Source organism: Crotalus tigris, unplaced genomic scaffold (assembly GCF_016545835.1).
Source record: "Crotalus tigris isolate CLP2741 ecotype Arizona unplaced genomic scaffold, ASM1654583v1 scf7180000024347.1601321, whole genome shotgun sequence".
In the NCBI taxonomy this organism is placed as follows: domain Eukaryota; kingdom Metazoa; phylum Chordata; class Lepidosauria; order Squamata; family Viperidae; genus Crotalus; species Crotalus tigris.
Genome location: NW_024100516.1, coordinates 849,473 through 911,887, shown reverse-complemented (window position 1 = coordinate 911,887; position 62,415 = coordinate 849,473). Strand labels below are relative to the sequence as shown.

The window sequence follows — 62,415 nt, the reverse complement described above, 5'->3', positions numbered from 1 at the left end:
TGAGTAAATCAAACCATACATTTATCTTTCCAGCACTTGCCCATAACAAACCATAGGTTTGCTTAACAATCATGGCCGCCCCTTAACCATCGCTGCAAAGCAAGGTTGTAAAACTTTACTACCATCACGACTTACGACAAATCAATCAATCAAAGTCATGTTTAATTTGTCGGGAGTTGTCTTTTTTTATAATGTTTTCATTTTTTTTAAAGATGAAAGATTAAAAAAAAAAAAAACAGAAATTACCGTGCAGTTCAACCACGTCGGCAGGCCCTGGAAATCTTCCGGGCATGGCATATTTGGAAATTCCCCCCTAGAAGCCTTTCAAACTCCTTCACCTTTGCAAGGGCTGTGCACTCTGGACTCCAAACCATCTTGCAAAGCCAGAAGAACGATCATTCTCCTTTGTTTGTGCTGCGGTCAATCCTGCGCTGAACAGGGGGTTGGACTAGATGACCTCCGGGGGAGTATTCCTTCAAATTCTGTGGAATAGATGAATGAATGAAAGAAACAGCGTTCAAAGCAATGTCTGTGCCAGGGAAGGGATGAAAAATCCACCACGGCCGTGTGGCTCAAAGATCTGAAGCCACGAAGGATTTGAAAGAGAAAATAATAAGAAAGATATTATTTAATCTTCATTTTTTTTTGCCCCAGCCAGAACTGTGGTCAGGCAATTAACAAGTTGTCCTTGACTTATAACCGCAACAGAACTCAAAATTTCTGTTGCTAAGCGACACATTTATTAAATGAGTTTTGCCCCCATTTTACGACCCCGGGACAGCGCAACCGCCAGGAGTACAAGTCAGTTGCCAAACGTCTGAATTTTGATCGCGTGACTAGGCGGAATGCTGCAACGGTTGTGTGAAAAACGGTCAGAGGACCCTTTTCTCAGCGCCGTTGTGACCTCGAATCGTCGCTAAACGAAACTCTCGTAAGTCGAGGGCAACTAATAGCGAAAGGGAAGAGAGGGGGTTGAGTGGAGAGCCTGGAAAATGTGTGTCGAGTCTGAACAGGCTTTCCCCGTCCTTTGCTTCAGAGTCTCTTGCGAAATCCCTGTATTTGCTATTGTGTAATATTTAATTTAAAAAAAAAAAAAGGGCCGATCAGCATTTTTATGTCAAAGATTAAACAAGGGCTGCGAGGAAGGAAAAGTCAAGAGAGAAAAGGGGGCAGGCTGGCTCCTAATTTAAGGGGAGGGGGGGAAATGAACGAGGAAAACCCAGAGAATGATGTTGTTTTTTCCGGTGATGAGAAAAATAATAATAATAATGTCTTTTTCAATTTTCTTGGAAAGGAATTCCCGGTTTGCTGGATGATTGCTCTGTTTGTTCGCTCTTCTCTTCCCCTCCCCTCCCTCCCTCCCTCCCTCGCTCCGGGATCAGACTTTTCTTCTAATATTAAGCACAGGAAAATGTTTGTACAACGTTGAAGTCCCAAAAATAAAACTGTTGTAAAAACTCAGAGGAAGCTTGGAAGTGAGGGGAAGCCCGGTGGTCTCAGAAATGCCCCCTAAGTCTCTCTCTCTCTCTCTCTCTCTCTCTCCTTCTCTCTCTCTCTCTCCCTCTCCCTCTCTCTCTCTCTCTCCCTCTCTCCCTCTCCCTCTCCTTCTCTCTCTCCTCCCTCTCTCCCTCTCTCTCTCCCTCTCCTTCTCTCTCTCCTCCCTCTCCCTCTCTCTCTCCCTCCCTCTCTCCCTCTCCCTCTCCCTCTCCCTCTCTCCTCTCTCTCCTCCCTCTCTCCCTCTCTCTCCCTCTCCCTCTCTCCCTCTCCTTCTCTCTCTCCTCCCTCTCCCTCTCTCTCCCTCCCTCTCCCTCTCCCTCTCTCCTTCTCTCTCTCCCTCTCCCTCTCTCTCTCTCCCTCTCCCTCTCTCTCCCTCCCTCTCTCTCTCCCTCTCTCTTTCTCTCTCCTCCCTCTCTCTCCTCTCTCTCTCTCTCTCCTTCTCTTCTCTCTCCCCTCTCTCTCCTCTCACCTCTCCTCTCCCTCTCCCTCTCCGCTCTCTCTCTCCTCTCCTCTCTCCTCTCTCTCCCTCCTCTCTCTCCTCTCTCTCTCCCTCTCTCCCTCTCCCCTCTCTCTCTCTCTCTCCTCTCTCTCCTCCTCTCTCCCTCTCTCTCTCTCCCTCTCTCCTCTCCTCTCTCTCGCCTCCTCTCTCTCTCTCCTCCTCTCTCCTCTCTCTCCCTCTCCCTCTCCCTCTCTCTCTCTCCCTCTCTCCTTCTCTCTCTCTCCCCCTCTCTCCCTCTCCCTCTCTCTCCCTCTCTCTCCTTCTCTCTCTCTCTCTCCCTCTCTCTGTGTATGTGTGTGTGTCCCTCCCTCCCCGCCCTCTCTCTCTCTCTCTCTCCCTTTGTCTGCATGGGATGAACACCTGCAAAAACCAGGTGAAGCCCTGCCCTGGCATCTGGTTTTAAAAGCCTCCCCCCCCCAAAAAAAACCACCAGGATTTCCATTCCAACAGACACCATTGTTCACCATCATTTCTGCCTTTGCCATAACAGACAGTTTGCTATAGTGGTTAAGATGCTGGCCTAGAAACCAGGTAACAGTGAGTTCTAGTCCTGCCTTAGGCCCTGAAAGCCGGCTGGATGACTTTGGGCCAATCACCGGGAGATGGTGAGTTCTAGTCCTGCCTTAGGTATGAAAACCAGCTGGGTAACTTTGGGCCAATCACTGGGAGATGGTGAGTTCTAGTCCTGTCTTAGGTATGAAAGTGGCTGGGTGACTTTGGGCCAATCACCGGGAGATGGTGAGTTCTAGTCCTGCCTTAGGTATGAAAAACAGCTGGGTAACTTTGGGCCAATCACTGGGAGATGGTGAGTTCTAGTCCTGCCTTAGGTATGAAAGTGTCTGGGTGACTTTGGGCCAATCACCGGGAGATGGTGAGTTCTAGTCCTGCCTTAGGTATGAAAACCAGCTGGGTAACTTTGGGCCAATCACTGGGAGATGGTGAGTTCTAGTCCTGCCTTAGGTATGAAAACCAGCTGGGTACTTTGGGCCGGGAGATGGTGAATCATGAAAACCAGCTAATAACTTTGGGTCAATCACCAGGCCAATGCCACCAGGGTTTGGGCCAATCACTGGGAGATGGTGAGTTCTAGTCCTGCCTTAGGTATGAAAGTGGCTGGGTGACTTTGGGCCAATCACCGGGAGATGGTGAGTTCTAGTCCTGCCTTAGGTATGAAAAACAGCTGGGTAACTTTGGGCCAATCACTGGGAGATGGTGAGTTCTAGTCCTGCCTTAGGTATGAAAGTGGCTGGGTGACTTTGGGCCAATCACCGGGAGATGGTGAGTTCTAGTCCTGCCTTAGGTATGAAAACCAGCTGGGTAACTTTGGGCCAATCACTGGGAGATGGTGAGTTCTAGTCCTGCCTTAGGTATGAAAACCAGCTGGGTTACTTTGGGCCAATCACCGGGAGATGGTGAGTTCTAGTCCTGCCTTAGGTATGAAAACCAGCTGGGTAACTTTGGGTCAATCACCGGGAGATGGTGAGTTCTAGTCCTGCCTTAGGTATGAAAGTGTCTGGGTGACTTTGGGCCAATCACCGGGAGATGGTGAGTTCTAGTCCTGCCTTAGGTATGAAAGTGTCTGGGTGACTTTGGGCCAATCACCGGGAGATGGTGAGTTCTAGTCCTGCCTTAGGTATGAAAGTGTCTGGGTGACTTTGGGCCAATCACCGGGAGATGGTGAGTTCTAGTCCTGTCTTAGGCATGAAATTGGCTGGGTGACTTTGGGCCAATCACCGGGAGATGGTGAGTTCTAGTCCTGCCTTAGGTATGAAAACCAGCTGGGTGACTTTGGGCCAATCACCGGGAGATGGTGAGTTCTAGTCCTGCCTTAGGTATGAAAGTGGCTGGGTGACTTTGGGCCAATCATCGGGAGATGGTGAGTTCTAGTCCTGCCTTAGGCATGAAATTGGCTGGGTGACTTTGGGCCAATCACCGGGAGATGGTGAGTTCTAGTCCTGCCTTAGGTATGAAAACCAGCTGGGTGACTTTGGGTCAATCACCGGGAGATGGTGAGTTCTAGTCCTGCCTTAGGTATGAAAGTGGCTGGGTGACTTTGGGCCAATCACCGGGAGATGGTGAGTTCTAGTCCTGTCTTAGGCATGAAAGCTGGCTGGGTGACTTTGGACCAACCTCCACTGTAAGTTTTGGCCAGTCCCTCTCTCTGAACCATTTACCTCTCAAAGTTGTTGTTAGCAAAATAGGAGGAGGAAGGATTGTTAGACATGTTAGTTACTTACAAAGAAATAAAGGCAGGGTAAAAAATCTAATAAAATAAATGAATAAATAAATAACGTGGAGAACAACCTGATACAGGTACCTAGAAAAAAGAAACAAGACAGAAATTTAATTAATCTGAGATGACAGCCCTGTTTGGTTTTATTCATTTATTTAGACTTCAGGAAAAAAACAAAATCTAGACAAAAGCCCCAAAGCCTCCCCCCAAAATAACAAAGCAATTTGTAAACGTGAGAAACAGATAGAAAAAGAAAATAATAAATCTATATTAAGCTTGTAATAGTCCCTGGTTTACTAATAAATACCCATGGCTGGCTCAGGAATTCTGGGAGTTGAAGTCCACAGGTCGTAAAGTTGCTATAATTTCCCAACCCTGCTCTGGCCTTTAGTCTCCAACCTTCCAGATGTGTATTGTACTACAATTCCCAGAATCCCTCACTAATGGCAAGGCCTGTTGGGGTGTGCCACAACATCGAAAGCAAATGATTTCTGCAGGTTGCAAGAAGGCAGCGTTGTCCAACAGTCTGGATGACGAGTCTCCATAAATTATAGCCACCAATGATAAGATAATATTCACGACAATAAATAGCAAAGAATATTTTGACTAAAATTAAACACGAGTGTAATTTAACGACGGGGGGGGGGAATATAGCAATCCGAGAACTTGCTTTGTAAAGGAAGCTGTTTTGAGATGCAAAGAGCAACACGTGGCACTGACATTTTAACAGGAAGTGTGGGCAGCTTTAAATTTAATAAATCATCTTTTTTTTTGTTTTGTTTTGCCGGAATTTGTTAAGTAGGAAGCCAGTAAAAGCGAAAAAGATTGAACTACTAGCGCCTAGAGACCTTAGGAAAGCTTGCAAAGACATCCATTACTCTCCCCTTAGCTGAGTAAAATACGTCAGAAATGGACATTAGATTTCCTGTAACCCCAAACTGCAAAGGTAGGTCAGTCCTTGCTTAGCAACCAAATGCATAATGACAGTTCACAGTTACGACAGGCTCAAAATAAAGGAAGTTACAAAGCACAAGTTTTCCTCGGTTTACGTTCACGAGTGAGCCCGAAGTTTCTGTTGTTAAGTGAGTTTTTTTGTCCCATTTTACAACCCTTCTTGCCCAAGATATTAAGCGAAACACGGTAGTTGTTAGTAATCTGGTTGTTAAGTGAATCTGGTTTCCCTCATTGACTTTCCTTGTCAGAAGATCGCCAAAAGGGATCATGTGACTCTGGCGGGGGACGCTGCAACCGTCATAAATAGGAGTCGGTTGCCGAGCGTCTGAATTTTGATCATGTGACCATGGAGGAGCTTGCAACGGTCGTAAGGGTGAAAGACAATCCCAAATCATTTTTTTTCCAGGGGCGCGGTAAGGACGGTCACTAAATGAACTGTTCAAAGTTACAACAAAGCAACAAAGATGATTAGAGGTCTGGAGGCTAAAACATACAAGGAACAGTGGCTGGAATTGGGTATGTCTAGTTTAATGAAGAGAAGGATGAGGGGGGACATGATAGCAGTCTTCCAATATCTCAGGGGCTACCCCAAAGAAGAGGGAGTCAAGCTATTCTCCAAACTAAAGCACCTGAAGGCAGGACAAGAAGCAACAGATGGAAACTAATCAAGGAGAGAAGCAACCTAGAACTAAGGAGAAACTTCCTGACAGTTAAAACAAGTAACCTGTGGAACAACCTACCTCCAGAAGAGGTGAATGCTCCAACACTGGAAGTTTTTAAGAAGAGACTGGGCAGCCATTTGTCTGAAATGGTATAGGGTTTCCTGCCAGAGCAGGGGGTTGGACTAGATGACCTCCAAGGTCCCTTCCAACATCATCATCATCATCATTATTATTATTATTATTATTATTATTATTATTATTATTAATCATCGCACAATCAGCCATGCTCAGACTGGATTTGGCATTTTTGTCTACCTATCCAGTCCTTACCCAGGACCTGGGATAGGCAGATGTGGATGTTTGATGGTATTACAGATATCGTTGCAGGATGGAAGCAGTTCCCAGTAAGGCTGCCTTATGCAATTGACTAATGGCGAATTTGTCAATGCCACGGGTGTCCAAGTGGTGCTCTAGTTGTTTTGGGGCTGCACCCAAGGCGCCTATGACTATTGGTACCACCCTTGCTTTCTTTGCCACAATCTTTCTATTTCTATTTGTAGGTCTTTGTATTTTGTTGTTATTATTATTATTGTTGTTGTTGTTGTTGCTAACTTGAGGACTTCGCCTAACGGCCATAATTTACAACCAGAATTTCTGTTATTAAGCAGAGCTGTTGGTAAATAAGTCCCATCTGATTTTCCTTGCCATGGCTGTTCAGAAAATCACTGCAGTTCTTAAGTGAATCACGTGGTTGTTAAATGAGTCCAGCTTCCCCCCCCCAATTCACTTTGCTTGTCAGAAGATAGCTGGGAAAATCAGAAATGGCGACCAGGGGACCCTGTAAATACACGCCAAGTTGCTAAGTGCTTGAATTTTGATCACATGACCACAGGGATGGTTCAAAGTTACAACAGCACTAAAAAAAAAGTGACCGTTTTTCCCACTTACGACCCTTACAGCATCTCCTTGGTCACGTGATCAAAATTCAGACGCTTGGCAACTGACTCGTATTTATGACGGTCGTAGTGTCCCGGGGTCCTGTGATCCCCTTTTGCGACCTTCTGACAAGCAAAGTCAGTGGGGGAAGCCCAATCTGCTTAACGACCGTGTTTACTGACTGCACAACTGCAGCGACGGACTTAATAACCGTAGCAGGTAAGGTTGTAAAACGCGGCAAAACTCACTTCACCAACATCTCACTTAGCGAGGGAAATCTGGGGCTGAATTGTAATCGTAAGGCGAGGACTCCCTGCATGCGGCCCATCTTGGAGGGAACCAAGCGAAGGAAACTACTGGTGTACATGAGTTCCGCAAGTTGCCTCCTAACAACCTCAGCTGAGCCGGAAAAGAGAAGCCGGGTCAGACTTAGCAAGTGGATTGGAGGCCACCAGGAAACCCAGGGTTGAAAATTGCTTTTGGGCCAAAATGGAAGAGCAAGGAAATTCCCACAGAGGAAGAGTTAATACATAAAATATTAGCATGTGTGGAAATGGACAGGCCCACAATGATATTAAAAGACAAATGTGGATCAGTTTATTATGAAACCTGGGATAAATTTTACTGCTGGAGGAATTTGAAGAGGACGGTCGGGCTTAAAGATGAATGTTAAGATAGAAATACATGTTATTTTAGAACAAATATCGTATATAAAACTTAGATGTATATGTAGAGATGAAGAATTGATTGTAAAAAGTGGAATAATCTGGAATGTCATGTTAAATTCAATGTTTGTTTGTTTTTAACTGTATTATAAATAAAATTTGTATTTTTTTTTAAAAAAAGAAAATAGCCTGGGAAGTAAAAAAAAAAAAGGGGGGGGAGGAGAAATTAGGAACAAAGACAGTGATGACCCCTTCCATATTGTTGCTAAGGGAACTTAAGGGGTATGTGCACCATGGGTAGGGAGTGGTCTCTGACTTCTGGCAAAACAACTTACAACCATTCATTCGAAGTTACAAGGGGGCTGAAAAACTGACTTAACAATGGGTTTTCACACTTAACGACCGTTGCAGCATCCCCAGGGTCACGTGATCAATAATTCAGAGGCTGGGCAACCGTCCTGTATTTATGACGGCTGCTTGCAGCGTCCCCGGGGTCAGGCGGTTCCTGTTGGCGACAAGCCAAGTCAAGGGAGAAGCCGGACTCCCTTAACGGCCCCACGCTTCATTTTACAGCGGCAGCGATTCGCTTAACAACGGTGGCAAAAAGTGTCGTAAGACGAGGCAGAGCTCAGTAACTGCTTCACTCAACCATGGAAATTTGGGTTGAGGACGGCTGTAATAGCCAAGGAACTGGGGCAGTGCAGAGGAATGATAATGAGTTGCTTAAACAAGGGGGGGGGAGTTGGCGCTCGCCATTGCAAAGGGACGAGTCCACCATACTTAGATAACGATTTTTAATTATTAATCCAATTCGCCGGTGGAGGAACAGCGGCGTGCGGCTCTCGCCGAGGTTGTTCTGACATTGGAAAAAAGAGACAACGAACCAGCCGACTCTTTGTTTCTTCCCTTCCCCAATTAGTGCCCCTTCCCCAATTTTGATAAGCCTCCCACCCCTTTTCAGAGCACAAAAGCAAGACAGGCCCCACTTTGGCTTACAGGAGGTCCTGGACGTACGACTGCCATTGAGCCCAAGAGTTCTGTGGCTAAGCGAGACGTTGGTTAAGGGAGTTTCCCCCTCCCCATTTTATTGACCTTTCTTGCCACAGTTGTTAGGCCAGGGCTAGGCCACCTTGGCTCTTTTATGACTCGTGAACTTCAACTCCCAGAATTCCTGAGCCACCATAAAGAACTATGGCCCCCTCATGACTCGTGGACTTCAACTCCCAGAATTCCTGAGTCAGCATAGAGAACTATGGCCCCCTCATGATTCGTGGACTTCAACTCCCAGAATTCCTGAGCCAGCATAGAGAACTATGGCCCCCTCATGACTCGTGGACTTCAACTCCCAGAATTCCTGAGCCACCATAAAGAACTATGCCCCCCTCATGACTCGTGAACTTTAACTCCCAGAATTCCTGAGCCAGCATAGAGAACTATGGCCCCCTCATGACTCGTGGACTTCAACTCCCAGAATTCCTGAGCCAGCATGGGGAACTATGGCCCCCTCATGACTGGTGAACTTCAACTCCCAGAATTCCTGAGCCAGCATAGAGAACCATGGCCCCCTCATGACTCATGGACTTCAACTCCCAGAATTCCTGAGACAGGATAGAGAACTATGGCCCCCTCATGACTCGTGAACTTCAACTCCCAGAATTCCTGAGCCAGCATGGCTCAGCTTGGAAACCTCTCCCTTTTCCCTCAGCGTGGCTGGCTCAGGAATTCTGGGAGTTGAAGTCCACAAGTCATAAAAGAGCTAAGGTTGCCTACCCCTGCACTAGGTAGTATAGGGCTCTTCAAACTTGACCCTTTTATGACTCGTGGACTTCAACTCCCAGAATTCCTGAACCAGCATGGGGGAACTATGGCCCCCTCATGACTTGTGGACTTCAACTCCCAGAATTCCTGAGCCGGCATGGCTCAGCTTGGAAACCTCTCTCTTTCCCCTCAGCATGGGCACGCAGAACCCTCTCTGTGGGCACTCGTGCCGTTCACCCCAGTCCTAGGCCTTCATCTGGTTTTATAAAACCTTTTCGCTTTAGGCCTCTGCTGGCATGTGCAAAAAAAAAAAAAAAAAAGTTCAGTCAATTTCAAATTCTCGCGGGGGGGGGGGAAATCTCACAAAGTTGGAATTGATTGAACTTTTTAGTCCCACCCAGTCTGCCGTGACCACGCCCACCTGGATGGCCACACCCACCGAATGGGCCACATCCACTGGGCACCCAATGATACATAAGTGGGTTTTGGGTTGAAGTTTGGGCACTCGGTCTCTAAAAAGTTCACCATCACTGGCATAGGGTCTCCTGCTTGAGCTGGGGGTGGACTAGATGACCTCAAAGGTCCCTTCCAATTCTGTTATTCTGTTACCGCCAAGAAGGTATCTACTACCTTAATCTCAGTCCTGTTGGGGTCGTGGTAGCCGTGGTTCTACTCAAGAGAGACAATCTCCACGTCCACCGATGAGAAAAATATCCATCCAGTCATGTCCAACTCTTGGCGATTTTACGGGCCAGGTCTCTCCATCTTCCGATTTTGCACTACAGATAGCCCTTGACTTATAATTCATTTAGTGACCATTCAAAGTGACAACGGCACGGAAAAAAGCGATTTGTGACCATTTTTCAGTTACAACCTTTGCAGGATCCCCACGAGGTCATGTGATCAAAATTCAGATGTTTGGCCACAGGTTCATATTTATGACGGTTGCAGCATCCCGGTGTGTGTGTGTGTGTGTCACGTCATCCCCTTTTGCGACCTTCTGACAAACAAAAGTCAACGCGAGAACCAATTTCACTTAACAATTCGGTTACTAACTGCGGCAATGATTCGCTTAATAACTAAGGCAAGAAAGGTCGTAAAGTGAGGCAAAACTCACTTAACAACAGATATTTTGGGCTCAGTTGTCGTCGGTCAAGGACTACCTGTACTTCTTTTGAGTTGCTTTATGCTCCACCTCTTGTCTCCTTAATGGTGTCCAGCCGCCACGTTCTTTGACAACCTGGCTTCTTTTAAACCAGTGGTTCTCAACCTGTGGGTCAGGACCCCATTTGGGGTCGAACGACCATTTCACGGGGGTCGCCAAACAACGCAGTCCGCCATTTTTTTCCCTTTTCCTTAGCTGTGCTACTCCCTTTTATTCTATTGGCTTTTGAAAGCCAATAGAATAGACTCTCTTGAATAGAGTCTAATTCTATTGGCTTTCAAAAGCCAATAGGAATTGTCCAGGCTGTCTCTGCCCTGCTGAGCCCGCCAAAAGTCCCATTCTGCAAACGATGCTGCACCAGTTGAGTAATCCTCGACTTACGACCGGTTGAGTAGTCCTCGACTTATGACCGGTTGGGGGTCGCGGCATTAAAAAGGTTGAGAACCACTGCTTTAACCGCTAATTCTTCCCAACATAATTGCTTTCTCCAGTGAATTCCCGCACACGATCTGGCCAAAATAAATGAGATGCAGGTTTGTGATTTTAGCCTTCCAAAAACCTGTCTAGTGTTTTGCGCTCCAGCACTTGCTTGTCGGTCCCCTTTGCTGTCTTAAGGAAAACACAGGAGCCTTCTCCAGCCGAGAAGCAACCTAGAACTAAGGAGAAACTTCCTGACAGTTAGAACAATTAATCAGTGGAACAACCTGCCTCCAGAAGCTGTGAATGCTCCAACACTGGAAGTTTTTAAGAAGAGACTGGACAGCCATTTGTCCGAAATGGTATAGGGCTGGGGTAGGCAACCTTGGCTCTTTTATGACTCGTGGACTTCAACTCCCAGAATTCCTGAGCCAGCCATGCTGAGGGAAAAGGGAGAGGTTTCCAAGCTATGCTGGCTCAGGAATTCTGGGAGTTGAAGTTCACAAGTCATAAAAGAGCCAAGGTTGCCTACCCCTAGGGCAGTGATGGCGAACCTTTTAGCGACCGACTGCCTAAACTATAACCCAAAACCCACTTATACATCGTCGAGTGCTGGGTGGGTGTGGCCAATTGGGTGGGTGTAGCCCATTGGGTGGGCGTGGCTGCAGTGGTAACAGCAGACTGTGTGGGACTAAAAAGTTCAATCAATTTCAACTTTGCAAGATTTTTTTTTTCTCTGCGAGTTGAAATTGGCTGATTGAATCTTTTTTTTTGCATACGGCGGCAGAGGCCTAAAGCGAAAAGGTTCTATTAAACCCAGCTGAAGGCCCAGGACTGGGGCGATGGCGCACGTGCCCACAGAGAGGACTGTGAGTGCCACCTCTGGCACCCGTGCCATAGGTTCGCCACCACAGGTATAGGGTTTCCTGCCTGAGCAGGGGGTTGGACTAGATGACCTCCAAGGTCCCTTCCAACATCATCATTGTTATTATATCATCACAGCTCAAACGAGTCAATTTTGTTCCCATCTTGGGTTTTTAAGATCCTACTTTTACAACCAGAGATAGCTACAGGGAACGCAGTAGAGTGGACTAACTTATATTTGACTGCCAGGCTGATGTCCTTGCGTGATAAAACTATAGAAGGCTTTAGAGCAGGCATGTCAAACTTGCAACATCACGTGATGTCGCACAACAGATTGCTTTTTCCCCATTGCCGGCAATGGAGTGGGCACGGTTTCAGCATGACGCATCCAGCCTCGCAGGCCAGCAGTTTGACATGCCTGCTTTTATAGGGAAATATCCCTGCCAGTGCAGATGGCAAGTCCTCAACTTACGAATGCTAACTGGGAGAACGCTCCTTTGCACAAACTTGAAAAATACAGAAGCAGCTCAACCATCTTCACAGAGCAGAGAGTTCTGGGAGTTGAAGTCCACCCAACTTCGGGTTGTCAAGCTTGAGAAACACAAATCAAAAGAGAAAACCTTCAACTGAAGTTGCCAGGACAATGGAGTCTTATTTTTAACAGCTTCACCCCGCAGTTATCGACTTCTTCACACTTTTTAAAAAGCGTGGGAGAACCAAGGTTCTCCTTAGGAAACACGACCAGGGTGGGGACTTTCCCAGGCCCTGCACGTAGAAAGGGAAGTCATGAGGCCTAGCCTGATGAACTTGGTTTCTACATGCAGGGCCTGGAAAAAAAATATAATTTAAACTCGGAAGGACGCAGGTCAGATTTATTTGCGGTCGTCTGCAAGGGGCGCCTGAAAAATGGGCATTAATTTTTTTTCTCCCAAATTCGCACTGGAATCCCCGGCGTGGGGCCTTCCAGCACCCCTCCCCCCCAGCGCATTTGGGGTTCCTTCCAACAAGCAGCCCCGCCTTCCGAGTCTTCAGCGCGCTTGGAATCCTGCCTCGCCTCCCCCGTGGTTTGCAGCCTCCGCCCGGCGGCCGCCCCACCGACATGGCCGCTGGAGGCAGAGGCGCACAGACCGGGCGGGGAAGGCCGAGACCAGCCTTCCTCTCCGGCTTCACCAGCAAAGCCGAGCCGGAGCGGGACGGCGACCCGCTTTTAAGCGCGCAGACCGGCAAGGCAAACAGACGAGCGCAGCGGCGGCGGCGGCGGCAGCAACTGGAAGAGAACGCGGCGACTAGTCTTCTTCGCCTCCTTCTCTTCCCTCGCTTGCAATTGGCAACGTCGCCTGGCCAATGGGCGCGCGAGCCGGCTCCGGGCAACGTTCCATTTTGGAATGTTGACACAGCGCGCCAGCCAATGGCGTGCGGCGAAGGAGGAGCGGGGAGGTGTTTTTTTTTTTTCTTCACCCTTCTTTTTTCTTTTTTTTGGAGCAACCCGACAGCCGCCGCCGCCGCCGCTCGCTCCAGCGCCGAGGGGGCGGGGCAGGCGAGGGGGCGTGGCTCGGCGGGGGTGCGCCGCTGGCTGGAGGGAAACTCACGGCGGCGGCGGCGGCGTGCGGGGCTTTACCCTGCACGGATCTGCCCCCTTCTCCGGGCCAGGGGGCTCGGCGCCCCGCCGCTCAGGCAGGCAGGCAGCCGGCCGGCCGGCCCCGCAGCATGGAGCCCAAGCCGCGGCTTTTCAAACGCGCCGCCTCCCCGGGCGGCCGGATTTGCTCCCCGCCGCCGGGCTTGACGTCAGCGGCCCCCTGCTGCCCTGACAGCAGCCCCCCGACCGCCGCCGCTGCTGCCGCCGCCGGCTTGTGCTGCGGGGTGGCCGCCTCCGCCTGCAAGCCGCTCGCCTCCGCCTCGCCCGCCCCGCCGCCGCCGCCGCCCGGCAACGCCGTTTACACGGTGCTGGTGGAAGATCCGGCGTCGCTCCGGAGGAGAGCCCGACGCAGGAGCAGCGAGGACGGCGCCGGCCGGAGACCCGCCGCGCTTGGCGGAGGCGGAGGCAGCGGCGGCTGCGCCCGAAGCAAAGTCCAGCTTTTGCAAAAGGTAGAGAGCGCGCGGCGCGGGGCGCACAACTCCCGCCCCGCCTTGGCTGTCGGGGTCCCGGAGGGAGAAGCAGCGGGTGGGTGTGTCCCGTCCAGGCCTACGACGCTGACAGGCGGCGGCCTCGCCGAGTTGCGACCTGCCGGCTCCCCGCTTTTTTTTTCCCCCGAGGGGGCGGGCGAAGGGAGAAGCGGGCACGTGGGAGGGGGCGGTGGGCCGGGAAGCGACTGAGCGACGGGGGGGGGGCAGCAAGGGGGTCTCCACTCCCGCTTTGCGGGAACATTGCGGGGGCGGCAAGAGGGGAGGCGGAGTGGCTGCCCGTCGTGCATATTGCAGGGGGTTTCCCCCCCTTCCCGCAGCCCCTTATGCAAAGTGGGGGGGTGGGAGAAACGGGGGCTGCACCCCGGCCCTCTTGCACGCAGCATCGACAGGCTGCAGCGGCGCGGCCGGGGACGGCATCTTGGCCCCTGGGGGGGGGATGGATTCCCTGGCGCTGCCCCGGGAATGCGTCCGTCGGCTCCAGTCCAGGAGCCGGAGCGAGCCCCAGGGCCCCTGCTGGACGTTCCCATCGGGACGGCTCGGGGATCCCCGCCTGGCGCGGCTTGCGCCCGCGGGCCACTCGCTTGGCGCCCGGGGCCGCTCCCCCGGGACCCCGGCCGGCTTTTTGCGCCTCGGCGGGGCGGGCGCCGACCGGCCCCTGGGCGAAAAGATGGCGCCCTCCCGGCTGCAGCTACGACGACGGCGGCGGCGGCGGCGGCTGCGAGGAAAAGTTTGACCGAAGGGAGGGGACTGCGAAGGGGCCGGGACTTGGCCAGCCGCCGCGGGGCCGCCTCTCGCTCCGCCCGGCGCCGCCCGGCTTTGGCTGGGCGCGGGCTGCGCTGCTCGGCCGGAGGGCCATCAATCACTCGCCGCGGGCGCCGCGCCGCCAGGAAGCCGGGCCGGCCAGTCCGCGGCCCGGCCGGCCCCGAAGGTGGGTCCCGGCTGTGGAAGGCGCTGCCCGCCTCGCCCTCGCAGCTCGGGCGGGCTCGGCCGTTCTCACGTGCTCCGGGCGGGGCGTCGGGGACGCGGGGCCGGGCGCGGAAGGAGGCGACCCTGCTGCCCGCCCGGGGGAAGAGACCCGCCCGACGCGATCTCGGGACGGTGGGTGGGGAGTCGGGAGGACCCGTGTCTGCTCCATTCTCACGACCGGGTGTCATCCAAGCGCGCGGGGGGGGGTTGCTGAGGGTGGACGCCCCAAAGGAGCACCTCACCCTGCTGTGCAAAGGGGGGAGCAATCGCTCCGAGCGCGCTTCCAAGCGAGTGTCCGGAAAGTTTTTGCCCCACCTGGCTCGGGGAGGGGGGGCTGCCCCTCTTCCTGCAAGTTGGTGCCCCCAGCAATGGGGGAGGGGGCTGGCCAATGGCTTCTCTGTCTTACCCGCCCGGGGAAAATCCTGATTTGCTGCATAGAGCGAGGGTCACGAGGACTAGAAACTTGCTTCCGCGGCCGCCTTTCATAGTTCGCAAGCGCAGCTGGTGCGGAGGCCGGCAAGTTCTCCGTGGAGTGATGGGCGGCCTGTAAAAGCAATAAACAAATACATTTGGGGCTGTTTCGAGGCAAATTGGAGGAAGGCAATTTTTTAGACTTGTCCTTTTGATTTTTTTCTAAAAAAAATTCCCGGTAAAATCAAAAAAGGCTCCAATTGAGAATCAAAAAATTCAGGTTTGATTGACAGTTTTGGATATCCACTGCAAAAGTGACCGGAAGGACAGCAATTGAAAGTGTGTGTGTGTGGGGGGGGGGAAACCTGCCTGGTTTTCTCACCAAAGAGTTCAGAATGATGGTTTTGCAAAGAGGGGAAGGTAGTTAGTTGCAGGTGCCAGTTGTGGCTACAGTAGCTGCAAAAGAGGAAGCTACACCTGTGGGATTTCTGCTGATCTGAAGGCAGAGGCTACACCTGTTGGATTTCTGCCATCCAGAAATGGTGACCGTTGTTGTCCCAGAGTTCAGAAGTGGATGGCGGAAAGAGTCGTGACTTGAATCCAAGACAGATAGGTTTGTTTGGGTAGAGAGCAGGTGAGCTACACCCCATGCAGGTGACCGCAGACAAGGTCCAACTTACCTTGGGCTGTTTCTTTCTTTTTTTCTGCAAAGGGTCAACTCGGGCTGACTTTGCAGAACAAGTTTAACTTAATTCCTGAATTAATTAATTCCTTTTCCTTTGTACAATACCTTCCCTCCAAAGAAAACATGGCAAACATCCAACACACCTTTCTCTTCCTAGTATCTTCACAACAACCCTGAGAAGTGGGCTGGGCGGAGAGGGAGGAAGTGGCCCAGAATCACCTGGTTTGCCTAAGGCGGGACTAGAACTCACGGTCTCCTGGTGATTGGCCGAGTCACCCAGCTGGCTGTCATGCCTAAAGTGGGACTAGAATTCACCGTCTCCTGGTGATTGATGCAAAATCACCCAATTGGCTTTCGTGCCTAAGGCAGGACTAGAACTCACCATCTCCTGGTGATTGGCCCAAAGTCATCCAGCCGGCTTTTGAGTCTAAGGCAGGACTGGAACTCGCTGTTTTCCTGTTTCTAGCCTGGTGCCTTAACCACTACGCCAAACTGGCTCAACATGAAGTGAATTGGATTAAAAAGAAAGCCCTTTTATACTGGATTATCCCCCTAGGTCAGGGGTAGGCAACCTCGGCTTTTTTAAGACTCGTGGACTTCAACTCCCAGAATTCCTGAATTCTGGGAATTGAAGTCCAGAATTCCTGAATTCTGGGAATTGAAGTCCACGAGTCATAAAAGAGCCGAGGTTGCCTACCCCTGACCTAGGTGGATTATGCCCTTTGTGTGAATGTTGATGTTGCATTCTGTTATTTGCCTCATTTATTCAAAGATTAACTTGATTAATTCCTGTGCTTTTTAATAGCATTCAGAATCCAGAGTTAAAATAGACACGAAATGATATCCTACATTGTGCTTGTCTCTTTTTCCCTCGTTCCTCCTTTTTTTCTCCAACTTGGCATGAGTTCATTTCTTTGTAATTATGTATTAAATTTATATGCTGCCCATGTAAGTTTGAATCAACTCCGGGCGATTGATATTTGTAGCTATATTAGCTGCGAAGTGGCAAAGTCTATTCCAGGGTTGCAGGGCCCCCTCCTGACCACGAGGCTGTCCCCCAGGGATCCTCCAAAATCAACCCTAAAAACTGCAACTGAAAGACAATAAAACAATTTAATCAGTGGGTGCTAATTACATTAGCTCTGCTAGGTGGCAGCACGTGGTCAGTCTTGGGAAGCTAAGCAGGGCCAGACCTGGTTAGTAATTGGGGGAGAGACCTAGAGGGAATATCAGGAGTACAGAATCTTTGAAAAGTCAAATAATAACTATTGGAGGAAGACCTTCGCAAAGCCTCCCCTATTATGGCCAAAGCAAGCTCCATGTTGGTGTTGTTTATTTTATTATTTTCATTTATTATATTTTTAATCACACCTTTATCACTTTATAAGTAACTCAAGGTGGCAAATATGCACAGTACTCCTTCCTGCTTCTCTTTTTCCCCACGACAACCCTGTGAGAAGGGTTCGGCTGAGAGAGATTGATTCAGCCAAAATCACCCAGCTGGCTTTCATGCCTAAGGCGGGAGTAGAACTCACTGTCCCCTGGTGATTGGCCCAAAGTCACCCAATCTAAAGCAGGACTAGTATTCTCAGTCTCCTGGTGATTGGCCCAAAGTCACCCAGCTGGCTTTCATGCCTAAGGCAGGACTAGAACTCACCGTCGCCTGCTGATTGACCCAAAGTCATCCAGCTGGTTTTCATGCCTAAGGCAGGACTACAACTCACGGTCTCCTGGTGATTGGCCCAAAGTCACCCAGCCAGCTTTTATGCCTAAGGCAGAACTAGAACTCACTGTCTCCTGGTGATTGGCTCAAAGTCACCCAGCCAGCTTTTATGCCTAAGGCAGAACTAGAACTCACTGTCTCCTGGTAATTGGCCCAAAGTTACCCAGCCAATTTCATGCCTAAGGCAGAATTAGAACTCACTGTATCCTGGTGATTGGCCCAAAGTCACCCAGCTGGCTTTCATGCCTAAGGCGGGACTAGAACTCACTGTCTCCTGATGATTGGCCCAAAGTCACCCAGCCGGTTTTCATGCCTAAGGCAGGACTAGAACTCACTGTTTCCTGGTGATTGGCCCAAAGTCACCTAGCTGGCTTTCATACCTAAGGTGGGACTAGAACTCACAGTCTCCTGGTGTTTGGCCCAAAGTTACCCAACCAGCTTTCATGCCTAAAGCATGAAAGGCTAGGCTAGCATTTTCACCTTTCCACCAAACTGGGAGTTTACACTTATTCCTGTGAGTGACCCTGAGCCTGTTTTAGAAAGCCTAACCATGTTTATACTTAGTTAGTCTTTGATTAAGAGTCCAATGGGAGATTTCAAAGTGAGAAGTCATAATCCGTCATTGCCAAGAAAAGGAGCTCAACTCCAGAGCGAGCTTTATATATTTGTAAATTAGATTAGTGTTCACTGATGCATCTGAATTTCAGTTAAGCTTCGGTGTCAACGGGATTTAATTTTTGTCCTGGCCTGGCTTATTCAGGGCCTTGCAAACCCTTGGCAGTCTTTCCTGTACGGTTGTAAGGGAGACCAGGAAAAAGCGACAACGCCAGCTTTTTTGCACGGCGGCGTGCCCGGACAGGCCGTGCAAAAGATCTCAAAGATTCCTGCACTCTGCAGCCATCTGCAGTGGGAGTTTGTCCAGCCCTACCTTGTTGCAGGCTGCATGTTGTTTCGCAGCCTGCTGGGGGGGAGCAGGTTCCCGCGCCGGAGTTCAGGAATTATGCTCCGTGTTCCAACACGCTTATCGCTAGCCTTCTGGAGTCTGAATTTCAGTTGGTGTGGTGGCGAGCTTGCGTACTAGTTCAGTCTACCCCTGCTGTGTTTATCTAAGACAGGAGTAGGCAACCTTGGCTCTTTTACGACTCCTGGACTTCAACTCCCAGAATTCCTGAGCCAGCCTGGCTCAGCTTGGAAACCTCTCCCTTTCCCCTCAGCATGGCTGGCTCAGGAATTCTGGGAGTTGAAGTCCACGAGTCATAAAAGAGCCAAGGTTGCCTTCCCCTGCACTAGATAGTATAGGGCTCTTCAAACTTGGCCCTTTTATGACTCGTGGACTTCAACTCCCAGAATTCCTGAGCCAGCATGAGGGAACTATGGCCCCCTCATGACTTGTGGACTTCAATTCCTAGAATTCCTGAGCCAGCATGAGGGAACTATGGCCCCCTCATGACTCGTGGACTGCAACTCCCAGAATTCCTGAGCCAGCATGAGGGAACTATGGCCCCCTCATGACTGGTGGACTGCAACTCCCAGAATTCCTGAGCCAGCATGGCTCAGCTTGGAAACCTCTCCCTTTTCCCTCAGTGTGGCTGGCTCAGGAATTCTGGGAGTTGAAGTCCACCAGTCATAAAAGAGCCAAGGCAGCCTACCCCTGCCCAAATGCCTGAATTTTGATCATGTGACCGTGAGGGAAAAATATTTAAATATTTAAACCAGGGGCCTTCAACCTTGGCCTTTTTATGACTGGTGGACTTCAACTCCCAGAATTCCTGAGCCAGCATGGGGGAACTATGGCCCCCTCATGACTCGTGGACTTCAACTCCCAGAATTCCTCAGCCAGCATGAGGGAACTATGGCCCCCTCATGACTCGTGGACTTCAACTCCCAGAATTCCTGAGCCAGCATGGCTCAGCTTGGAAATCTCTCCCTTTCCCCTCAGCGTGGCTGGCTCAGGAATTCTGGGAGTTGAAGTCCACCAGTCATAAAAGAGCCAAGGTTACCTAGCCCTGCCCAAATGCCTGAATTTTGATCACGTGACCATGAGGAAAAAATATTTAAACCAGGGTCTTCAAACTTGGCCCTTTTATGACTTATGGACTTCAACTCCCAGAATTCCTGAGCCAGCATGGCTCAGCTTGGAAACGTCTCCCTTTCCCCTCAGCGTGGCTGGCTCAGGAATTCTGGGAGTTGAAGTCCACGAGTCGTAAAAGAGCCAAGGTTGCCTACCCCTGATCTAAGATAAAGGCAGGGACTCTGCAGCCTTTTGGAAGAGGTTCAGGGCTGGCTAGATTTTTCAGGACTACAAGCCCCATAAATTCTCCCAGTGGGAGGGTGAATGGAAATAAGGGAGCTTAGGAAACAAAGTAGTCTATCGGATTAGGGGGCGAAGAGGGTTCTTCCCTCTCCTACTCGTATGTCAGCATTGCGGAATTCCCATGATTTTCACGGCTAAAGTTTGGGGTAACTGTTAGGGCTCCCTTAAGGAGGTCCAAAAAGAAGAGGCTTCTCTGTGGTGGCTCCATCCCTGTGGAACATCATCCTTGCAGAAATAAGAGAATAGAATAAGAGAATAATAGAGTTGGAAGGGACCTTGGAGATCATCTAGTCCAACCCCCTGCTCAGGCAGGAAACCCTATACCATTTCGGTCAAATGGCCGTCCAGTCTCTTCTTAAAAACTTCCAGCATTCACCGCTTCTGGAGGCAGGTTGTTCCACTGGTTAATTGTTCTAACTGTCAGGAAGTTTCTCCTTAGTTCTAGATTGCTTCTCTCCTCAATTAGTTTCCGTCCGTTGCTTCTTGTCCTGCCTTCAGGCGCTTTGGACCTTGACTCCCTCTTCTTTGTGGCAGCCCCTGAGATATTGGAACCCTGCTATCATGTCCCCCCTCGTCCTTCTCTTCATTAAACTAGACATACCCAATTCCAGCAACTGTTCCTTGTATGTTTTAGCCTCCAGTCCCCTAATCATCTTTGTTGCTCTTCTCTGTACTCTTTCTAGAGCAGTGGTTCTCAATCTTTCTAATGCCGCGACCCCATAATACAGTTCCCCATGTTGTGGTGACCCCCAACCACTTATACATCACCGGGTGCCAGGGGCGTGGCCAAAGAAAGGGGGAAAAAAATGGCAGACAGCCTTGTTTGGCGACCCCCGTGAAATGGTCATTCGACCCCAAATGGGGTCCCGACCCACAGGTTGAGAAACACTGTTCTAGAGTCTCAATGTCTTTTTTACATCGTGGTGACCAAAACTGGATGCAGTATTCCACGTGTGGCCTTACCAAGGCCTTGTAAAGTGGTATTAACACTTCATGTGATCTTGATTCTATCCCTCTGTTGATGCAGCCCAGCACTGTGTTGGCCTTTTTGGCAGCTGCAGCACACGGCTGGCTCCTGTTTCAGGGATCGTCCACTAGTACTATAATAAGACTGGCATTCACTTTGGCATCCTTTCAAAAGAGCTTGAAGACTTTGGCTAGCCCGCCTATCAAGGGTGGTTTGTTGTTACCAGGGGTTGGTGGGTGGGTGTTTACTGAGTCTTGTCTTGGGGATTTGTTTTTGTGAGCCCTTTTTTGTGCTGCGTGCAGATTGCCGATTAGAAGCCGGCTGTGATTTTTTTTTTTCTTATTAAGTTAATACGGTTTTATAGGTTTTAAAAACTATGCCTTGTTCTTTGGGGAGTCATGAATTGTTGTAAACACCCCCCCCCCCAGAGTCCTGCAGTTGAGACCGGGGTGTGTGTGTCTACGTCCCTAGAAGCAAGGAATAATAAATGCTCTTGGACTTGAAAGGGACAGTCACCCTAGACGTCTTCCACTCTTTCTTGCAGGGCTCCAATCCTTGTAATGGTAAACCGTTTCCAGCTGAGCCGGAGCCGGCAAATGGCCACCCGAGGCTCGCCTCGAATCCTGTGGTGCTAAAACAGCCGGTGGAAGAAGTGAGGGCTCTGCGACTCCTGGACGAGACTCCCTTGCACCACTCGGCCTACATCCCAGTGCCCCAGCAGAGGTATGATAGTGGGAGCACCGTTTGTGGTGGCTGTCTCCTCTCCTCTCCTCCCTTCCCCTCCCCTCCCCTCCTCTCCCCTTCTGTCCTCTCTTCTCCCTCCCTCCCTTCCTCCTCTCCTGTCCCCTCCCCTCTCCCCTCCCTCCTCTCCCCTCTCCTCTCCTCCCTCTCCCCCCTCTCCTCTCCTCCCCTCTCTCCTCTCCCCCTCTCCCTTCTCCTCTCTTCCCCTCTCCTCTCCTCTCCTCCCTCTCCCCTCTCTCCTCTCCTCTTCTTCCCTCCTCTCCCCTCCCTTCTGTCCCCTCTCCTCCCCTCTCCTCTCTTCCCTATCCCCTCCCTTCTCTCCCCTCTCCTCTCCTCTCCCCTCCCCCCTCTCCCTTCTCTCTTCCCTCTCCTCTCCTCCCTCTCCCCTCTCTCCTCTCCTCTCTTCCCTTCTCCCCTCTCCCTCTCCTCTCTTCCCTATCCCTCCCTCCCTCTCCCCCCTCTCCTCTCCTCCTCTCCTCCCCCTCTCTCTTCTCTCCTCCCCTCTATCCTCCTCCCTCTCTCCTCTCCCTCCCCTTCTATCTCTCTCCTCTCTCCCTCCCCTCTCTCTCTCCCCCTCTCCCTCCCTTCTCTCTCCTCTCTCTCTCCTCTTCTCCCTCTCTCTCTCTCTCGCTCTCTTCTCTCCCCCTCCCCTCTCTCCTCTCCCTCTCTCCTCTCTCCCTCCCTCCCCTCTCCCTCTCTCCCTCTCCCTCCTTTCCTCTTTCTTTCCTCCCTCTCTCTTTCCTCTCCCTCTCTCCTTTCTCCCTACCTCTCTCTCTCCTCCTCTCCTCTCCCGCCCTCCTTCTTCTTCCCTCTCTTCCTCCCTTATCTCTCCTCCTCTCCTCCCTCCTCTCCTTCTTCTTCCTTCCTCCCTCCCCTCCCTTATCCTCTCCTCCTCTCCCCTCCCTCCCTCTCCTCTCTTCTCCCTCTCCCTCCCCTCCTTATCCATCTACTCCCTCTCCCCTCCCTCCTCTCCTCTCTTCTTCCCTTCCCTCCCTCCCCTCCCTATCCTCTCCTCCCTCTCCCCTCCCTCCTCTCCTCTCTTCTTCCCTCCTCCCTCCCCTCCCTTATCCTCCCCTCCCCTCCTTTCTCACCCCTCCCTCCCTCCTTCCTTCCTTCCTTCTCTCCTCTTCTTTCCTTTTCCTTTTCTCTTTCATTTCCTCCTATTTCTCTCCCTTCCCTTTCCCTTCCCTTCCCTTCCCTCCTATTTTCCTTTCCTTTCCCTTCGTCTCATGCCCTTGGAGAGAAAATAGCACAGTGGTTGTCGATGCTGGTTGGAAACCTTAATGAATGCAAGAGATTTTTCTTTAAAGCTAATCCTTCTCAACTTTGCTTTAAGGTGTGCAGATTTCAAATCCCAGAATTCCCCAGGTAGGATGCACTTGCTGTAGGAAAGCATAGCTTCCTTACACAAGGAACAATTAACCTTGCCCCAGAAGTTGTGGGTGCTCCATCATTGGAGGTTTTTAAGAGGAGACTGGACAGCCATTTGTCTGAAATGGTATACCATTTGGCTGTCCAGTCTCTTCTTAAAAACTTCCAGTGTTGGAGCACCCACGGCTTCTGGAGGCAGGTTGTTCCACTGGTTAATTGTTCTAACTGTCAGGAAGTTTCTCCTTAGTTCTAGGTTGCTTCTCTCCAGTGCTTTTTTTCTAAAAAAAAAAAAAAAAAGATGCCGGAATTCACACACATCATACAACCCGCCTTGCCTACCCTACAAGGTTTCATCCAAAAAAGGTGCCGGAACTCCGTTCTGGGCGTTTTATGAGGGAAAAAGCCCTGCTTGTCTCCTTGACTAGTTTCCATCCATCGCTTCTCATCCTGCCTTCAGGCACTTTGGAGAATAGCTTGACTCCCTCTTCTTTGGGGCAGCCCCTGAGATATTGGAACACTGCTATCATGTCCCCCCTCGTCCTTCTCTTCATTAAACTAGACATACCGAATTCCAGCAACCGTTCCTTGTATGTTTTAGCCTCCAGTCCTCTAATCATCTTGGTTGCTCTTCTCTGTGGACAGCATATTTGATGGATTCATATCTTTAACAGGTGAAATATGAGAATCTTGCATTTTGAACATTGCCCTGGGTATCACTGGGGCATGAGATTAAGGCAGCCAGGAGTGTCCAGATGGTTACCTGTGCAGGAGGCAGGTGAAGCAAACTTAGAAGCTGGCAGAAGGTGATTGAACTTGCAAGGTGCAGAATTTTCTGCTGCAGAATTCCTGATGCGGATTTAACTAGGGAGAGATGGCATCTGGTTAAACTGGTGCAGAGTGGCTGTTTATTTAATGAAGAGAAGGACGAGGGGGGACAGGATAGCAGCCTTCCAGTATCTCAGGGGCTGCCCCAAAGAAGAGGAAGTCAAGCTATTCTCCAAAGCCCCTGAAAGCAGGACAAGCAGCAATGGATGGAAACGAATCAAGGAGAGAAGCAACCTAGGAGAAACTTCCTGACAGTTAGAACAATTAACCAGTGGAACAACCTGCCTCCAGAAGCGGTGAATGCTCCAACACTGGAAGTTTTTAAGAAGAGACTGGACAGCCATTTGTCTGAAATGGTATAGGGTTTCCTGCCTGAGCAGGGGATTGGACTAGATGACCTCCAAGATCCCTTCCAACTTTGCTATTATTATTATTGTTGTTGTTGTTGTTTTGCTGTTGTTATTATTTTTAGTGTTTTTCTTAGTATTATAAGGTACTCTGACTCCAGATGATTCTGGATAGTGACCAGTAAAAAAAAAAAAAAAAAAAATTCAAGAATACAGGCCGTCCTCGACTTACATTTAGCGACCATTCAAAGTTACAACGACACTGACAAAAGCAACGTATGACCGTTTTTCACACCTAAGACCGTTGTAGCATCTTCCAGGGTCACGTGATCAAAATTCAGATGCTTGGCCACTGGCTCATATTTACGACGGTCGCAGCGTCCCGGGGATCACGTCATCCCCTTTTGCGACCTTCTGACAAACAAAGTCAACGGGGAAGCCGGATTCACTTAACAACCGTGTTATTAACTTAGCAAATGCGGTGAGTGACTTAACGAACTACGGAAAGAAAAGTCGTAAAATGGGAAAAAATCCGCTTAATAGCCGTGTTTAACTAACTTAATAACTGCAGCGATCCACCTCACAGCTGTGGTAAGAGAGGTCGTAAAATGGCGCACAACTCGCTTAGCTACTGTCTGGCTTAGCAACAGAAAGGATGGGCTTTATTGTGGTCGTAAGTCGAGGACTACCTGTAAAATCAATTAATCAGGAAAAAAAATACAGTAGTTAACTTTAAAGCAGCGTTTCTCAACCTTTGGGGAACTTTCAGCAGTGTGGACTTCAACTCTCAGTGCTGGCTGGGGAATTCTGGGAGTTGAAGTCCACAACTTTGTAGCTAAGTCAAAGATGAATTCTGGGAGTTGAAGTCCACAACTTTGTAGCCGAGGCAAAGATGAATTCTGGGAGTTGAAGTCCACAACTTTGTAGCCGAGGCAAAGATGAATTCTGGGAGTTGAAGTCCACAAGTTTGTAGCCAAGGTAAAGAGGAATTCTGGGAGTTGAAGTCCACAACTTGGTAGCCGAGGCATAGAGCAGTGTTTCCCAAACTTGACAATTTTAAGGCATGTGGACTTCAACTCCCAGAATTCATCTTTGGGAGTTGAAGTCCTCATGCCTTAAAATTGTCAAGTTTGGGAAACACTGGCATAGAGGAATTCTGGGAGTTGAAGTCCACAACTTTGTAGCCGAGGCCAAGATGAATTCTGGGAGTTGAAGTCTACAACTTTGTAGCCCAGGCAAAGATGTGGGTGCAAATGTCTCAGATCTTGGACGGTTGTGCCTGCAAGTCCGTCCCAATCCCCCTGGGGCTGGCTGGTTGCGTTGTGCCTTTTGTGCTATTGCTCTCGCTCCATTGCTCGGGGCGAATGTGCTACACACACGTCAGGAACATCAGGCTAAAAATAAGCTATCAGTCAAGAGGCCAATTATGCAGGTTTAATCTTCTTAGATTACAAGCGCGAAGGGCGCTGCCATAAAGTCCCTCTGATCTGCCTGGCATGAAGTGGCAGGGGAAAATAAAATAAAATAAAAAAAACCTTCCATTGCTCTGGAGAAACGAAGCCGAAGAGTGATCAAAGGCAGTGCTGCCTAGTGGGAAGGGGATTTCCTGCCCTTTCTGGGCTGTGGAAGAAGAGAAAATGTCAGCTTTGCTTGCAGAACTATTTGCTGCTGTGTTGTATTTTGAGGTGGCTGTTCTTTTCCTGATGTGGGGATAGCAAATCCCCAGAATTCCCCCTATCAGCAGAGGGAATTCTGGGAGTTGAAGGCCCAGCCTGCCTAGAGAGGCTTCAGGTTGAGAAGGCTGGTCTAGGATTGGTGCCTCTAATGCACCAAGCCTGTGTCCTTGGTGGTGGATATACAGGTAGTCCTCGACTTACGGCTGCAATTGAATCCAAAATTTCTGTTGCTCAGCGAAAAGATTTTAAGTGAGTTTTGCTTCGTTTTACGACCTTCCTTGTCACCATTGTTAAGTGAACCACTGCAGTTGTTAAGTAAGTAACACGGTTGTTCAATGGCTTCCCCATTGATATTGCTTATTGGAAGATCGCAGCAGAGGGTCAGATGACCCCGGGGACACTGCAATTCGTCATAAATACGAGTCAGTTGCCAATCATCTGAATTTTTAGTCCCAGGACCCTGGGGATGCTACAACGGTCATAAGTGTGAATCAGGGTCATCGGTCACATTTTGTTGTAGCTTTCAACGATCACTAAATACATTTTTTTGTAAGTCAAAGATTACTTGCACCAGGGGTAGGCAACCTTGACTCTTTTATGACTCGTGGATTTCAATTCCCAGAATTCCTGAGCCAGCATGGGGAACTATGCCCCCCTCATGACTCGTGGACTTCAACTCCCAGAATTCCTGAGCCAGCATGGGGGAACTATGGCCCCCTCATGACTCATGGACTTCAACTCCCAGAATTCCTGAGCCAGCCACGCTGAGGGGAAAGGGAGAGGTTTCCAAGCTGAGCCAGGCTGGCTCAGGAATTCTGGGAATTGAAGTCCACGAGTCATAAAAGAGCCAAGGTTGCCTACCCCTGACCTGCACAGTGTTCTTCGGGTGTTTAGTTGTTGAGCTTTTTTCTGATGTTGAGTGGGTTCGGGGCACCAGTCCTCTCTTTCTACTTTAGCAAATCTTTGTGTGTCTCTCTCTGTGTGTAAGTAACAATTAAAAGACAGACTTGGGTATGTCTAGTTTAATGAAGAGAAGGACGAGGGGGGACATGATAGCAGTGTTCCAGTATCTCGGGTTGCCCCAAAGAAGAGGGAGTCAAGCTATTCTCCAGATTATCGGAAGGCAGGGCAAGAAGCAACGGATGGAAAGTAGTCAAGGAGAGAAGCAACCTGGAACTAATGAGAAATTTCCTGACAATGAGAACAATTAATCAGTGGAACTGCTTGCATCCAGAAGTTGTGAATGTTCCAACATTGGAAGTTTTTAAGAAGAGACTGGGCAGCCATTTGTCTGAAATGGTATAGGGTTTCCTACCTGAGCAGGGGGTTGGACTAGATGACCTCCAAGGTCCCTTCCAACATTATTATTATTATTATTATTATTATTATTATTATTATTATTATTATTATTATTATTATTATTATTGATCATCGCACAATCAGCCATGCTCAGACTGGATTTGGCATTTTGTCTACCTATCGAGTCCTTACCCAGGACCTGGGATAGGCAGATGTGGATGTTTGATGGTATTACAGGTATCGTCGCAGGATGGAAGCAGTTCCTAGTAAGGCCGCCTTTTGCAATTGACTAATAGCCAATTTGTCAATGCCAATGGTGTTCAAGTGGTGCTCCAGTTGTTTTGGGATTGCACACAAGGAGCCTATGACTATTGGTACTACCCTTGCTTGCTTTTGCCACAGTCTTTCTATTTCTATTTGTAGGTCTTTGTATTTTGTTATCTTCTCCAGTTCTTTCTCGTCTATTCTGCTGTATTATTATTATTATTATTATTACTACTACTATTGAGGATCATCACACAGTCAGCCAGATGTTCAGACTGGATTTGGCATTTTTGTCTAACTATTGCAGTGGTGGCGAACCTATGGCACGGGTGCCAGAGGCGGCACTCAGCCCTCTCTGTGGGCACGCGCGCCGCCGCTGCCAGCAGCTTGCACAGGTCCATTAGGCTGCCACTGCCATAGCTCCCCAGTCCCAGCTAGGATTGTGTGCTTCCCCCCATCTATTCTGGACCTCCTGCCCACCGCCCCACCCCCAGACACCCCGTGGATGTCCCCCAACCTACCCGGCCCCCACAGGCGTCTCCCCCACGAGCAACATCAAGGTGGCCATGCCCACCCCAGCCACACACACCCAGTCTGCCGTGAGCACCGCAGCCATGCCTGCCCAATGGGCCATGCCCCCATGCCGCCCCTGAGGGCACCACAATGCTGATGTGGCCCTGGCACTTAGTGATAAATAAGTGGGTTTGGGGTTATGGTTTGGGCACTCGGTCTCTAAAAGGTTCGCCATCACTGACCTATTGAGTCCTTCCCAAGGACCTGGGATAGGCAGATGTGGATGTTTGATGGTATCACAGATCTCGTTGCAGGATGGAAGCAGTTCCTAGCAAGGCCGCCTTTTGCAATTGACTAATGGCGAATTTGTCAGTGCCGATGATGGTGTTCAAGTGGTGCTCCAGTTGTTTTGGGATTGCACCCAAGGCGCCTATTACTATTGGTACTACCCTTGCTTGCCTTTGCCACGGTCTTTCTATTTCTATTTGTGAGTCTTTGTATTTTGTTATCTTCTCTAGTTTATTATTATTATTATTATTATTATTATTATTATTATTATTACTACTACTACTACTACTACTATTATTATTATTATTATATTATTATTATTATTATTACATAGCTGTGTGTGCTTCCCGCACAAGGCAGGGAGTGTGGGATTTTTTTTAACAACTCTGAGGAAGAAACGAAAAGAGCCTTAGGATTTGGGGAGGTCAAAGCAAGGGTACTTTTCCTGGGAAGGGGATGGATCTGGGTGGCCAAACTAATTCAGACCCAGTTCCGGATCATCCGGTTTGATTCGTGTGGGATTGGCTGCTGTAAGTTTGGAGCTGCTAATGAAATGTTTGTAAAAAAAAAAGGAAAAAAAAGTTGGGAGGAATCCCATCGCGCCTTTTCTGACCATCCCATTTTATGAAAAGACGTGAGATTTTACGAGTATAGGTTGTCCTCAACTTACAACAGTCTGTTTGGTGACCGTTTGGAGCAGGGGCCTTCAAGCTTGGCCCTTTTATGACTTGTGGACTTCAACTCCCAGAATTCCTCAGCCAGCCTCCATTTTGTTTGTTAGATTTAAGACCGGGGTCTTCAAACTTGGCCTTTTTATGACTTGTGGACTTCAGCTCCCAGAATTCCTCAGCCAAGCACACAAATTTGATTGGCGCCCGAGTCAACCACGTTTCAAGGCCTTGACAGATAGTCCTGGACTTATGACCGTTGGTTTAGTGACCGTTGGACGTTTCAGTGGCCTTCAAAAAAGTGACCGATGACCCTTTTTACACTTAACCACCATTGCAGCAGCATCCCCATGATCAGGTGATCAACATTCAAACGTTTGGCAACTGGTTCATATTTATGATGGTTGCAGTGTCCGGGTTGTGTGATCCCTTTTTGTGACCTTTTGACAAAGAGAGAAGGTCAAAACTAGCAATCCTCCTGCAATATTTCAAAGAAAAATTCCTTTCTTTGAAGACGTCAACAAAAAAGGGTTTTGTCTTTTTTGTCTTTCCTGCAAGTCATTGGGAGACATTAGGTGGCAAATACAAATGATCCTCGATTTAGTGGATTTAGTTATTTGTTGTTGTTGCGAAGTCGTGCCCGACCCATCGCGACCCCATGGACCACGTTCCTCCAGGCCTTCCTGTCCTCTGCCATCTTCTGGACTCCATTTAAGCTCATGCCTACTGCTTCAGTGACTCCATCCAGCCACCTCCTTCTCTGTCGTCCCCTTCTTCTATTGCAGCAATTGGAGTCCTAGTGGACGATCACTTAACCATGAGCCAGCCATGTGCAGCAGCAGCCAAAAAATGCTAATACAATCCTGGGTTGTATAAACAGAGGCACAGAATCAAGATCACGCGAAGTATTAGTACTGCTTTATAAAACCCTAGTAAGGCCACAACTGGAATACTGCAGCCAATTTTGGTCACCATATCACAAAAAAGCTTGCCCCCAGAAATCATGGGCGCTCCATCACTGGAAATTTTCAAGAAGAGACTGTCTGAGATGGTATAGGTCAGTGGTTCTCAACCTGTGGGTCGGGACCCCATTTGGAGTCAAATGACCATTTCACAGGGGTCACCAAACCATGCTGTCCGCCATTTTTTTCCCTTTTCCCTAGCTGTCCTACTCCCTCTTATTGGTGGCCACACCCACTTGGGGGTCACCACAACACGGAGAACTGTATTATGGGGTCACGGCATTAGAAAGGTTGAGAATCACTGGTATAGGTTCACCTGATTGAGCAGGGGGCTGGACTAGAAGACCTCCAAAGTCCCGTCCAGCTCCATTCCATTCCATTCTATTCCTATTCTATTCTATTCTATATTCTATATTCTATATTCTATTCTACTCTATGCTACTCTACTCTACTCTACTCTCATTCCATTCCATTCCTATTCTATTCTATTCTATTCTATTCTATTCTATTCTATTCTATTCTATTCTATTCTATATATTCTATTCTACTCTATGCTACTCTACTCTATTCTCATTCCATTCCACTCCACTCCACTCCACTCCATTCCCATTCTATTCTATTCTATTCTATTCTATTCTATTCTATTCTATTCTATTCTATTCTATTCTATTCTATTCTATATATTCTATTCTACTCTATGCTACTCTACTCTATTCTCATTCCATTCCACTCCACTCCACTCCACTCCATTCCCATTCTATTCTATTCTATTCTATTCTATTCTATTCTATTCTATTCTATTCTATTCTATTCTAGTTTACAATCTGTCCTATTCTATTCTATTCTATTCTATATTATATATTCTATTCTACTCTATGCTATGCTACTCTACTCTACTCTCATTCCATTCCATTTTTTCTATTCCTATTCTGTTCTCTTCTGTTCTAATATTCTATTCTATTCTATTCTATTCTATTCTATTCTATTCTATTCTATTCTATTCTATTCTATTCTATTCTATTCTCTATTTTCTATTCTATTCAAGTGTCGTTTTAACTGTTTGCATGATGATTTATGTTTCTCACCCCCCCCATTTGATTGCAACTCAACTTACAACAGTTCGTTTAGCGGTCATTCAAACTTGCAACGGCACTGGAAATAGTGACTTACGACCATTTTTCACACTTATGACCGTTGCAGCACCCCCCAGGCTCAAAATTCAACGCTTGGCAACTGACTCCTATTTATGACGGTTGCAATGTCCCCGGGGAGGGGAGGGGTTGTGTGATCCCTTCTTGCGACCTTCTCACAAGCAAAGTCAACGGGGGAAGCCAGATTCGCTTAACGACCGTGTGACTAACTTAACCGCGGGACTCCCTTAACAACGGCGCTAGAAATACCGTAAAACCCGCGTAGCAGGTTCCTCACTTAGCAGCGTAAATTTTGGGACTCGGTTGCAGTCGTAAATCGAGAACGACCTGCACGCTGACATTGGCAGCCTGTTTGCTTTGCTCTCCTCTGGAGCTGGAAAACTCCTGGAACCTTGGCTTGAAGGGAAGGGAAAAATAATTTGGGAATTATTATTATTTGTTTCCTTTTTGGGAACAGCCAGAGGAAGTTAGCCGACTTCTGCCTCGGATTTTAGCCCCAGGGCGTCCCTCCCACTGGCAACGGCTTTGCCATTGGCTCTCCGATCTTGGCGGAAGAGGCTTTGACAAGGATCGGCCTCTTGTCTTGTGTGCTTCCACGCAGCAGCTGACCACGCCTGCCTTTGGGGGGGGGAGAGTTTATTCCTCCCCCCCTTTCGGTCAAGTTGCTGGAACCTCGGCCTAAACGCTTCCAGGCTCCTTGCATGGCAGGCAATATTTAGGTGTCCTGCTGTGCAGCATGCATGCGCTTTTGGCAGGCATGTGCATGCCACATTGTTCTAAAAAAACAAGTACAACAGACGCTGCAGATTGGGTGCCAAGCGGAGCAGGATCCCCGTAAACAGCATAAATCACTCAGAACCGCCTGCGTAATTGCGCAATTCAGTTTGCTTCGGTTTCCCCTCCACTGTCTTTCCAAAATGCACTCCCAATTTTTGTTTTCTTCTTCTTCTTCTTCTTCTTCTTCTTCTTCTTCTTCTTCTTCTTCTTCTTCTTCTTCTTCTTCTTCTTCTTCTTCTTCTTCTTCTTCTTCTTCTTCTCCTCCTCCTCCTCCTCCTCCTCCTCCTCCTCCTTCTTCTTCCTCCTCCTTCTTCCTTCTTCTTCTTTTTCTTCTTCTTCTTCCTCTTCCTTCTTCTTCCTTCTTCTTCTTCTTCTTCCTCCTCGTCCTCCTCCTCCTCCTTCTTTCTCCTCCTCCTCCTCCCCCCTGGCTCTGTTGAACTGGCTACGTGTTGCAGAAGTGGGGAGGGGGGTCCTAAGTTGAAACATAGAGTTGGGGCGATCCAAGCTTCTAGTTCTCATCAAGAAAGGTGAAGTCTCCTCTCCGTTTTAGAGGAGCGGTCAGATCCAAACGGAGCAGAAGGTTGAGTGGCTTTGCAGTTTGACACCCCTAAAAGGTCCTGTCTAAAAGTGGGAGGCCTGGAAGATCCCTCTGCTGTCACCCAGGCGGTCCTCAACTTAACGACCATTTGTTTAGAGGCCTTTCAGAGTTACGACGGCACTGAAAAAAGTGACGTTGGAGTGTTTTGCACACTTACGACCGTTGCAGCCTTCCCCATTGTCATGTGGTGAAAAATTCAGACGTTTGGCAACTGACTCATATTATGACGGTTGCAGTGTCCTAGGATCATGGGATCCCCTTTTGCGACCTTCAGTGGGGAAACCAGATTCACTTAACAACCTTAAGGGATTCACTTAACAACGGTGGCAAGAAAGGTCGTAACAGAATAACAGAATAGCTGAGTTGGAAGGGTCCTTGGAGGTTTTCTAGTCCAGGGCTAGGGAACCTTGGCTCTTTTATGACTCGTGGACTTCAACTCCCAGAATTCCTGAGCCAGCATGGTGGAACTATGGCCCCCTCATGACTTGTGGACTTCAACTCCCAGAATTCCTGAGCCAACATGGGGGAACTATGGCCCCCTCATGACTCGTGGACTTCAACTCCCAGAATTCCTGAGCCAACATGGGGGAACTATGGCCCCCTCATGACTCGTGGGCTTCAACTCCCAGAATTCCTGAGCCAGCCTGGCTCAGCTTGGAAACCTCTCCCTTTCCCCTCAGCGTGGCTGGCTCAGGAATTCTGGGAGTTGAGTCCACACATCTTAAAGTTGCTGAGGTGGAGAAACAATGGACTAGGGCAGAAATAGGCAACCTTGGCTCTTCTATGACTTGTGGACTTCAGCTCCCAGAATTCCTGAGCCAGCCACGCTGAGGGAAAAGGGAGAGGTTTCCAAGCTGAGCCCTGCTGGCTCAGGGATTCTGGGAGTTGAAGTCCACGAGTCATAGAAGAGCCAAGGTTGCCTATCCCTATTCTAGTCCAATCCCCTGCTCAGGCAGCAGGCCCTATGCCAGGGGTCTGCAACCTTGGCAACTTTAAGACTTGTGGACTTCAGCTCTCTCTCTCTCTCTCTCTCTCTCTCTCTCTCTCTCTCTATATATATATATATATATATATATATATATATATATATATATATATATATATCTGGCATACTCACTTTACAACCACCTTGCTTAGCAATGAAAATCCTGATCCTGACAGGACAATCAACCAGTGGAACAGCTTATCCCCAGAAATCGTGGGCGCTCCATCACTGGAGATTTTAAAGAAAAGACTAGACCAGTGATGGCAAATCTTTTAGAGATCGAGTGCCCAAACTGCAATCCAAAACCCACTTATGCATCGTGGAGTGCTGGGTGGGTGTGGCCCATTGGGTGGGTGTGGCCAATTGGGTGGGGGTAGCCCATTGGGTGGGCGTGGCTGCGGTGGTAATGCCAGACTCGGTGGGACTAAAAAGTTCAATCAATCAATTCCAACTTTGCAAGATCTCCCCCCCCCCAGAAGTTGAAGTTGATTGATTGATTGAATCTTTTTTTTTTTACACACGGCAGCGGAGGCCTAAAGTGAAAAGGTTTTATAAAACCCAGCTGAAGGCCTAGGACTAGGGCAAAGGCACGCATGTCCACAGAGAGGGCTCTGAGTGCCGCCTCTGGCACCCGTGCCATAGGTTCGCCACCACTGAGCTAGTGCCATCAAGTTAGTGTCGACTTTGGACGATGGCAAAGCTAGATTATTTTGGTCTGTCCCTGGGTGATCGTTCAGGTCTACCGAGGGAACGCCCATCATCCACTTCTTTGCTTTCCTTCCATCTTTGCCAGCATTATGCACTTCTAATATTGCAATTTTATATCCCGGTGCTTGGGCCGGTTTAAAAACCTGTGCCTCTGACACCAGAAGCTGGTGAACAAACGTGTGCGAGACAGTGATCTGGCCACAGAAAGGAACAACACACAACTTGCCTGTCCAGATCTAAACTTTCAGCCCCCACCCCAAATCTTGTGGAAGTTATCCGTCTCCTTGCATTTTGCCTCTTCTTTCAAGTCTTATTCTGATCCTTACAAGAGAGGGTGCCTTATGGGGGTCTGTTATGTCTCCCTCCCTCCCTCCATTCATCCATCCCTCCTTTCCTTTCACCTGGCTGACATCGATTGATTGCTGTTCTGCTTTGATTGTTTTTACAAATCACTCAAGGTAGCAAACATGTCCAATACTGTTTCCTGCTTTAATTTTCCCCACAACAACTAATCCTGTGGGGTGGGCTTGGCTAAGAGACAAGGACTAGCCCAAAGTCACCCAGCCAGCTTTCATGCCTGAGGCGGGATTAGAATTCACCATCTCCTGGTGATTGGCCCAAAATCATTCATACCTAAGGCAGGATTAGAACTCACCACCTCCTCGTGATTGAGCCAAAATCATCCGGCCGGCTTTCATGCCTAAGGTGGCTCCTGGTGATTGGCCCAAAATCATCCAGTCGACATTCATACCTAAGGCAGGATTAGAACTCACCACCCCCTCGTGAATTGGGCCAAAATTATCCGGCTGGCTTTTATGCCTAAGGCGGCTCCTGGTGATTGGCCCAATGTCATTCAGCTGACGTTCATGCCTGAGGCGAGACTAGAACTCACCATCTCCTGGTGATTGGCCCAATGTCATCCAGTCGACGTTCATACCTAAGGCAGGATTAGAACTCACCACCTCCTCGTGAATTGGGCCAAAATCATCCAGCCAGCTTTCATGCCTAAGGCGGGACTAGAACTCACAATCTACTGTGATTGGCCCAAAGGTTCCAACCGGCTTTCATGCCTAAGGCGGAACTAGAACTCAGGATTCAACTTGGATAGGGCTGTACTCATATTCCCCCCCCCCCCCGAAATTTCTGTTTTAATGTAGGAAACAAGCCAGTGTTTGGATTCAAAACCACCATATAGGAAGACCTCTGGGGAATTATCCGTGTGGGGGCCTGGGACTGGATTATGATAACGTTCTAAGCTTTGTGCAATCTGTGTCGTGCTTCTAGGTTTGATCGTTGTTCTGCAACCCCAGGGTTCCAGAGCGACTTTTGTGGTTTGTGATGAAGCAACATAGCTGGCTAAACAAGCCATCATGGGCCGCTTGGCACATGACGTGAGGCTGCTGGGCCAAATGGGTGCTTTGAAGCCTCATTCCAGAGCAGGGCAGAGCTGGGACCTGCTTCAAGAGCTTCCAGAATATTAATGGGATGGTATAAGCATCAAAAGGATTTAAAACAGTCTTCTCAACCTTGGCAGCTTTCGGAGGCGTGGACTTCAACTCCCAGAATTCCCCAGCCGGCAAGTTTCATTAAAGGATGTCTTATGGCGAATATAAGAGCTGTGAGGACGCAGTGGTTAGAATGCAGTGCTGCAGGCTACTTCGGCTGACGGTCCTGCCAGCATTTCAGCAGTTCAATGCTCACCGGCTGAAGGTTGACTCAGCCTTCCATCCTTCCGTGGTTGGTAAAATGAGGACCCAGATTGTTGGGGGCAAGAGGCTGACTCTGTAAACCGCTTGGAAAGGGCTGTAAAGCACTGTGAAGCGGTATATAAGTGCTGTTGATAAGTCCGAAGGAAGGAAGGAAGGAAGGAAGGAAGGAAGGAAGGAAGGAAGGAAGGAAGGAAGGAAGGAAGGAAGGAAGGAAGGAAGGAGTGGTGGGATTCAAATATGTGAAAAACCAGTTCTCTGTGTGGATGCCGCTTCCAAAAGTCCATTCTGGGCCTGGGCAACAGAAAATTAGCTACTGGTTCTTCCGAAGTGGTGCGAACTGGCTGAATCCAACCACAGGAAGGAAGGAAGGAAGGAAGGAAGGAAGGAAGGAAGGAAGGAAGGAAGGGCCCTGGTGGTGCAATGGTTAGAATGCAATATTGCGGGCAAACTCTGCCCATAGCCTGGAGTTCAATCCTGACCGGCTCACAGTTGACTCGGCCTTCCATCCTTCCAAAGTCGGTAAAATGAGGACCCAGATTGTTGGGGGGGGGCAACAGGCTGACCCTGTAAACAACTAGAGAGGGCTATAAAGCACTGTGAAGCGGCATATACGTCTAAGCCAGTGGTTCTCAACCTTTTTAATGCCGCGACTCCCAACCGGTCGTAAGTCGAGGACTACTCCACCGGTCGTAAGTCGAGGACTACTCAACTGGTGCAGCACCGTTTGCCGGTGGGACTTTTGGCGAGCTCAGCAGGGCAGAGACAGCCTGGACAATTCCTATTGGCTTTTGAAAGCCAATAGAATTAGACTCTATTCAAGAGAGTCTATTCTATTGGCTTTCAAAAGCCAATAGAATAAAAGGGAGTAGCACAGCTAAGGAAAAGGGGGGAAAAAATGGCGGACTGCGTTGTTTGGCGACCCCTGTGAAATGGTCGTTCGACCCCAAATGGGGTCCCGACCCACAGGTGGCGCAGCAGTTAGAGTGCAGTACTGGAGGCCACTTTAGCTGACTGTGTTCAGCAGGTCAGCAGTTCAAATCTCACCGGCTCAAGGTTGACTCAGCCTTCCATCCTTCCGGGGTAGGTAAAATGAGGACCCAGATTGTTGGGGGCAATGTAAATATATATATATACATTGCTTACTGGTGTACACCGCTTGGAGAGTGCTTGCACTTAAAGCGGTATATAAGTCTCATAAAATAAATAAAATAAAAATAAGTGCTATTGATATTGCCATTTTGCCATTCATTCATTCAATCCATCAATAGATATCGAGCTGGGATGGCCCAGTGGTTAGAATGTAGTATTGCAGGCTGACTCTGCCCACTACCAGGAGTTCGATCCTGACTGGTTCAAGGTTGACTCAGCCTTCCATCCTTCTGAAGCTGCCTAGAATCGTCTTAGCAAGCCAGGCAGTGAAGCTAGACAGATAGAGAGATAGACAGACAGACAGGAGCCAGAGAGAAAGGAGAGAGACAGATTCAAAGAAAGAGTAGATCTATCAACGTTCAGGATACCTTAGAACAGGGATGTCCAACCCTGGCAACTTCAAGACTTACGGACTTCAGTTCCCAGAATTCCCCCTGCTGGTTATTGAAGTTTGAGCGTTGAAGTCCACCTCTCTTAAAATAGCCAACTTTGAAAAAAACTTGATCCAGATTATGGAAAGATGTTCACTGTTTCACTTCTAGAAGGGCATTCTGCTGTTCCTACCTCACAGGGGTGTCATTTGGTTCCCTGCCTGCAAAGGACAGCTAGTCCTTGACTTATGACCATAATTGGAGCCAGAGTTTGCATTGCTAAGGAAGGCGGTTGTTAAGTGAATCAGGTCCAATTAGGACCTTTTTGGCCATGTTCGTTAAGCGAATCGGCAGTGGTTAAGGGAATCCTCGTGGTCATTAAGCGAATCCGATTGCCTAATCAGAAGGCAGTTCAAAAAAGGTGGTGTAGAGCAGGCTTTTCAACCAGTGGTACAGGTACCACCTGTGGTACATTGGCACCTGGCAGGTGGTAAGCAACCATCCTAGAAAAGGGGTAGCAGGGGAGGGGAATGAGCTGAACCGGTGGCAGCACTGCACAAACCTGAGCGAGAGACGTCTGGAGCTGCAGGGCTGTCAGGCTTCAGTGGAAGCGCCAGGATGAGCGCCAGGCTCCAGCTGGAGCTCGGCGCTGATCCTGGTGCTTCTGCTGAGCCCTGAAGAAGCACCGATCAGCTGGAATGTTGCAGCATCTCCAGGGTCTTGTGATTTACATTCAGATGCTTGGCAACTAATTCATATTTATGATGGTCACAGAGTCCCAGGGTCATGTGAAGTGACCAAAACCTGCTGCAAACATCCAGCAGATAGGTGTAATAAAAACCAAACACCCCCCACCCCACCTCTGCTGCCAATCCCCAATAGAAATGCTCACAACGACTTCCGGTTCCGGTTCACGGCGTCCCTAGTCGTACGAGGAGACTTCTCGTCGGCTAGCTTTCCCTCCGCCAGTAGACCCTTATGCAGGTCGAAAGCCGCCCTGGAGGGTGCGACTTCTGTCAAGGAGGCTTTGCTCGGCTGCGGAGGAGCGGTGGCAGTCCAGTCTCTTCTTAAAATCCTCCAGTGTTGGAGCAATCACAACATCTGGAGGCAGGTGGTTCCACTGGTTAATTGTTCTCACTGTCAGGAAATTTCTCCTTAGCTCTAGGTGGCTTCTCACCTTGATTAGTTTCTATCTGTTGCTTCTTGTAGGGATCTCACTTTGAATAGAATAGGATAGGATAGGATAGGATAGGATAGGATAGGATAGGATAGGATAGGATTATAGAATAGATTGTAGAATAGAATAGAATAGATTGTAGAATAGAATAGAATAGAATAGAATAGAATAGAGCTGGAAGGGACCTTGGAGGTCTTCTAGTCCAGCCCCCTGCTCAAGCAGGAGAACCTATACCATCTCAGAGAGGTGAATGTCCAGTCTCTTCTTAGTTTCCATCTGTTGCTTCTTGTAGGCATCATCCATACAGATTCTCAGTGACTGCTTGCCTGGACTTATGAGAAGGTCACCAAGGCAAGGTGGCCATCCAAAGGTGCAGATCACAGAGAACCAGTTCATCGGATCCTGGGCAGAGTTGGGTTGAACGGAATGTAGCTCCGACTGACGCTTCTTTTTCCCTCTGCCCTATAGAAAACCGACGGAGAAGGCCGGGATCGACGAAGTCATGGCTGCCGCAGTCCTCACCAGCCTATCCACGAGCCCCGTGGTGCTGGGCCATCACCCCACTGGTTTCAGTGCAGGTATTCCTGGGTTGGGATGGGAAGAGGTCAATCACGGTGGAGGTTTGATATATACTGATAGCCCTCGACTTATGATCACAATTGAGCCGTGTTGCTAAGTAAGACATTTGTTATGTTATCTTTGCCCCGTTTTATAACCTTCCTTCCCTCTGTTGTTAAGTGAATCACTGCAGTTAAGTTAGTAACATTGTTGTTAAGTGGATCTGGCTTCCCCATTGACATTGTTTGTCAGACGGTCACAAAAAGGAGATCACAATGACCCCAGGACACGGCAACCGTCATAAATAGGAGCTGGTTGCCAAGCGTCAAAATTTCGATAATTTGATCAGGAGGATGTCAAAAATGCCATAAGTCCCTTTTTTCAGTGTCGTTGTAACTTCCAACGGTCACTAAATGAACTGTTTGTTCACATCCAGCTGGAGGATCCAAATAAATAACCGGGTTTATTCCATTTCCGAAAATCTTGTGGTTTATTGAATACATGGCATGGTACTGTCAGAGCGAAATTTGCTCTGAGGTTCCAGGACACCAGATCGTAGAATTAAACCATAGTCTCTTCGCCCAAACCCCTTGCATTTTCATGTAGTCCCTGTAAACAATGTCACGTTGTTATGGGAACCATCTGCTTCTCTTCCACACCCACTGCAGTGTCCTTGTGAATGTTTCAGGCTCTCGTCGTCTTCAGCAGAATCAAAAGGGTTTCATTTCTCCATCTAAACCAGACATGTCAAACACAAGGCCCGGGGGCCGGATGCGGCCCATGAAGTGGTTTCATGTGGCCCGCAAAACCATCCTGGAAACAATGAGGGAACGGCCCCCGCTGCCTTGGCCCTGGCCCAGGCCGGCCGGGAGCCAATGTACAATTTTGTGGTGGCCATCTATGCTGAAAAGCATTCAGTCTTAGCTCCACAAGGCCGTCTGGAAACGGCTTGGTGCCGCAAGTGCTCAAGGGCCAGGCTGGGTGTTTGACCTCTGCTGCCCAGGGCTCTGGGCAGCCCACACCACCATCCAGCCTCCCCCCTCCCCCACATGGCCTGAGAGAAACAGTGAGGCTCCTCCAATGGACCATGCCTTGGCACTTGCCCCGGTCCCACCCCCTTCTGCCAGAGACCCTCAGATCTGTCCCACTCCTGCCCAGGCCCCCACAGGCATCCTTGACGCGAATGATGTAGAACTGGCCACGCCCACCCAGTAGGCCACATCCACTCCATCCATGCCCACCCAGTAGGCCGCACCCACCCTGGCCACCCCCCCACCCCCACCCCCGAGAGCAACCACAATGCTGATGCAGCCCTCAGTGAAATTGAGTTTGACACCCCTGATCTAAACACTTCTAAAGCAACACTTCCTGACACGCTCCCAACTCTAATGGCAAGTCCAAACGGAGAGGCACGCAGCTGCCAAAGTGTCATTCTTGGCACTGTTATGAGTTGTCGTTGAACAGCCGCGCCTTCCCTTAAAGCAGTGGTTCTCAACCTGTGGGTCGGGACCCCATGTGGGGTCGAACGACCATTTCACGGGGGTCGCCAAACAACGCAGTCCACCATTTTTTCCCCCTTTTCCTTAGCTGTGCTACTCCCTTTTATTCTATTGGCTTTTGAAAGCCAATAGATAGACTCTCTTGAATAGAGACTAATTCTATTGGCTTTCAAAAGCCAATAGGAATTGTCCAGGCTGTCTCTGCCCTGCTGAGCCCGCCAAAAGTCCCATTCTGCAAACGGTGCTGCACCAGTTGAGTAGTCCTCGACTTACGACCAGTTGGGGGTCGCAGCATTAAAAAGGTTGAGAACCACTGCCTTAAAGGCAGTGTTTGTCAACTTTGGCAAGTTGAAGATGGGTGGACTTCAACTCCCAGAATGCTCTTATGGCCTTATGACTTTTGGCAGGAGGCAGGGAACCGTGGCAACTTTACGACCTGTGGACTTCAACTCCCAGAATTCCTGAGCCAGCTGTGCTGGCTCAGGAATTCTGGGAGTTGAAGTCCACAGGTCATAAAATTGCCCTAGTTGTCCACCCTTGCTCTTTGGCATGTCTGATACAAAGCCTGTACCAGCCTTAAAACCCGGGGTCTGTTTTTCCTTCTTGTTTACTATTCCCAACTCTTGAATAAAAGTCTCAAGCTAGAATTATGGGGCGGCGAGAATATTTTCCACCCGAGGCTGGGGGGGGAAAGAGAGAGAGAGAGAGAGAGAGAGAGATTAAAGTTCTAAATATAAACCTCTGCCATGCGGTATGTGTTGTTTATGACTCTTGGCTGGTTTTGTGTGCTTTTGTTATTTATAGGTTCCCCTACCATAAAAAAAATAAAACAAAACACCAATCCCAAAACTATTTTGGTGTCTCATAACAATTTTGACGTGCCCCAGTGAAATAGAATAATAGGATCGAAACCAAATTGAAGAAAACAACGCAGGGGAAGAGCAGTGGAGTTAAAGATGCGTTGTTGTGGCGGTGTTTTGTGATACAAGGGAAGGCTTCCTGGTGCTAAGATCTGCCACTGGATAATAGAATAACTAAGTGGGAAGGGACCTTGGAGGTCTTCTAGTCCAACCCCTTGCTCAGGCAGGAAACACTATACCATTTCAGACAAATGGCTGTCCAGTCTCTTCTTAAAAACCTCCTGTGTTGGAGGTTTTTAATCCCAGAATCTTCAACGAGGAAAGAAATGCATAGATACATATATCCATTGCTATTACATACTTGATTTTACAAGTATAATAATAATAGTAGTAGTAGTAGTAGTAGTAAAGTTGGAAGGGACCATGGAGGTCATCTAGTCCAACCCCCTGCTCAGGCAGGAAACCCTATACCATTTCAGACAAATGGCTGTCCAGTCTCTTCTTAAAAACCTCCCGTGTTGGAGCATTCACAGCTTCTGGAGGCAGGTTGTTCCACTGATTAATTGTTCTAATTTGTCAGGAAATTGCCCCTTAGTTCTAGGTTGGTTCTCCCCTTGATTAGTTTCCATCCTTTACTTCTTTTACATCTAGCTGTGGTAGCTGAGAACAATCCATCTTTAGAAATTTGAAGGAAAAGATGGCCAACCGTATCACCAACTGATTCTCCTGCACATTGTTGAGGTTGAATTACATTACTGTTTGTCAAACCTGACCACTTGAAGACAGTTGGACTTCAACTCCCAGAATCCTTCAATCCCCATGGCTTGCTGTGGAATTCTGGAAATTGAAGTCCATCCCTCTTAAAGAGGCTGAGGTTGAGAAAAACTGGACTAGATGATCCTTGAGCTCTCTCTCCCAACTCTTATCATTCTAGACCAGCATTTCTCAACCTATGGGTCGCAACCCCATTTGGGGTCGATCGACCATTTTCCGGGGGTCGCCAAAGAAGGCGATCTGCCATTTTCCCCCCTCAGGGGGCGGCGCCGCGCATGCGCGCCACGCCGCACATGCGCAGAATGTTTGTGTGACGGGGGTCGCCGTCACACAAACGTTGAGAACCACTGTTCTAGATGCTGTTCTATTTTCTAATTGAGACCATGTAAGCAACAGAAAGTTTATGGCGAACCCATGACACATGTGTCAAAGGTGACATGCCGTGATGTTTTCCATGACAGCCCAGTGTTCACCCACCTCCGACAACACTATTCTTGAAATCACAGCCTGCTCTTGTGTGATTTTTGGAGATTGTGGAGGCTGCACGAGAATATGGTATATTCTTATGTGGTGTCCGGAGTTTTCAAGAACCGTGCTTTTGTGCGGGTTTTGGCAACTGACTCACATTTATGACAGCTGTAGTCAATCAGAATAAAGCTGGAACGGACTTTGGAGGTCATTTAGTCCAACTCCCTGCTCAGGCAGGAAACCCTATACCATTTCAGACAAGTGGCTGTCCAGTCTCTTCTTAAAAACCTCCAGTGATGGAGCATCCATAATTTTTGAAGGTAAATTGTTCCACTGGTTAATTGTCCTCACTGTTAGGAAGTTTCTCCTTAATTCCAGGTTGCTTCTCTCCTTGATTAGTCTTCATCCATTGCTTCTTCTCCTTTTTTTCAGGTGCTTTGGAGAATAGGTTGACCCCCTCTTCTTTGGGGCAGCCCCTGACATATTGGAACACTGCTATCAAGTCTGTAATAATAATAATAGAGTTGGAAGGGACTCCAAGGTCATCTAGTCCAACCCCCTGCTCAGGCAGGAAACCCTGTACCATTTCAGACAAATGGTTGTCCAATCTCTTCTTAAAAACTTCCAGTATTGGAGCATTCACAGCTTCTGGAGGCAGGTTGTTCCACTGGTTAATTGTTCTCTCTCTTAGGAAATTTCTCCTTCATTCTAGGTTGCTTCTCTCCTTGATTAGTGTCCATCTGTTGTCCTGCCTTCAGGCGCTTTGGAGAATAGCTTGACTCCCTCTTTGGGGCAGCTCCTCAAATACCGGAATACTGCTATCATGTCCCCCCTCGTCCTTTTCTCTAGACTGGCCATACCCAATTCCTGCAACCCTTCTTCGTATGTTTTAGTCTCCAGGCCTTTAATCACAGTGTCCCGGGGTCACGTGATCCCCTTTTGTGACCTTCTGACAAGCAAAGTCAATGGGGGAAGCCAGATTCACTTAACAACCATGTAACTCACTTAATGGCAGTGGTTCACTTAACAGGGATGACAAGAGAGGTGGCAAAACGGGGCACAACTCAATCCCTGTCTTGCTTAGCAGCAGAAACTTTGGGCTCAGTTGTCATAAACTGAGGACTTCCTGTCGAACTTTATGCACGGGAATCTTGATTGTTCACGCCTTCTGACCTCGCCGCCTTTTTTTTTTTTTTTTTTGCTGCGACAGAAATGAACTGTGACGTGTGGAAAGATGCTCCCGCTAGGTCTTCCAGCTGCTCCAGCAGCAACCACAGCGGAGACGGGAGCTGGGATCCCCCGAGCGACCTTTCCACCCCCTCCACCCCTTCGCCACCCCTGACCGCCGACACGACGACCAGCCTCCTGTCTTCCCTGCAGTCCGAGCTGGAGGAAACGGAAGCCACACAGTTTCTCTTTGGGGAACCCGTGCCCAGGAAGAGGAAGGTGAGAAGGGGATGCGAGGGTGGTGAGGAGCCTGTTGAAGGTTGCCTGGTTATCCCGGAGATTTGGAGACGGTTAGCAACGTCAAATTCCTGGGTGTGCAGTTAACGAGTAGGCTGGCTTGGTCGCTCAACAGCGAGACCCTGGTGAAGCGGGCACAGCGGCGTCTACATTTTCTGTGTCACATGAGAAAAGCGCATCTTCCTTCCCCTGTCCTGACCACTTTCTGCAGAGGGACGATCGAGATCACAGTCTGGTTTAGAAGCATCCCTGCTTCAGACAGGAAGGCGGTGGAGAGAGTGGTGAGGACGGCAGAAAAGATCATTGGCAGCTCCCTCCCTCCCATCCAGGACATAGCACAGAAGCGCTGCTTGAGCAGGGTCCGTAAGATTATCTGGGACACGACCCATCCTCTCCACGATCTGTTTTCCTTGTTCCCTTTTGGGAGGAGGGGGCTCCGTGGCATCCGAAGCAGAACATCCAGATTCAGTCACCGTTTTGTGCCATGCAGTATTAACCTGGTGAATTCTCAAGCTTCCTCTTTCCGTCATGTATTCAAGATGGACAGTGATTAATATTTATATGTATTTATATGTAAGGGTGTAGGTCTATACCAGTGGTTCTCAACCTGTGGGTCGGGACTCCATTTGGGGTCGAATGACCATTTCATGGGGGTCGCCAAACAAGGCTGTCTGCCATTTTTTCCCCCTTTTCTTTGGCCACGCCCCTGGCACCCGGTGATGTATAAGTGGTTGGGAGTCACCACAACATGGGGAACTGTATTATGGGGTCGCTGCATTAGAAAGGTTGAGAACCACTGGTCTATACAGATGTTGTATGTAGCATGTTTATAGGTGTGTGGTGTATGTATACGCTTTTGAGAGCAGGCAACAGAATTTCATTTTTAACACATGCCAGTGTGCCCACAGTAAAAAAAATGACAATAAAGGTTATCTATCTTATCTCTTGTGTGATGCCATGTGAGAAAGGGGAAAGAAGAGTGAGATAACAGACAGCAGAGCCCTCAGCATGATAATAAGCAGCAGGATTAGAGGCTTAGAAGGGACCCTATTGAGTTTCTTTTGAAATATTTTTTTTTATTCTATTCAGAAGGTTAAAATAAAAACTCCCCTCTCCCCTTTCCAAAAAAATCACAGAAACAAAACGGGTTTAGACAAAAATATTGGGAGGGAAATGTGAATCAAAAGTCAAAAAACAAATACACCTATTACCCCTGCCTCCCCCCACAGCTGAATACTGATAAAATTATTGTAACAATGATCACTTTTTCCCCTTGCGAATCGGGTCCCCAAAAAATTATAAACCTTTACATCTATTTGCAACCAATTTGACCTGTGACGCATCTATCTATTTTTGGGTGTGCGTGTTTGTGTGGTGGAGCTGAGCGTTTACTGGCTGGATGCCCTTCCTGACACCTACATGGCGTTCATAGCAGGTATTCTTTACTTTGCACCCTGGGAGAGAAATGTCTGCCACGACATAGGATTGAACTCTCAAACTAAACTTCTGAATGAGAGGCAAGCATCTTCACCATTAGGGCACTGTGCTACTCATTGTGCCTACACACATACACACATACATATATACATACATACACAAAACTTCAAAGTCCTCTGTTAACCATCTGTTATTGTAATTAATTTGTAAAGTCTGCAACAGTTTCTTATCCGTCACCAATCAGATTAGAATAGAATAGAATAGAATAGAATAGAATAGAATAGAATAGAATAGAATAGAATAGAATAGAATAGAATAGAATAGGAATAGGAATAGGAATAGGAATAGGAATAGGAATAGGAATATAGAATAGAATAGAATTACAGAATAGAATTACAGAATTGAATTACATAATAAAATAGAATAGGAATTACAGAATAGAATAGAATAGAATAGAACAGAATAGAACAGAATAGAAATAACTTTATTGTCACTTTGAATGTACACTAATCAGCATACTTGAGATTTCATTGCATACGGCTCTCAAAAGGGTAACCATCTCCAATATACACTGAATAAACATGACCAAAATAAATAAACAAACTGAATTATGCATATAATATGCACTTCTCTCTAGAGTCAGGTTTGCCAGGGGTTTGACCAAAGGCAGAATTTGAATCTCCAGGAAGGAATCCTTGGGAATCCTGAGGCGGGATGAATGGTACACCTCAAGTGGCACCACCAGACCTAAACTGTGTGTTTTCATGTTCCAGAACTCCACGAAGGTGATGTTCAAGTGCTTGTGGAAGAGCTGTGGGAAAGTTCTCAGCAGTTCCTCAGGGATGCAGAAGCACATCCGAGCCATTCACTTGGGGTAGGTCAGCCTCTTGGTCCTTTGGAGGACATGTCTGTGTGATGGTGAGCCTGACTAGGTTGACTTCACAGAAGGAGTTACCAATTGGCTTCACACAACTAAGGCTTATAATAGTAATAGTAATAATAATAATAATGATGATAATGATGATGATGATGATGATGAACTGCTTCCATCCTGCGACGATATCTGTAATACCATCAAACATCCACATCTGCCTATCCCAGGTCCTGGGTAAGGACTCGATAGGTAGACAAAATGCCAAATCCAGTCTGAACATCTGGCTGACTGTGTGATGATCAATAATAATAATAATAATAATAATAATAATAATAATAATAATAATAATGTTGGAAGGGACCTTGGAGGTCATCTAGTCCAACCCCCTGCTCAGGCAGGAAACCCTATACCATTTCGGACAAATGGCTGTCCAGTTTCTTCTTAAAAACCTCCAGTGTTGGAGCATTCACCGCTTCTGGAGGCAGATGGTTCCACTGGTTAATTGTTCTGTCAGGAAGTTTCTCCTTAGTTCTAGGTTGCTTCTCTCCTTGGTTAGTTTCCATCCATTGCTGCTTCTCCTGTCTTCAGGTAATTGGAGAATAGCTTGACTCCCTCTTTTTTGGGGCAGCCCCTGAGATATTGGAACACTGCTATCATGTCCCCCCTCATCCTTCTCTTCGTTAAACTAGACATACCCAATTCCAGCAACCGTTCCTTATATGTTTTAGCCTCCAGTCCCCTGATCATCTTTGTTGCTCTTCTTTGTACTCTTTCTAAAGTCTCAACATCTTTTTTACATCGTGGTGACCAAAACTGGATGCAGGATTCCAAGTGTGGCTTAAGGTGGTTCGTATTATTCTGCACCAAGCCATCTTGGTGCAATCAGGTCATTGGACCTGTTGAGTTCTCCATGCTGCGTCTTGTGATGTCTAATGGATGACCTTCAGAAGCTCACAAGTTTGAGTTGGAAGAGGGAGACAGAGCCCCCTTTCCGCCCTTGCTCCTAGCAGCAAGACTAAAGTAGATTGACTGGGATTCAGAATGAATAAAAAGCCCTCAGTAATCATAGCCAGGGACAACCCAATCTTCATGGATTCCCCTTTTGAAGCCATCTATATAGGGTTCCATTAGAACCGTCACCCACCAGATGCCTCTTCATGGGAGGGCTTTATGCAAAGGGGGTGCCCATGGTTGAGGAAACCCCATTATTTACAGCCACCTGCCTTGCTTCCTTTGAGGAGGACGTCTGAAGGAGAGCCCGCAAAGATTTTGAATGGTTGGGCAGGAAATTCACTCAGATGGGAGTTATGCCTGGGCCAAGGACTACAGGTTGAGATGATACTAGAGAAACATTGAGACTAGACTAGACTAGACTAGACTAGACTAGACTAGAATAGAATAGAATAGAATAGAATAGAATAGAATAGAATAAACCAATTGTAGAATAGAATAGAATAAACCGATTGTAGAATAGAATAGAATAGAATAGAATAAACCGATTGTAGAATAGAATAGAATAGAATAGAATAGAATAAACTGATTGTAGAATAGAATAAACCGATTGTACAATAGAATAGAATAGACTGATTGTAAAATAGAATAGAATAGAATAGAATAAACCGATTGTAAAATAGAATAGAATAGAATAGAATAGAATAGAATAGAATAGAATAGAATAGAATAGAATAGAATAGAATAGGTGCTGGAAGGGACCTTGAAGGTCTTCTAGTTCAGCCCCCTGCTCAGTCAGGAGAACCTATACTATCTCAGACAAGTGACTGTCTAGCCTCTTCTTAAAAATCTCCAGTGACGGAGCGCCCACGATTTCTGGAGTCCAGCTGTTCTACTGGTTAATTGTCCTCACTGTCAGGAAGTTTCTCCTTAATTCCAGATTGCTTCTCTCCTTGATCAGTTTCCAACCATTGTTTCTTCTCCTGCCCTCTGGCGCTTTGGAGAATAATTTGACCCCCTCTTCTTTGTGGCAGCCCTTCAGATACTGGAACACTGCTATCATGTCTCCCCTATTTCTTCTTTTCTTTAGACTAGCCAAACCCAAGTCCTGCAGCCGTTCTTCGTATGTTTTAGTCTCCAGGCCTTGGATCATCTTAGTTGCTCTTCTCTGAACTTTTTCCAAAGTCTCAACATCTTTTTTGTAGTATGGTGTATTAAGGGTGTGGTCCCACTAGGGCAGGGGTAGACAACTTCGGCTCTTTTATGACTCATGGATTTCAACTCCCAGCATAGCTGACTCAGGAATTCTGGGAGTTGAAGTCCATGAGTCATAAAAGAGCTGAGGTTGCCTACCCCTGCACTAGGGTTTTATAAAGCAGTACTAATACTTCATGTGATCTTGATTCTAAGACAGTGTTTCCCAAACTTGACAATTTTAAGGCATGAGGACTTCAACTCCCAGAATTCCACAGCCAGCAACACTGGCTGTGGAATTCTGGGAGTTGAAGTCCACATGCCTTAAAATTGTTAAGTTTGGGAAACACTGTTCTAAGAGATTGAGATGACACTAGAAAGGAGAAGGTTGAGATGATATCTTAAGTACTTCTACCATGCCTAAGATGATCGTCCCATGAAGTCCCAGCAGAAGCTTCTACTTTTGGTGCATTAACAGAGGGACAGAATCAAGATCATGTGAAGTAATAATACCACTCTTCAATGCCTTGGTAAGGCCACACTTGGAATACTGCATCCAGTTTTGGTCACCACGATGTAAAAAAGATGTTGAGACTCTAGAAAGAGTACAGAGAAGAGCAACAAAGATGATCAGGGGACTGGAGGCTAAAACATATAAGGAAAGGCTGCTGGAATTGGGTATGTCTAGTTTAAGGAAGAGAAGGACGAGGGGGGAAATGATAGCAGTGTTCCAATATCTCAGGGGCTGCCCCAAAGAAGAGGGAGTCAAGCTATTCTCAAAAGCACCTGAAGGCAGGACAAGAAGCAACAGATGGAAACTAATCAAGGAGAGAAGCAACCTAGAACTAAGGAGAAACTTCCTGACAGTGAGAACAATTAACCAGTGGAACAACCTGCCTCCAGAAGCGGTGAATGCTCCAAAAGTGGAAGTTTTTAAGAAGAGACTGGTCAGCCATTTGTCCGAAATGGTATAGGGTTTCCTGCCTGAGCAGGGAGTTGGACTAGATGACCTCCAGGGTCCCTTCCAAGTTTATTATTATTATTATTATAATCAAGGAGTCAAGCAACCTAGAACTAAGGAGAAACTTCCTGACAGTGAGAACAATTAACCGGTGGAACTACCTGCCTCCAGAAGTGGTGAATGCTCCAACACTGGAAGTTTTTAAGAAGAGACTGGTCAGCCATTTGTCCGAAATGGTATAGGGTTTCCTGCCTGAGCAGGGAGTTGGACTAGATGACCTCCAGGGTCCCTTCCAAGTTTATTATTATTATTATAATCAAGGAGACAAGCAACCTAGAACTAAGGAGAAACTTCCTGACAGTGAGAACAATTAACCGGTGGAACCACCTGCCTCCAGAAGTGGTGAATGCTCCAACTCTGGAAGTTTTTAAGAAGAGACTGGACAGCCATTTGTCTGAAATGGTATAGGGTTTCCTGCCTGAGTAGGGGGTTGGACTAGATGACCTCCGAGGTCCCTTCCAACTTTACTACTACTACTACTACTACTACTACTACTACTACTACTACTACTACTATTATTATGGATCATCTCACAGTCAGCCAGATGTTCAGACTGGATTAGGCTATTATTATTATTATTATTATTATTATTATTATTATTATTATTATTCTTGTAAAATCAAGTATGTAACAGCAATAGATAACAACTATATGTATCTATGCATTTCTTTCCTCGTTGAAGATCCCATTTGCTCCCTTTCCGCAGGAGAAAGGCTGACTTGGATCAGAGTGATGGAGAGGAAGATTTCTACTACACCGAGTTGGACGTCAACGTGGACTCGTTGTCCGATGGTCTCTCCAGCCTGACCCCCGTCTCCCCAACCTCCCCGGTGCCCCCTCCCTTTCCAGTCCTGGAAGAGGTCCAGAAAACTCCGCCTATTCCACTCAACCCCAAGGTTTCCGTGGTGTCTCATCTGAGCCAGTCGGCACCCCTAAACTTCCTGAGCCAGTCGGCACCCACAGGCCTGGGGCACATCCAGGCCGATCATGCCTATCAGGTGCGTTTCCACAGCCATCCAGAGGAGTTGGCCAAACCGGTGTCAAACCAGATCCCCCTGTGAAGGGACTGCAGGCAGTCCTTGACCTATCACCATAACTGAGCCCGGAATGTCCGTTGCTAAGCGAGACATTTGCGAAGCGAATTTGGCCCTGTTTTACGACCTTGCCAAGACACACTGGTTAAGTGAATCACTACAGTTGTTCGATCCCCGAATATAAGACCCATCCAGAAAATAAGCCCTTAGCATGATTTTTCAGGGCGCTCGTAATATAAGCCCCACCCCAAAAATAAGCTCCAGTTAAGATTGTCAACTAGACCAGGGGTCTTCAAACCTGGCCCTTTTAGGACTCGTGGACTTCAACTCCCAGAATTCCTGAGCCAGCCATGCGGAGGGGAAAGGGAGAGGTTTCCAAGCTGAGCCATTCTGGCTCAGGAATTCTGGGAGTTGAAGTCCACGAGTCATGAGGGGGCCAAGTTTGTAGATCCCTGGTTTAAATATTTAAATATTTTTTCCTCACGGTCACGTGATCAAAATTCAGGCATTTGGGCAGGGATAGGCAACCTTGGTTCTTTTAGGACTCGTGGACTTCAACTCCCAGAATTCCTGAGCCAGCCATGCGGAGGGGAAAGGGAAAGGTTTCTAAGCTGAGCCATGCTGGCTCAGGAATTCTGGGAATTGAAGTCCACGAGTCATAAAAGGGCCAAGGTTGCCTACCCCTGGACTAGAGCATTGATTTAATGACCACCACAAAAAAAAGGTCAAATCAGGCTGGTCACGTGATGACTGCACAACTTACAAGCGTAATTTGGTCTCCATTATGGTCGTAAGTCAAGGACTATCTTCACATCTCATATTTATCCAGCCGTAAACCAGATTAACCAAATGGGTGTCTTCCTATAACAGGGGTCTTCAAAGTAGGCTCTTTTATGACTTGTGGACTTTAACTCCCAGAATTCCTGAGCCAGCCATGCTGAGGGGAAAGGGAGAGGTTTCCAAGCTGAGCCATGCTGGCTCAGGAATTCTGGGAGTTGAAGTCCATGAGTCATAAAAGAGCCAAGGTTGCCTACCCCTGTTCTAGAGCAATGTTTATCAATGTTGGCAACTTTAAGGGGGGGGGGGCTCCAAATCCCATAATTCCACAGCCTGCATACAGTTAGTCAGGGGTCTTCAAACCTGGCCCTTTTAAGGCTCGTGGACTTCAACTCCGAGAATTCCTGAGCCAGCCACACTGAGGGGAAAGGGAGAGGTTTCCAAGCTGAGCCATGCTGGCTCAGGAATTCTGGGAGTTGAAGTCCACGAGTCATAAAAGAGCCAAGGTTGCCTACCCGCGAACTAGACGGACTTTCCCCGAATAGAAGCCCTAACCTGAAAATAAAGCCCTAGTGTGTCTTTTGGAGCAATAATTAATATAAGACCCGGTCTTATTTTCGGGGAAACATGGCAGTAACACGGCTAATCTGGTTTCCCTATTGACTTTGTTTGTCGGAAGGTCAGGATCACATGACCCTGGCGGTCATAAATACATGTCGGTTGCCAAGTTTCCAAATTTTGACCCCGTGACCGTGGGGGATGCAGCGACAGTCATAAGTATGAGACACAGTCGTAAGTCACTTTTTTCAGTCCCGTCCTAACGCCGAAGGATCACTAAACAAGCCTGAGGACTGTACTTGGTTGATTTCTGCCTCTAATACAAGAATCTTCCCAGACTGTTTGCCTTGGGAACAGCCAGATAAAGTTCCATGGAGCTTGGTGGGAGGGACGTCAGGCCTAAGTCTCCTGGACTCCATGCTAGTTCCCTGTTTGATCCCTCCTCCTTGCCTCGACTGGTAGTTTCACAACCTTCAGCTTTCCCACTGTTTCGCTTTGAGTTTTTATCTTTCTTGCTTTCAGGCGATGGGTCCGACTGGGGTGCTGGCAGACCTGAAGGCTCCCCCAGCAGGGATGGAAATCAGCATATCGTGGCAGCAGCCAGCCCTTTTTCCGCCGTCTCTGCCCCCCGTCCTCTTCAAAAGCCCCTCGGTGAGTAGCAGAAAAGGCCAGCCCAGTTTTTTTTCCCCCGGGTCAGAAAAGAGCTGATTCCAGAGCAAAGGTTAAGACAGTGGTGGCGAACCTATGGCACGCATGCCAAAGGCAGCACTCAGAGCCCTCTCTGTTGGCACACGTATCACCGCCACCAGCAGCAGGTGCATCAGGTCCCCACCGCTGCCTGTAGCAGGAGCCCCACCCAGCAAAAAGGAGATGAAGCAGCCGACTAGCAAGCTTGAGTAGAGGTGGAAGAGCAGAGGTCCCCAACCATTGGGAGGGGGAAGCATTTTACATGCATGAATGCATGCATGCACGGGGCCGCGAGCACAAATGTGCTGCAAATGGGGCGGGGCTAGTGCCTGCGTGATACTTTTTGTTGTTAATTGCAAAGTCGTGTCCGACCCATCGCGATCCCATGGACAACGTTCCTCCAGGCCTTCCTGTCCTCTACCATCTTTTGGAGTCCATTTAAGTTCATACCTACTGCTTCAGTGACTCCATCCAGCCATCTCATTATCTGTCGTCCCCTTCTTCTATTGCCCTCCATCTTTCCCAGCATTAGGCCTTGTATCTGCACCCCATGGCACGTCCGGTTTTTGCGCCTGGCAGCATGGTAGCCCATTTTTGCGCCCCCGGGTTTTTGTGTGCCAGAGGCAGCGCTCAGAGGCACCTTCCCTGACCCCCCCCCCATGAGGGCACCACAATGCTGATGCGGCCCTGGCACTTTGTGATAAATAAGTGGGTTTGGGGTTGCGGTTTGGGCACTCGGTCTCTAAAAGGTTCGCCATCACTGGGTTAGGAGCTTGTAGGCCACATGCAGAGACCCCTTCAGATCAGGGGTAGGCAACCCAAAAACTCAAAGGGCCACTTGGACCCGTTTCCCACCAAAAACAAAACACGGGGAGCCGCAAAACCCTTTTGATATCTAACATGAAGATAACACTGCATATATCCTTTTTTACCTTTATGATAAAGGTATATATATCATAAAGGTAAAAAAGGATACATGCAGTGTTATCTTCATTTTAGATGTCAAAAGGATCTCTCTGTCTCTCTCTCCTTCCCTCTCTCTTTCTGCCTTTGGTTTGCCAGTCCTCTTCCCTCACTCTCTTTCTTTCTCTCTCCCCTACCTTCTCTCTCTCTTTCTCTCTCTCTCTCTCTCTCTCTCCCCCCCCCCTTCTCTCCGATCTTCTGCTCATTTGGCAAGCTGGCTTCAAGCTGTTCTCCCACAAGCTCAGGGATAGGCAACCTCGGCTCTTTTATGACTCATGGACTTCAACTCCCAGAATTCCTGAGTCAGCATAGCTGGGCTAGCTAGCTCTTTCCTGCCCTTCCTGCTTCCTGCAGAGACGCAGCAAAGGGAGGAGCCCCGCCCAAAAAGCTTTTCAGCTTGTCAGGGAACACCGTGAGTCCACTCTTTTACACACACACACACACAGAGAGAGAGAGAGAGAGACAGACAGACAGACAGACAGACAGACAGACAGACAGACAGAGACAGGGAGAAGCAGGGAAGCGTAAGTGCCTCTCTCTGCAAATGGCAGAGGAGGCTGGGAGCCACAGGGGAAGGCTCAAAGAGCCGCATGCGGCTCCGGAGCTGCAGGTTGCCGACCTGTGCCTCAGATCAACTGTTGTAAGTCAAGGACTATCTGTAGACTGGTGTGCCTCCACATACTGGTATCTCCAATAGTTCTGGTTTGGGAATCTCACCACGACTTCTGGAGGCAAGTAGTTCCGCTGGTTAATTGTTCTCACGGTCAGGAAGTTTTTCCTTAGTTCTGGGTTGCTTCTCTCCTTGATTGGTTTCCATCCGTTGCTTCTTGTCCTGCCTTCAGACGCTTTGGAGAATAGCTTGACTCCCTCTTCTTTGGGGCAGCCCCTGAGATACTGGAGCACTGCTGTCATGTCCCCCCCTTATCCTTCTCTTCATTAAACTAGACAGACCCAATTCCAGCAACCGTTCCTTCTATGTTTTAACCTCCAATGATTAACTCGGAGTCTGCCTATCGAGATATATGGTTGTGTGGGGACTTGAACAGTCAGCAGAGGAAAGAGACTGTTAGGGCACTTCCCAATAATGTTCAGAGGATATAAGTTGCTGGGGGGGGGATCCTTCTCCCCCCCCCCGGGTTCTTTCAGGCTTCAGTTCCAGCCTTCTGGCTCCTTAGACGAGAAACTTTGCAGTTCAGGGGTGAACTATGGGGTCCTTGGTGCTCCCTAAGCTTGGTGGTTTACTTACAGCGGGAGTGTCAAACTCAATTTCATTGAGGGTCGCATCAGCATGGCGGTTGCCCTCAGGGGGGGGCTGGGTGGGTGCGGCCTACTGGGTGGGCGTGGATGGAGTGGGTGTGGCCTACTGGGTGGGCATGGCCAGCTCTACATCGTTCGCGTCAAGGGGGCCTGTGGGGGCCTGGGCAGGAGTGGGACAGATCTGAGGGTCTCTGGCAGAAGGGGGGGGGGACCGGGGCAAGCGCCAAGAAATGCATGGTGCATTTCTTCATTCCTCACAAAGGGTGACACCTCCCCAGCATGCATCCAGGGGGCGGGGCGACACGGCAGGGGCTGGTTCCTCGCTGTTTCCAGACGGCCTTGTGGAGCTAAGACCGAATGCGTTTCAGCATAGATGGCCACCACAAAATTGTACATTGGCTCCCGGCTGGCCTGGGCCAGGGCCAAGGCAGCGGGGGGCATTCCCTCACTGTTTCCAGGATGGCTTCGCAGGCAACATGAAACCACTTCGAGGGCTGCATCCGGCCCTCAGGCCTTGTGTTTGACATGTCTGACTTACAGAGATTTTGTTACCGGACTAGGGAACATCAGTGCATTGGTAATGAAACATCTGCAAGAAAACAACCCAGTTCAGAGAGCACCAAGGACCCCACAATCCTCTTCCTCCTCCTCTTCCTCCTCCTGCTCCTCTTCCTCCTCCTCCTCTTCCATTCCACAAACCCCACTCTTTTCTAGCATTGATAATGTTACCTTGTCTGGTAATGAAACGTCTACAACAAAACCACCAAGCTCAGAGAGCACCAAGGACCCCACAGTTGTCGTCCTCCTCCTCCTTCTCCTCCTCCTCCTCCATTCCGCAAACCCCACTCTCTTCTAGCACTGATAACGTTTCCTGGCTGGGTAATGAAACGTCTGCAACAAAACCACCAAGCTCAGAGAGCACCAAGGACCCCATGGTTGACTCCTTAGCTGCACCTGTTGAGATCTCCTCCCTCTCCCCTTCCAAAATGATCATCTCTGTTCCTCCTCCTCCTCCTCCACCAGGGCTGCCTGACTTCCATCCGACCTGCCGATTCAGGAGAGAAACGCCTGCAAGGCCCCCCTGTGTCACTTGCCAAAGGACAACCATTATTGCCCTCTTCCCTGCCAAAGCCTGCAACGGGCACCAGGTGAGTGGACGCTTCGGGCTTCCTATCGCATCTTTTCTCTCCACCCTCCTCCCCCCCCCCCGGTCTGGTAGCTCCCGCCCGTTCTCTGGGTGACCCTGATGGCCTCTGGAGTTCTCCATGATTATCAGAGTCCCTCTAGCCAGACTTTAGAACAGAGGTCCCCAACCTATGGGCTAATTCCCACTATTGGTCCGTGGCCTCCTGGCCACCAGGCGGTGTGAGTGGCTGGTAAGCACGTGTACGCATGTGCTCACGCTCACCCCCCACTTGCGGCGGCGCCAGCCTCACTGTGAGCCGTGAATCTTGTGCCAGCGGTAGCCTCACCGCAATCCTCGCACCGGTGCTGGCAACCCCATTTGCGGAGCGCGCATGCTCGTGGCTCCCTTGGTGCGCAAGCACACACAGCCACATTTGCGTCTGTGCGCATGTGTGCATAAAGGTGCTTGCTTCCCCCTTTCCTCCCTGGCCACCCACCCAGAAAGGTTGGGGACCCCTGCTTTAGAAAGTGTGCTCGACCAGCTGCAAGGATACAAGAAGAAAAGCTGTACTTTTCTCGAATGATTGCCCAGTAATAATCTGTCCCAAATCCACATTTTTGTCCTTTTGGCTCCGAAGACGAGCTATAAAAATCTGGTTACCAGACTCCTGGTAATCCTTGACGTATGACAATATAGTTTCAGATTTCCGTCACTAAGCAAGACAGTTACCTGAGTTTTGCCCTATTCTTTCTTGCCACGTGGTTGTTAAGTGGCTTCCCCATTGACTTTGCTCGTCAGAAGATGGCAAACAATGGCGACATGAGCCCGAACACTGCAACCGTCATAAACAGGAGTCAGTTGCCAAGCAACCAGATTTTATTTGTTTTTATAAAAATTTTATTGATTTTCTCTTGCATACAGATATTAATTTTCCAACCAACGTGCTATCTGGGTTTAAAAACACTAATCCATAGTCAGTTCCTAATCCTTCATTCTTTCCTCTAGTGCAGGGCTTTTCAACCTTTTCACCCATTGTACCACTTTTAGGATATGACAACATCCAAGGACCACCAGTCGCCTAGCAAGGGGTCAAAAACTTGATTTCCAAAAAAAAAAAGAAAAGAAAAAAAAGGAAAAAAGTGATATAGTACAGGTAGTCCTCGACTTACAACAGTTTGCTTAGTGACTGTTTGAAGTTACAATGGCACTGAAAAAAGTGCCCCCCAAGCCACAACCGAGCAAGACCCCTGCCTGCCCGCCCAGCGGTGCTCTTCCTTCTGTCCGAGGTTTTCATTGTTGTGAGCATTTCTGTTGAGGATTGGCAGTGGGGATGGGGTGGGGGGAATGTTTGGTTTTTATTCCCCCCCCCCCATCTGCTGGGTGGTTGCAGCAGGTTTTGGTCACTTCACATGACTCTGGGACACTGTGACCGTCATAAATACGAATCAGTTGCCAAGCATCTGAATGTAAATCACAAGACCCTGGAGATGCTGCAACATTCCAGCTGATCGGCGCTTCTTCTGGGCTCAGCAGAAGTACCAGGATCAGTGCTGAGCTCCAGCTGGAGCCTGGCACTGATCCTGGCACTTCCGCTGAGCCCTGACAGCCTTGCAGCTCCAGCCATCTCTCGCTCAGGCTTGTGTGGTGCTACTACCCTTTCAGGTCATTCCCCTCCCGTGCTACCACTTTTAGTAATAGTAATAGTAGTAAAGTTGGAAGGGACCTTGGAGGTCATCTAGTCCAACCCCCTGCTCAGGCAGGAAACCCTACACCGTTTCGGACAAATGGCTGTCCAGTCTCTTCTTAAAAACTTCCAGTCTCTTCTTAAAAACTTCCAGTGTGGGAGCATTTACTGCTTCTGGAGGCAGGCTGTTCCACTGATTAATTGTTCTCTTTTCTAGGATGGTCGTGTACCGCCTGCCAGGTGCCAATGTACCACAGGTGGTACCTGTACCACTGGTTGAAAAGCCCTGCTCTAGTCTAGCCATTGATAAAATAAATCCCAAGTTTGATAATATTCTGTTTCTTCTTTATCTTTCAATTTCATCGTTAAGCTGTCCATCTCTGCGCATTCCAATACTTTTCTGATTAATTCTTCCTCCGGTGGTAATCCTTCATTTTTCCAATATTGCGCAATGATTATCCTTGTCGCTTGACGTGTTAAATCAAATATAGGCTTTGTTTGTTAATCTTTTCTGGCCTTATACTTAATAAGAAAAGTTCAACATGTTTAAAATGAACATGTTCTCTCAACATTTTTTCTAACCAAGATGTTGCTACATGTCCACCAATCATGAGAATAAGTGACTGAGTTGTACTTATATTTTCAGCATCTATCTGACATATTTTTAAACATTTTCGCTAATCTTGCTGGTGGCGAGTGCTATCTATAAAACATTTTGTAAAAATTTTCTTTGTACGAAATTGACATTGTCCAGCAAGCAGATTTTCATCACGTGACCATTTAGCTGTCTCTGCCAACTTCATCAGCTTCCGCAGTCATTCGTCCATGGTGGGAATAGAAACCTCCTTCCATTTTTGTGCATAAAGTAATCTTGCTGCATCACAGTTCCGTTTTTTTTTTTTCTCCCCCAGTCTTTTTCCGTGGAGCTCAAAAGAAAACTTTCTGCTGTCATCTTTATCTTCGCGTTCAGAATTTGCTGTATTAAGGATGTGAATCCTACGCCGATATTTCTTTCCTTTATCGCAGTGGTTCTCAACCTGTGGGTCGGGACCCCATTTGGGGTCGAACGACCATTTCACGGGGGTCGCCAAACAAGGCTGTCCGCCATTTTTTCCCCCTCTTCTTTGGCCACGCCCCTGGCACCCGGTGATGTATAAGTGGTTGGGGGTCACCACAATATGGGGAACTGTATTATGGGGTCGCGGCATTAGAAAGGTTGAGAACCACTGCTTTATCGCATGTCCACCATAGATGATCAAAGGTCCCTCCTTTCCATTTCCATTTCCATCATTCATTGGAAATAACCTTTATACATTCCAATCTAGAACAGGGGTCCTCAACCGTGGCAACTTTTAAGACTTGTGGACTTCGACTCCCAGAATGCCTCAGCTGGCTGAGGCATTCTGGGAGTCGAAGTCCACAAGTCTTAAACTTGCCAAGATTGAGGACCCCTGTTCTAGATAAGAGGATTAGCTGGAATTGATTTGGGGAATCTTTTTGCCCGCTGTGGGGGGGGGGTTCCTGAATCCTTCCTCCGTCCGTCTCCTGCTTCCTTCTTCCTCTCAACCGCCTTCCTTCTCTTCCTCCTTGCAGGAAGCCGCGCGGCGAAGCCAAGAAATGCCGCAAAGTCTACGGGATGGAGAACCGCAACATGTGGTGCACGGCCTGTCGCTGGAAGAAAGCCTGCCAGCGGTTCGTGGATTGAGTTCGGGGCGTCTCGCTCGCCTATGCCCTCCTCCGTCTTGTGTTGCGCGATTTGCACTTGGGTGCCTTCCAGCCCCCCCCCCCCGGCACTGTCTGCCCCCCCCTCCACACCGCTCTGCCCACCCACCCACCCACCCCTTCTCCAAGCTGGGGAGGGGGGGGGGAATTTCCCCGCTGTGCTCAGGAAACCGGAGTTTCTGGAATGAACAGAGTCGGCGGGCCCTTTGCAAAAGGAAGTCGAGACCGCCTCGCCGTGTCGAAGTGTCAACTGGGGCAGCCTGTTTCTTTATCCAGGGATACCTGCCCGTCCAGCCTCCGTTGGATTTACCCGCATCCACACATGTGAAAATTTAAGCCATTGTTTGTCTTTTGATGGTGGTTTCCCCACCCCCACCCCCTTTTTACTTCTGAAATAAGCTACGTCTCTCGTCCGCCCTGTTTTTCTTACCTCCTGCTTCGGATCTCCCAACCTTGTTGAGTTTTGAGACACTTGGAGAGTTCCAAAAAAGCTCTTTGGAGCCGAGATGCGAAGCTTTGGATGTTTTTCCTTCTCTAGGATGGGAGAGCCAAGACTCGTGGGCCACTTTTTTTTTTTTTAAATACCTGTCCTGCAGTTTTTTGTGTGTGTGTTTTTTTTCCTTTTCTCCGTAAGCTTTTTTTTTTTTTTTTTTTTGGGTGTTGAGGACTGTGGGGCAGAAGATAAAAACGGACGTCGGAAGGAAAGGAAACAGTCTTTGCTTCCTTCCTCTCTCACTTCCTTTACTTTTCGTTTGCTGGCTGCAAGTTGGTTTCTCCCCAAACTCCAATTTTTTTTTGTCTTTTTTCTCTCTTTCCTCCATTTAAATTCAATTTGGAAGCCGAATCGCCCAGCCTACTGAAAGGGGTGGTGGTGGAAACAAACCTAATTGAACGTCAGCAAAACCTTAAAAAGTTCTTTTTTTGCTTTCTGTTTCCGATCTCGGGGAGTTTTTTGATTTTTTTTTTTTAATTCCCTCCCCCATTTCTCCCCAAAATTGTTTTCCTTTCCCAATGGTGCCTGCCGGAGAAGGCTCACTTATGGGAAATGTGTTTTTTTTTTCCCCCTCTGCCATCTGGCTTACAGTCGCACGCCCGGAAATTTTAGTCCTTTGCAAAGAATAAGCTATGTGCTGAAAATGTAGCCCGAACAGTGATCTATCTGGACGGAATACGCTTCCAAGCCGACTCTTTTGACAGCACACAGGGAGAGAAAAGTGCCAATTTCCCTTGCTGTGCAATCCCAGGTTTGTTTTTTTAAAAAAAAACATTTTACACAATGAGGTGACGGGAGTGTGATGTTTCTGTCCCACTGCCATAGTTTTTTCCTGATCTAAAGGGCAAAGATGGAAAGAATATCGATACGATTTTCCCAAACTCTGCTCTTCAAAAGAAAAAAAAGCCGAGCTCAAAAAGTCAAATTTTAGAATCAGGATATTTTTTTCTTTAAAAAAAAAAAATCAGTCTTGGAGAAAGTTGGGTCCATGTTAAACTTTGGAGGCGGTGTTCAGCTTTGTTTAAACCCATTTCTTTTGGCCCGTGGCACATCGGAGTGTGGGTTGGTGTCTCCTGTGTGTGTGTGTGTGTGTGTGTTGGTGGCAATTTGGGAATTTTCTTCGGAGTGACAGGAGTTTCAGGATCTGGTTAACATAAGTTTGCTGGTTTGGCTTTTAAAAGTCACCAGATGGTGGCACTATGAGATTTGTAGAAATCTGTTTAGCAAAATGTTTCTCAACTTTGGCCACTTTAAAGATGATGGACTTCAACTCCCAGAATTCCACAGCCAATTGAGAAACACTGCTCTAACCCAAAGTATTTGGCTTTAAATGGGATATATCCAAGCCTCGTTCAATCCTTGCACAAATTGAATTCTACACAAGCCAGCCACCCTCATATTTTTGAGGGTAGGGGCTTGTAAGGGAGTAAGGCCTGGAATTTTGACAAGTCTTGCACACCTAAAACCCCCGTCTCTCTTCTAACTCCGATTCCCGCTCGTTACCATCCCTGTTTAGCTAGCTTGTCTCTACAAAAAACGAACACCCGTGTGGCACGGCCTATTCTGCTCTCCCACCGAATTCCACCGTCTTTATTTCTGTGCGCCTGTGTCCTGCTGGCTCTTAACGACCGCTTGTGACACCTGGAGATGCTTTTTTTTTTTTTTAATTCTCCTCTGCAAACAGCCGCAACCAAAGCGTTGTTTTGTGATTTTGGCGGATATCGTCGGGACCTCCCCATTCGGAAGAACCTGCAACCGAGACCAAACGACTCAGGAGGATCGTCCCGCTGCACACAATTCTCGAGCTTTTCTGCAAGCGTCGGATTGCGTTGGGCGGCGTGCACCCTCTCCAGAAATGAGACTTGCGTGGGGGGGGGAAAAAAACCAAGACCTCCCCGGTCTTTCTACTCTTTGCACTATATTGCAAGCTGCACAGGGGTTTTTTTAAAAAGCTTCTTCCTGCCTCCCAATTTTCTATTCTGTCCCACTAAATCCCATATTAGCCGGATTGGTATTTTTTAACCACCGTCTTTTCAGAGATTGGTTTGTGCGTGTGTTGGGGGTGAGGGGGCGGAGGGGAGAGAGAAAGAAAGAGTACCTTTTGTGTTTCCAACACACTACCCTGGTGTCTCTTCTGGTCCTGCAGAGGACAGGTTTCCGAGAAAGCATTAAACATTTTTAGAATTTCCCTTTTTAAAGGTCTTGGGTTGTTTTCTTTTCTTTTTGAAGAGTCCTTGGTGTTGTCTCAGCTTGGTGGTTTTCTTGCAGACGTTTCATCAGCCAAACCAGGAACACCATCAGTGCTGTGCTGGACCTGTATGTAACTCTGGCCAGAACATATAGCTAGCTTAGGAATTAAGAACTGTGTTAGAGCTTTTCAGGATTCCTATACAATGAACTTTGAAGTCCCTCCCACTGACTAGGTAAGATATAGGACTGACTAACAACTAGACTACGTTTCCCAGAGGCCATCTCTTAAGTAGACAGCATTTAACCCTTTAAATGCTAAATGCTCTAACACAGTTCTTAATTCCTAAGCTAGCTATATGCTCTGGCCACCTACTGGTCCAGCCCAAGTGCTAACGCTACATGATG

The 62,415-nt window shown here is 48.3% G+C and overlaps 1 protein-coding gene across 1 annotated transcript; it reads left to right on the top strand.

The window, feature by feature from the left end:
- The first annotated feature begins 13,189 nt into the window (after positions 1 to 13,189).
- SLC2A4RG (SLC2A4 regulator) lies at positions 13,190 to 59,401 on the top strand. Its single transcript, XM_039326950.1, has 9 exons — positions 13,190 to 13,735; positions 21,385 to 21,563; positions 38,888 to 38,997; positions 43,789 to 44,024; positions 46,253 to 46,353; positions 50,226 to 50,517; positions 52,411 to 52,539; positions 55,819 to 55,943; positions 59,199 to 59,401. The coding sequence occupies exons 1-9, from the start codon at positions 13,358 to 13,360 to the stop codon at positions 59,308 to 59,310; spliced, it is 1,662 nt and encodes a 553-aa protein (XP_039182884.1). The 5' UTR covers positions 13,190 to 13,357; the 3' UTR covers positions 59,311 to 59,401.
- The last annotated feature ends 3,014 nt before the right edge of the window (positions 59,402 to 62,415 follow it).

Excerpts from the sequence above, each read along its gene's own strand:
- SLC2A4RG (XM_039326950.1), top strand. The coding sequence starts at position 13,358 with ATGGAGCCCAAGCCGCGGCTTTTCAAACGCGCCGCCTCCCCGGGCGGC. Across the intron at positions 38,998-43,788 it reads CCCCACTGGTTTCAGTGCAG|AAATGAACTGTGACGTGTGG; the intron begins GTATTCCTGGGT and ends TTGCTGCGACAG. Across the intron at positions 52,540-55,818 it reads TCCTCTTCAAAAGCCCCTCG|GGCTGCCTGACTTCCATCCG; the intron begins GTGAGTAGCAGA and ends CTCCTCCACCAG.